This window comes from Urocampus carinirostris, chromosome 20 (genome assembly GCF_059441175.1).
Source record: "Urocampus carinirostris isolate Australia breed hairy pipefish chromosome 20, RoL_Ucar_1.0, whole genome shotgun sequence".
In the NCBI taxonomy this organism is placed as follows: domain Eukaryota; kingdom Metazoa; phylum Chordata; class Actinopteri; order Syngnathiformes; family Syngnathidae; genus Urocampus; species Urocampus carinirostris.
Window position 1 is genome coordinate 20,193,702 of NC_142368.1, and position 60,948 is coordinate 20,254,649.

General features: G+C 40.3%; 2 protein-coding genes and 1 long non-coding RNA gene across 4 annotated transcripts; 2 read left to right on the forward strand and 1 right to left on the reverse strand.

Annotated features, from left to right (window-relative positions):
- Positions 1 to 9,865: 9,865 nt before the first annotated feature.
- Positions 9,866 to 45,683, forward strand: emilin1a (elastin microfibril interfacer 1a). Of its 2 annotated transcripts, none has more exons than XM_088325699.1 (12): positions 9,866 to 10,181; positions 25,283 to 25,399; positions 29,288 to 29,472; positions 30,191 to 30,290; positions 30,362 to 30,470; positions 30,540 to 30,704; positions 35,697 to 36,974; positions 38,891 to 39,305; positions 41,179 to 41,304; positions 41,383 to 41,400; positions 41,472 to 41,606; positions 43,939 to 45,683. In XM_088325699.1, exons 1-12 carry the CDS (start codon positions 10,069 to 10,071, stop codon positions 44,253 to 44,255), a joined length of 3,078 nt encoding a protein of 1,025 aa, XP_088181825.1. In that variant the 5' UTR covers positions 9,866 to 10,068; the 3' UTR covers positions 44,256 to 45,683. The 2 variants fall into 2 exon arrangements, with proteins under 2 accessions (XP_088181825.1, XP_088181826.1); XM_088325700.1 differs by having other exon boundaries at positions 29,288 to 29,463.
- Positions 42,013 to 46,710, reverse strand: LOC148346520 (uncharacterized). Its single transcript, XR_015848357.1, has 2 exons — positions 46,472 to 46,710; positions 42,013 to 44,240 (listed from the first exon to the last, which is right to left on the reverse strand). It is a non-coding gene; the product is annotated as an uncharacterized LOC148346520 (long non-coding RNA).
- ankef1a (ankyrin repeat and EF-hand domain containing 1a) lies at positions 46,696 to 59,788 on the forward strand. The gene is made up of 10 exons (XM_088325701.1): positions 46,696 to 46,829; positions 48,478 to 48,713; positions 48,784 to 48,945; positions 51,277 to 51,476; positions 52,532 to 52,681; positions 53,888 to 54,011; positions 54,853 to 55,654; positions 56,136 to 56,362; positions 58,428 to 58,543; positions 59,520 to 59,788. Exons 2-10 carry the CDS (start codon positions 48,524 to 48,526, stop codon positions 59,523 to 59,525), a joined length of 1,977 nt encoding a protein of 658 aa, XP_088181827.1. The 5' UTR covers positions 46,696 to 46,829; positions 48,478 to 48,523; the 3' UTR covers positions 59,526 to 59,788.
- The last annotated feature ends 1,160 nt before the right edge of the window (positions 59,789 to 60,948 follow it).

Genomic DNA, 60,948 nt, shown 5'->3' on the forward strand with positions numbered 1-60,948 from the left:
TTAGCTTGTCTCCACTTTAAGAAAACATTTTGATTTCCAAGTCTGTATTCTGCAATCCTGCCAAGAAAGAAAGAATGATTAGAGAGTATTATTAATAATAATGAAAACAGAATGATTATTAATGGTAAATGTGACTTCAAGTAGATCTCTCAAAACTAATGACATTGCGGTACCTGTGCCACTAATGTCAGTTTTTGCAAGTCTAAAATGAAGCCTAATTTCTGTCACCATATTACCAGAGCACAAGACGCCTGCCCTGTCCACAGGAATGCCCAGAGCATTTTCAACAAAAATCTCATTTTTTAATTAAGTTAAAGTGTATTTGGATGTGTATTAGTAGTGCTGCGAATGTTGATTGGCATAGTATTCCCCATTTAGAGCACCCCTGCCCCCTTAATAAACTTCCTGTGTCGGTCCTGCGTGGTTTCTTTACAAGCACAGTCCCCTCACACAAAGGCCACACAAGAGGAGGGTTTCATCCTGCTGGGTGAGGATGGCGGCTTTGCTTCATTTGCTGGAAGCCAAGTGCCACAAAATCCAATTAACAAAAGGGTTCAAAATCGCGCGACAATAAAAAACGAAAAGAATGCTTATTACTTTCCTAGCTAGCTTGCACTACATTCCATGTGCACTGCATAATTCCAGGCGTCCATGTTGTGAGATTTGGAAAGCAGTGGGATTAAACTCTAAAGCAAACACACCAAAATACGACAAGAACATTGGAAAGGCTGAAAAATGTAAGTTGATAAGGATAATGGCTATAATGATAGCAAAATTGTTTCCCCTGTGCCCCACCCGGCTTCACTGGGACATTAGCTTCAACTTAGCAAAATAGATACAACAAGCCAGTCTATTTGTTTTTACATGCGATAGGGAGGGGACATTATCTTGGCCAAATAAACACAAGTGTGCCTGTGAAAGCATTTGAGGCAATCAGATCATACAGACTTTAATGCAACTGCAAAGGTTTGGTGGATGCACAGAAATTTCCTGCTGTGTTATAGTGTTTTATTTGCCTGTTGTTTCCCTTTTATTGCTTGTAAATTTATTGTTTTGGGTGAGAGCCAGTCATCTCTTTTGCAGGGAGCTTGCTACCTGCTCAGCAAAGGTTCCCTGCAATGTGCTGGGACCTATGGAGTGTTCACATTCAATAATTCAGGTCCTAGAAGAAACATTATTGTGTTATAAGAAGCAGGCTATAAAGACATCATGACCGCAAAGGTCCGTTTTCCATACGTTTTGCTGACCTCCGGGATAATTAAATGCGTTTATGATGTCATATCTTCAGCGATAAAGCCACTATGACTTACGATTACTCAAAGGGCCTGCAAAGTTAACATTTCCACCAACAAGTGGTTTCTATAGTTGACATTTTATAGGATTTCCGTTGTAAAGGGTCCCAGTCTTCATTAGGGTAACATTTGCGGTGCGGTACAGATAAAATTGCTGCCGTCTGTTGATTGCTTTTTCGAGAACGGTAAAACCCATGTTACAGTCACTAAATATAAAATTAAAGAAGCAGGATCACAACCTTACGCAAAACAATTACAATTGACTAGAAAAATAATCAGCAAGATAAAAATAAAAATAAAGCCATTTATGGTAAGGAATGTTATTCTAAGCTGGCCCTTTAAGTTGACGTTCTTATGGCATTTTGCAACAAAAGATGAACAGTGAGGATTTGATGTAATTATAATAGCAAACAAAAAATATCTGTATGACAGATATAAATCCAGTGACAAGATAAGGATTTCCCATAACAGAATATTTGGAACTTGGGTTGCGGGTTCACAAAGAGTTTTGATGTATTGATAGTAACTGTCCCTTTTCAGAATGCATAGCTCTGAGTTTGCAAATTAAAAAGATCTCATTTCACAGTTTGACCGCCGTCGGACCTTTTTTTCCCTTTCTTGATAATTTCAAAAGTCAAGATACGTTTCACAAGAAGTGGCTCCTTCTGTGTGTGTTAAGTCTGGGAAAACATAATCGGAGCTCTGGGTTTGTTTAACACGACTGCAACCAGACATACATTCTACTAAGGCTAATGAATGTAGGTCGACTCCTTACTATGTACAGCTTCAGAAGAACTGACCTGAAAGTTCGACGGAACCTTGTCTTAAATACTCTCCAAAGATACCCCCCACAAGCCTCCCGTCTTTTTTTGGACAAAAGCGCAGCGGCTTCCACATTTTCAAAGTTCCTCTGAAGTGCGAAATAACAACTGGGAGGTGTCCCATAATAGTTAACGCAAACAAAACAGCCTGACCCGTACAAATGTGAAACGCGGGCCAGGCCTCGGAAGAATGTCAACTTAACAGATGCGAGGCATCGAAATAACGCATCGGTCAAATGCGACAAAGGGTTCAGATAAAGCGGACAGAGGAAACAGTGAGAGGATATAAAAAAAAGAATGGAGGGGATAAATAGGAACAATGGTCCTAAGATAAAATACAAAAACCAAGACACTGAAGAAAGATACAGGTCCATAAAAAGAAAAACTGTCAACAACAAATATGATTAAATGCAGAGACAGGATGACGAATTGCTGTTCTTGTTTTGTTTGGTATTGTACACAGATACGGCTGCCCCCTCCCACAGGAATGTTAATCTTCCCAAGGGGCTTTGGTCAAGAGTCCAAAAACGCAGCTCATGAATGCTAGGTCGTCCGCATTTGGGTCGGTAAACACCCTCACCGAGACCGCTAGCCAGCCACATTTTGAGATTTGCGACTTTTTACGAGCCGCTGCGGGTATACTTACAACCTCCAAGTGATATCTCGTAGTTATTTAGAAATGATGTAACTCAGCGTCATTGGCTATTATATCAGGTTTTGGAAAATTCTCAAATAAGAGCAGGATGGAGGATCAATGCCGCCATGGCATCCAATTTTAGTTACATCCAGGCTTCACCTATTCAATTGAAAAGCGGTGTAATTGTTGTGCTGTCATGAATAAAATCTGTGAGGATGAGGAGTTCCATTGTCAAATAGTTGGCAGTGAAAAGTCCCTAGGTATTACTACATATTATATGACAATTACATTTTCATTTACTTCTTATCCCTCCTGTCTGATAATTTGTCTCGCCTGTCTGTGCACTTGCAGTCTTTTCCTCTGTCTGATCTGTCAGCTTCCGGAATTTTACCCACGTCTTCACCTCTTCATATTGTATGCAGTATTTTGTCTCTTGGTTTTTGCCCGGTCTTGTTATTTTGCCTTAGCCCTTTAAACATGTCGGACTTTTTGTTGTTTTGTCTGCCCTCATTCATTTTCTTTTAAGCTCAAAACCACTTCCACCAGTACCCAAAACCACAGAAGTTAATATGAACTTTTTTTACTGCTGACTGCATTGAGTGCAAAGACACAGAGCGTACGCATTGATTGAGGAAAAAAGTATTTTCAATCGTGCTTCTAAGAATGACACAGTGGGCAGAAGCAGAATTTACAAGACTATAAATTGTATTTTAACATCCTTGACTGCCTAGATAACAATTTATAAGGCCTAAAAAGAGTAATAGACATTTATAATATGCAAAAGGATTCCTGACTGAGTACAATTCGAATGCACTGGTGCACAATTTCACTTCTAATTACTGAAAATAGTCTCAAAATCATTCTCTAATCCAGACAGTTCATATTTCTCTGCGTAACTGAATGTTAGGGATGCACGGTTAGGAGAAATCTAATCGATATTGCGATGGGACTTAGTGTGATTGTGTAATCGCAAGACACTGTAGTTTTAAATGTAAATGAAAAACAACATTTAGTCTTTTAACTGTTGGGACCAATCTAGAAAAAAATACATTTGAAGTTGGATAAAATATAATTTAAGGGGATTTTTCTAGGTTTTTAACCACACAGTGCCAGGTCATTTTGTCCCGAGAACAACAGGAGGGCTAAGTACTCACAAAAAAAAAAAACACCATTGAAATTGCAATACTGGTCTAAAAATTGCCCGTGTATTTTCCCAAAATTCCAAAGGGTTTGACGCTGCTCATCAGTAAGTATTAGATGGCTGAAGTGGTTTTGATCAGATCCTTTTCCACACATACAAGAAGCACCCCATTTCCTTTTTAACAACGAAAGAGTGTGTCGAGGCAACCCGATGTAACGATTAAGCGTACTGAAGCACTGTGGTGAGACTCGCAAGGCATGGACAAATGGTCAACAGAGCTTCAATAGAGCTTTTTTCTTTAAAAAAAAGATGACACAGTCCCATTGTCATTGTCTGTCCAGAGAGGGATGACATTTCATACAAGTCCGCAGGAACGCGATCGCCATGCTGACAGAGTGTAGTCACATCACTGGAAACCTCGGGTGCTGAAAAGTTCAGTGTTCTTGCAATAAAATGTTATTATACAAGAAAAGTGCCCTTGTGTTTATGGAAAGCATTGTTTGTTTAGATAATGGCGGTATCACAAATGCCCAAAAAAAGGACTGAAATGAAACTTCTGCTTGAAATCCATCCTTTCACAAAATGCTGTTTTGCTGGAAATGAGAAATATTTTTAAGAAACCTAGCAATGTTTAACTGTTGTTTACTAAACAATGTTAAGATAGAAACATACTTTTTTACTCATAAAAGATATGTCCTTTGCCTATATAGCTAAAAAACAACATTTTTTTAGGCCTTCAAAAATGAGTCAAAATGGCAAAAACTGTCTGGCACCGGCTAGCCCGATTTGAGAGAAACGTCTGGCAGTGAAAAGTTAATTTAGATTGTAGACGAGTTTTTTTAATAAATGGCATATTTCAGCTGTCATTTTGACGTATTAGCAAAGAACAGTCTATAAGTTTTCTTGATGAACATTCAATTTACACAATTCAAAGGTTTAGTAGATGGCGGGTGTAGTTCTGCTTTACATCAGGCATACTCTGTATTACACGTTTGTGTTAAAGACCTCGTCCTCCTTCTCGCTGGGCCTGGCTTGGCTCTCAACTGGGAGTCGCTGAGTCTGTGACAGAGCAGCTGATTTTATTAGCAAGCGGACAGGAGGACTGCCGAACTATCCGTTCCTCCTCAACGCCTGAGGATGCCATGCAATGACTCTACGCAGAAAAAAAGGAAAACTTAAGAAGGGAGTAATCAACTGCTGACGAAGATCCTCACCAAAGTTGCTCAACTGAAACATTTGGCTCATTTGATGGGGGCAGCTAAGTGGGTTGTTTGGAAACTGGCGTATGGTTTCAATTGGAACTTCTACTTTAGAGAAACGGACAACGGTATGAAGGTTCCAACTCTCTCACGGTTTGAGCAAGGACGAAAGCATCGATCACACTCAGAAAACAGCCGCTGCCTTATCCGCCAGATAAGGAGGTGCAACTACGTGCTTGCATGCGGGTCATCCTCCTATTTTTGGACTTCAATACGTTCCAAACGGCAGCCAAAGTTTTACGATTCAGTTGTTTTAAAAACCAAACTTACCAACACTTACAAAATAATTGCAGAGCGTTACAAATAAACTGGTGAGGTTGTTTGATTTTTAAAAAATAAATCTCTATTTTACACTAAAGCAGTTTTTTCACATGTACAGACTAACTGGTCAAATTGTCAAACAGACTGTTATGTAGCAAAGCATCACCACAGTACTTTTATGACATTATCTTTATTGAACCCGTATCAATTTATCATAGGAAGCAATTACACCACTCATATTTTATACCCTCAGAGGGACACAACAGCTTCCTACAGGAATAAACGTAGCTGTTTTATTGCAATTATTAGTTGTAAAACTACTTTTACAAGTTGTTTGCAGTGTATAATGTGCTGTTACGAACATTGTTTTAATCACTTTGAAAATAAAAAAAATAATAGAGAGACTACTTATGAAATAATAAAATGTATTGCACAGCCCTGCTCATTTTTCATTTTATTACTCACTGTAGAATGGTAGAAGGTAGTTGCAGTTTAATCACTACACTGTATAGGAATCCCAATATTGATGTAGTAAAAAATAATCAGTATTTATTTATTAAAAAGCAGTGAATAAAAAAGACCCCCGTGGACTGAAAAATAAATGTGAACAGAAATACATTGCATTCCTTTGAAATAACATTTATAGTGGTTGATTGAAATGTGGTGGCCAAATATGCTAGTTAAAACCTGGGAATCTTAAAAAATTTCTAAATAAATCCCGATTGATGTACCGTATACCGTACATACATAAGGCACACCGAACTATAAGGCGCTACAGTGGGAACGTCAACAAAACAGTCAGATAGTTCAAACTTATTAACCCCTTAACATTCAGAAGCAAATATGTGTCTCAGACACGTACGGACACGGTGTCTGTACGATGTCACCAATCACTCAAATGCATCATTCCACATATCACTAAGAAGGTTAAAATCTTGGGATTTAAGAAATGTTAACAATTTCTTAGTTTCTATTTTCTTTTTCACTGGCAACTGTGTGGACAGCAAAGTAAGCATTTCATTGTGCAGGGAAACGTGGTTCTTTACTGGTCTCTTTGAATTTAATTTAAAAATAGACTTATCACATAAACATCAAGATCAGCCTGAAACGAGATCCTTGAAAAATTTAAAGCCGGGGTAGCTCACCAAAGTCATCTTGCAGCCGTCACGTTCGATAATAATACGCAATCATGGTCCTCTTATATTTGAGATTGTGGTAAATCCAGCCGAAAATGTTCACACTCCAAAACACGCAATAACGCTGACAAATTAAAAAAAAAAAGTCTGCCAAGAAGCATCTGCATCGATGGACGTTGCTTGTTTCTAGCTGTCTGTTTCGCCCCATAGTTCTTGTTAACAAATACAGACTACAGTAGTAAAAAAAAAAATTTCCAGGCCGTAGAGCAACCAAACGTGTGATTCACATGTTTTTCAGCCAATCACAGGCTTTGTTTTACCCCACTTTGGCCTATGCAAGCCTGTTAACTCCGAATAACTTTAGCCAATAGTGACCGATTCAAATAATGATTGACACATTGGATAGGAAATGAAACGTCGGTATATATATATATCCCAGCATACACCGCAGACTACTTCGCCTACGGGGGAAAATCTAGTCGGCGGCTGCTTGCCTTGGTTGCGACTGAATATTGATCCATATATAAGGCTAACTGTATTATAAGGTGCATGGTCAGCTTTTGAAAAAATAAAGGCTTTTAGGTGCACCTTATAGTCGTGAAAATACGGTAATTAAATGTAATGTGAGGACTTATGTTTTTAAAACTGAACGAATATTGAAAATGAAAGTACACAGAAATTTATTACATTTACTTTGACATGACATTAATCTTATATTGGTTAGCTGGTGGTTTCCTATGTTATATTATGCTAGCTAAGACTTGGCAGTGTTGATAAGCTAAATACATCATTAATGATGTGTCAAAATGTACTAAGTAAGTTATTGTTTTTACAATTGAATAAAGATCTTAGATGCACACGGACAGAAAAATTAAGGTACACACAAGTACATTTTGTACATTAGAAATACTAATTATGATGGTTAATATACCATCAGCGGCCATTTTATGCTAATTTAGATCTAACAGTCTTTAAAAAAAATCTTAATATAGTATATAGTTGGTGGGGGTGTGTGAGTGTGTGAAAAACATCCGATTTCTACTTTAGCATTTGATGTGGAAGAGAAAAAAATATTCCGACTCACCGACTTTAAAGATCATTTTACAAGTGGCGAAACTAGCATTAACGCATATCAGGTGACTGTGAGATGGCGACCATTTTATGCTAGTTTAGACCTAACGGTCCTAAAAATATCTAAATAGACCATTCTTAATTTGACTTTGTTTTTGACACGCTAAGACACAAAATTCAGACTCACATACTATCAGGATATTTTACAAAAAGTGTTGATGCTCGCTATAATGGGAGGGCGGATCACGTGACCAGGAGATAGCAAGCGGACATTTTAGGCTAGTTTGTACCTGGCCGTCTTAAAAGAATATCTATCTTGTTTTACGCGAGTGTTTGTGACATACATGTGTTGTTTGTCTTTTGATTTTAATTGAAATAATTAAAATTCCAACTCACCTACTTTCAGGAACATTTTACAACAGGTTATGATGCTAACATAGAAAAAAAGGGGATCGGGTGACCGCAAGAAAGAGTTAGCTTAGACCACATATGTCAGAGTCAAGGCCCGCAGGCCACATTAGGCCCGCGAGAGGGTTTTACCTGGCCCGCGTGACGATATCAATATATTATTAGATCCGGCCCGCAGGCCGCTGCAAGCCAGCAGCCCGCAGTACGCATGAATACTACATTTCCCACAATGCAACGGGGACGCGCCGAGCGGGAGCAAAGCGGGAGGCGGTTTGATTTATTCAGCAGTCGATCAGCAGCAGTCATTAGCATAACAGCAAAAATTAGCCCAATATACCCATCAACAATGGCTAAACGGAAGGTGGACACTGAAAACCGGGGCTTTCAAACAAGGTGGGAGTTGGAGTACATGTTCACGGAGGTAGCTGGAAAAGTATCAGCGTCAGCCTCAAACAAGTAATGTAAAGTTGTAGTAATACAGTACTGTATATAAATGTATGTAAATACAGTAATAATACAGTAATGTTTCCTGTGCAATTACACATTTGAAGTTTTTACTCCGTTCAAGTTTAAAAGTTAAATATGCACATAAAGAAGGTCTTGTTTTTTGTTGTTCCCCTCGGGAATTTTAAAGCTTTATTGTCTATGTTGACTATGTTGTTTTTGTTTGCCGACTCTGTCCTGGGAGTGTTTGTTTTTCGGCTTTTCATGGAAAATAGATCTTGATGTGGACAACAGTCTTTTGATAAAATTGTCTCCTATTTAGCAGAGAAAATGACTTTTGATTGTTATTATTTGTTAATCAGTAATTCCTTTTTTTCACACTAACCCAGAGAAAGCCCAGAAAGGAAAGTCAATGTACATTTGAGCAGGACAGATGAGGTCCAGTGTGTTGATTGCTATTGGTTTTAAGTAACAAGAGATTTTTGCACTTTATTTTATTGTATTTCGAGGCAATATTTCTTTTTAATAATTTCAGATGATTGAATGATAGAAAATGGTTATGAGTTGTTGTTATGAGATATGTTATGAGTTTTTTATATAAAGGACATTTGTATTTTGTGCCTGCTGAAATTAAAAATGACTGACAGAGTCATAAGAAAATATTGCTTTATTTATACAATCATATTGTAATATATTTGTTGTGTTTTCAGTAGGTTAAATCTTGGTTTCAGTAAAGATTGGACAGTCCGGCCCTCGGCTTGTAGCCAAATGTTTTATTTGGCCCTCCGTCCATTTGACTTTGACACCCCTGGCTTAGACCCAGCATTCTTAAAAATATCGAATGAAGCACATTTCTGTGTGATATGAATTAATTATGATTATGTCGAAGGATTTATTTAAAAATCAGACTCACGGACTATCAGGAAGATTTTACATCATGTGGTGGCGCTAACGATAGCAAGCGGATCACGTTACCCCGAGATGGGGAGAGGACATGTTATGCTAATTTTGACCTGGCGATCTTAAAAAATATTTTTTAAAATCCTGTTCGTTTATGACATAAATTCATAGGTATTCTTTAAAAATAAGACTCACTGACTTTCAGACACATTTTACTACAGGTGGTCATGCCAACATAGCATGAACGGGGACCACGTGACTACGAGAGTGAAGTCGAGAAGTTTTAGAAAAATGTCAGAATAACTCCTTTTTTGTTGATTGTAATAAACAATTTTCTGTTGCTGTCACTTGAAATAATAAAATTCACACTCACTCAATTAATCCAAAGAACATTTTACAACAGGTGAGTGATGCTAACTATAGCAGGAAAGTGAGTCACGTGACCACGAGGGGGTGGGGGAGAGAGAGGGAGAGAGAGAAAATGACGTTAGGAAAGTTTCCCCCAGTCTTCGTCACATTTCTCCTCCACTTCATCTCTTTAGCAACAGTCAAAGTAAAAAAAATGCACTTAACCGCCTTCAGGGGAACTTTTCATTCCTCGACACCATTTTTACACGGCTGTCGATAACCAGAGAGAACATTTTCTTTTGCTTTTTTGTCTTTTGGGGGATTCAAGTTAGCGACATCCAGGCTTAAGGATGGAGACGTTATTTTACCTGCTCGCCCTCGCCTTGGCACGACTGTCTTGGGGTCTCGGATACGCGGAGCCTACCGGGGTCCACTCTGGCCAGAGAGCGGCCAGCAGACACAGGTACAAAATAACACATACTGTACTCTTATGCGGAATACGATATAACATTCAATCGTGATGAATATTCCTCATAATTTGACCGTCACTTAAAATTATATGTGTTTGTTAGAGTGCTCGACAAAAGCACTCGTTTTAAGTAAAAGTGTCACAAAATGTTCTATTCCATGCTACTAGTTCTAATTTAATCACGAATTTACTTAAACAATGTGATAGATTAATTTCTTAAATTCAACATGAATCCAAACGGCAACAGGTGCATCATCCCTCCTACGTCAAATTTATCTTAACTTAAAGGTGCAGTGCCAGTGTTGGTTTGAATATTGGGCAAAAATACATGAACTTACATACCAATGTGATTTTTTTCACATATTCATAGGTTGGCAAATTTGTATTTCTTTTGAATAGCAGAATCTACACCTCAAAGTCGCCGCCATGTTTGTCTGGCATCTTGCTGCTACACTATCCTCATTTGACACTGTTTTGCGTTCGCATTAGACAATACAGCGGCATCTAGTGGTTGAATATTACCATTAACTTAACCTAACTCCCAGTTTAAGGTACAACATCTATCACCATACAAGACCATTTAAGACTGGGGTCTTAAACTCACTTTACCTGGGGTCCACAGGAGCTAGGATGGGCTAAATAAGGATTTCCACAAAAAAAAGTTTGGATCAAAACATTCCGCTATTTATAAATATCATTTTTTAAATTCTCTCACAAAATAAGATCTAAAAAAGAAAACATTATGAATTCATAAGAAAATAAAAAAAATCAGGAATAAATAAATACATAATCAGCTAGGGCTGGACATAGAGAGACAGTGTGTATTATTCAGTTTCTCCTTGTGGTTAAAATTTTAATTCACTAAAAAAAAAGAATATTGATTCAAATAATAAGCAAAAATACAAGAACTACATTATGCCTAGTTTATAAATACTCAATGTATCTTACATAACCAGAGCCTCATCTAAAGGGAGGTGACATAATTTGCTGTCTTCTTGCTGCTACGGGTACCCAAAAACCAAAAACCTGGCTAAAGGCTGATCAGAAGAAAAAAACCTGTTCTATGGTCACTTTGATTAATATTGTTTTCATTCTTACTTGTGATTTTTAGCATTTGTTTTTGGTTGGACAACAGAAGACTACAACATATAGTGGTCAAATGATACACACTGTCTCTTAACTTTCTTATAAAGGTGGGGTCCTCAAACTATCATTCAGGGGGCTGCAAAAGGTCCCCTAGCAGTGAGTTTGAGACCCCTGGTTTAAAAGAGACAAATGTTGTGACAAAGTTCTTTATTTTGTGTAGTTCACATGATAAAAATGATACATTATTGATTTAATACAAATCAACTAAAATATTGCAAGGTGTTTTAATAATGTTACTGATTATGGTGAAAACTCAGCTATCCCATCCAAAATATTGAAATATTCTGAATAGGTTCATTTTTTTTTAATTTGATTGATCTGGCTTATATGATTGATATTGTTTATATGATTCATAGAATTAAGCATTCCAAATTATTTTGGGGATATGTCTCCTATAAGTCCTTGGCTTCAACTTGTCATCCCATTTTTCTTCTCAGGTAAATTATGTATTCTGTGATGTGATGTTTGTTGCAACATGATTGGAAAAAAAAAAGATAAATGAGAAAATACAAAATACTAGTAGGCTGTAAGCCATATTACGATTCTGGAGGTTGTCGTGATTACTGATGTGACTCAGCTGTGCCCGCTCATTTAGCGCAAACTGCCGCGGGTTCTGATTGGCTCCCGATCAGTATTTGTACCCAGTCCTGTCTGTACCCTGTTGTCAGTCCGTCTGAGAATGTCCGTGTATACAAGGCTAGCCTTTTTTTGACCCTGACTCTCGCCTGTCCTGTTTTTGCTCCCGTTTGTCTCCGGCTACGACCTGTTTGGATCCTGACCACGTCTGCTCCCCCGTCCCGGCTTACAACCCCTTTTTGTTCCATCTACGTCTACTCTCTGTTCTGGCTTACGACTCGTTTCCGACCCCGACCACGTCTTGCTCTCCCAGTCCCGGCTACCGACCAGTTTTCCGCCCCTGACACCGCCATCGCTCGCAACGGAAGATCCATTTCCGTATCACAATCCGAGTACGAGAGCGACTTGCTTCCCGTGCCCAGCAAACACCGGATCGTGGGCGCCGCCCTTCCTCTCTCTTTCAATAAAACTTGTGGTAAACGTCACACAAGTGGGTCCTTTTTCCATCTGGTCCTGACAGAGGTTTAGTGATTTTCTACTCTCTTTTACATAGTTATGAAGGTAGTTGTTGCTTAACATGATAATTAATTACTTGTCAACTCATTAGTCGTTGCACTTCTACTCTTATGAAATCAATAATAACTCAGAAACACTAACCTAACAGATTTTAAAGCGTTCGTATTAAAGATTTTGCGGCATCAATCAATGCCAGGATTATATCAAAAGACTCCTGACTACCAGTTTGTGTCACCTTTGAATTCTGACCATTTCAGGTTTGGAAAGTATTAGCAATATTAATAACAATCACAAGAATTCATTATATAATTTTTCAATCTACTTTTGGTTATGCAATTGAAAATTTTGAGTGTTTTGATTGTTTGATTATTATTTGTTGATTTATTAAACATATCATCTTTTGAGTATCAATTTTGAAGCCTAGAAATTGTCCTTCTGCAGTTATTAAAGAGATTGGCAAATGAAGGTTCAATAAGTTCATGAATGCAATGAATTTATAGTCTTCAAACCATCCGGTTGACTCTTGCAGAAAGAAACATGGCATTTATCTGTAATTTAGGGGAAGTATTAAACCGTCCATCAATCCATCCCCCATGAATGCTGCCTATCCTGTTGAGGATTCTCTGCAAGCTGGTGTCTAACCTTGGTGACTTTCAGGTGAAAGGCAAGACAGACGACTACTTCACTCATCTGCAGAGCTGACAAATAGAATTTTATAGACTGTGGCTTATCCTGTTCCTGAGCACAAGGATTTGGAGAATAGAATTTACTTGACCATCTTTTTTTGAGTGACGATAAAGAGTGGCACAAACCAACCACCCACCCCCCCCCCCCACACACACACACACAAATTAAACTTGGAAGTTAAAACATAGTAACACTGCCTCCATAGAAAAACTAACAAAAAAAAAGTATTGATTCATTTTTACTAGTTACCCTTCTATTGCTCAAGAGAGTCACTGATGCTGTATAGGTGATTGCAGAGTAAATGGCTAGATGATAAACAGCAGTGATTCATGCAAGGCGGGGCACTGAAGTGAATGTATAGGGTTCCTGTATCTGGACTGAGTAAAATTGCTCAACTCGGGTTTATCTCTATAGTCTATCCATCTATTTATCTACCCTGGTCATATCCCTCGAGAGGGGTGACCGACAGCAAGACAAACACATACATAAAAACAAAGAAAATAAAAAAGGGGAAAAAGTAACAAAAAACACACATTTTTTTTTTACCATGGCCAAACCAAATGCCCTAACACCCCAAAAAGTTAAGCACCTCGGCACCCAAGTTGGTTATGCTTTCGTCCCCCCGGATGAAACGGGACACAAGAAAGCGGCCGTGTCACTCGGGTCAGGGTGACACAACACACTCTTCTGTTGAACAGCAGGGCCCGACAGCTTTCACTGGTTTACCCCTGCCGCATCATACAGGTGCTCTGCCATCCCTTAGAACGCGTCCAAACATCCAACTATCCTTTCACAACATCTCTCCAGTCTCCACTCATTCCTATCACCAACAAGAGCTCTAATTTCCACAACATTTAGACCTTTTTTCCAGTGCACTCATAACACCATCCATCCACGTCAATCGCAGCCTTCCTCTAGGTCTCCTTCCATTTTCTTCTGGGACTCTCTATAGAACCAGTGTGAATTTCACTGCAATTATTCAAATGTGTGTGCCTTTCTGTAAATAAATGGCTTGATTACTCTTACTGAGGCATTCACAAAATTTCTACTGCTCCCCTAGTATATGCTTTTGTGTTTATATGACGATAAAACGTATACAAAATGACTGACAGTTTACGGAAAGACATATGCTATACAGCTGCGTTCATGCTTAGCATATGTTTGCATTTATGGCACGTGAAACGTGCGGGTGGCGTCTGGTGCTTGAGCTCCCTCAATATGTTATTCTATTGGTCTTTTTTTCGCCACATCACAGATCCCAGCTGCTGCTGTTTCAGCTCACTGAGTGATGCTACAAGGTCTGCGGGAGAATTTGCGATTGTGCGGGTTGTGTCGATTGCTTTCACAATCGTAAAAGGTGTATTTCAGCCTGTGACTTTGACACTAGGGTTACCGATGTATATGATGAAGAGTGTCTTTAGGGATAGGCAAGCAAACACCAGCACTGCGAAGATTGCAGTTGTGTCATGTTTTGACATTAGACTGATTTTTAGGGTAAGGTATAAGTGCTCTAAAATGATGTTTCCTTTTAAATATTTTGGTAAGTTAAAAAGTCTTTTATTTCTACCAAACAAATGTTCCAGAAGTCTTGGGCACATTTTGACATTGAATATCTCAGAAATTATTGAGGACATAAAAACACATCTGGTAAATTCAAAAAGCTTGTAATCTCAAATGTTATTTGGAATGTTGAAAGATGTTCAACGTGAGCACCATTGGTCACGCGACACACATCAAGCCGAAAGTCGAATTTCTGACAAACGCGTGTCAGCATTGCATTGTCAATGGTTGCAACAGATTCTCTTCGTGTCTTCAGCTCATCCCTGTCTCTTGGAATAAGGGGCATATAGACCAATCCTTTCACAAATACCCTACAAAAATAAATTGCATGGTGCAAGATCTGGAAATGTGGGTGGGCAGAGTGGGCAGGACATGTACTCGTGATCATTCTGCCCAGACCGTCCAATCCACCTTTCTAGCAGTGTTGTGTTCAGAAACTGTCTAACTCTGAGGCTTCAGTGTGGCGGCTTGGATGACCTGAGATGACAAGCTTTCTGAATTTAACTGAAATCTTTATATATCCTTAAAAGTCTCTGCAATATTCAATGTCAAAATGTGCCCAAGCCATTTGGAAGAGCTTGTATTTTAATTTTGAAAACAGTATCGGATACTTGGCATAATTAAACAGTATAAGTTACAAAATAATGTTAACAGTTTTCTTTTGTTTTCTATTTTTACATTTATTTTATATCCATGTTTAAAAGAGGCTTGCGCGTCACTCATGTTGTCCTCGTACAAATGTACAGAGTTTGCTGCTAAATTCTCAAGACCAGAACAGGACCCACTTGTGTTGCGTTTGTCACAAGTTTCTTTGAAAGAAAGAGAAAGGGTTGCGCCCACGGTCAGGTGGTTGCTGGACGAGGGAATCAGGTCGCTCTGAACGCGGAAGTGGATCTTCCGTGACGAGCGACGGCGGAGTCGGGAACGGAAAAACCGGTCAGTAACCGGAACAGGAGAGCAAAAACGTGGTCGGGGACAAAAAGAGGTCGAAAGCCGGGATGGGAGAGTCGACGTGGTCAGGACCAAAAATGGGTCGAAGCCGGGGGACAGACAGGAGCAAGAACAAGTGGGAGTCAGGGTCTAAAAAAGGCTTGCCTAGGGTTAGCTGAGGTTCGTAGACGGACTGACAACAGGGGACAGATAAGGGGGGTTTAAATAGGGACAGAGAGCCAATCAGAGTCCAAGGCAGCTGGCGCCAAAGGAGCGGGCACAAGTGATGCATATCGGTAATCATGACATAAATGTTATTGCCCTGCTTTCATCATGATGCACTATTATTATAACTTAGGCCAATTTACGCACTATGTTGTAAATATTTTTGCCTATTTACTGACAGTCTTTTATCTTATTTTTCGCTTTAAAGTCTCTTTTATGTGTTTGCCTTATCTAATCTCATTGCAAACATTGTGTCACTGTGTTTTTCTCAATTACAATGAAGATAATTCAATTTAATGTAAATTTTGAAATTGTAAAAAAAAGTTGAGGCTGACCGTTTGAATAAAATTCAAATGGCGGTCGAAATATTTGGCTACTGTGTAAAATAGTTTCCCTTTATCCTCTTTGGTAAAAAAAAAAATGAAGGTGACTAAATCAGATCTAGAAAAAGAAAATCACATTTTTGCGGCTTTTGTTGAGTGCAATGAAACACAATAGGGAAATGGAGATGCCGGAGAGATGAGGGAAGCCGGGATAAACATTTATTCTGAGTGAGTCACAATACGGAAAAAGTCCGTTGTAGGACTTAGAGAAGACCCAAAGAACCTAGAAGAATGTCTGGGAAATATTAAGAAGAAGACAAGCAATCATATTATTGGAAAACTATTGAAATAAATGAAGGATTGAAAACACTTGACCGAAGAGAAGCCAGGAGAAAGAACGAGATACATCGTAGCCTCTCTTGGTGAATCCGGTTAGCTGTTAGGGATCCGAGTCACTTTGAACAAAATCCACCAAAATGAAGTGAAAGAATTTAACGGCGTGTGACCCTCTGACATGCGTTTGAACTCAAATCACGTGTTTTGACAGATGTGTCTACGCCGCCGTAAGTGCTAAACACGCTTTAAGCAAGTGAAGACGTCCAGCAGGCGTTTGACAAGACGTTTTCCCGTCAGTATGACTGTGATAAAGTGTGTGAGTGATATTGGAATACAGCTGGTTGAGGCCAGCTTGGAAACAAAAAGCCAAGCGCACCACTAAAGGCAGTTGTATCATCCCACGCAGTAATTATGCAAACATATATATGTAAAAATATGTATAAATTATTCTAGAGAATGTCAATTGAATCTGCAGTTGTGCCTCATAAATTGTCTTTTGACGCATCACATTTTCAATTTTGTATTGTATGTGTCAGTGTGCTGCTGTATGAATCCCAAGCTATTAATACTACTGTGTCATGAACCAGATCAGGATCAGGACCCAAACGCGTGACGTTACTCACACAAGCCTTTTTTTTTTTATATGGGAAATGGGGAGTAATGCACGTTAGGCAGCAGTCTCGCGTGAAATGAACGGAAGCCAGAGGCCGATGAGATCAATACCAATTGCCTGAGTTGATATCGGACAGATGGGACAGACAGGATAGATCGTAGACAGGATATCAAAAAAAAAGCAGGACAAAATAAACGGGAACAATAACGGGCAGGAAATACCAACAGGAACAGGACCGAATCGAAACCCACGTCTTGTGGGGCAGAAGTTCGTTGACGGATTGACAAACGAAAAATGGAGCACTGAGCTTAAATAGGCAGAAAGCCAATCTGTCAATGAGCCGCAGCTGGTGCCACACGGGCGGGGCCAATTGTGCGCCATGGCAACCGTGACACTACTGTGTAAAACTGTATGATTACACGTTTAAAAGGGTCAAGGACACCATACCAGCAGGCACTGCAATGTTACCAATTTCAGTTAACCCCGTTTTCCCTTTCTTGGCCAATCCTCATAAAGTATGCAATTGTAGCCTTTTTGTCAGTGGACAAATCTACTCAAATACGTGTGTAATAATAGTGGGAAAAGGATCCAATGTGGCCCCAACTATTGTAAATGAATTAGCCTTCAGTCGTTTCCTGGATTCAATGCGATTGGGGCCAAGTTGTTTCAATTGTTTTTACATATGTGCAAGACAGAAGTAAGACACTTGGACCATTGCATTCATGGAAAGTGGAAAATCAGATGATGTGATTTGGAATTCCTACAGAAGAAAAGTGTACCGCACAAACACGCAGTTTCCTACATCCGGGATATTTTGATGCCGCAAAGAATTGTGGACTTGTAGTACGGAGCAAAAAATACGTGCAAACTCCAGCTTATTCACTTAAAAAGTCTTGTTTATTGGTAGACTTCTTCGGAACACATCCACTTTATTTTCCATGGTCCAAATGCCACAATTGTATCCGTCCATTAATAGTGTAATTCCTTGCTTCTCGTAAGCTATTTACAAGCACAACTTGCAAACAGACAGGATGCAGCAATGAATGAATGACTGAATGAATGACTGAATGAATGAAAACTTTATTCGAACATCAAAATAGAAATAGAACAAAAACAATTACTCAACAACAAAATAATGTTACATAATATGTTTGAAGGGCAGCACGGTGGAGCGGTGGTTAGCGCGTGTGCGGCACAGTTCTGAGGTCATGGGTTCAAATCCAGCTACCAACCTTCCTGTGCTTGCGTGGGTTTCCTCCGAGCACTCCAGTTTCCTCCCACATTCCAAAAACATGCATTCCAGGTTAATTGGCCGGTCAAAATGAGCGAGCAAATTGTCTGTCCCTGTGTGCCCTGCAACTGGCTGGCAACCAGTTCAGGGTGTCCCCTGCCCACTGCTCGGAGATGGCTGGGATGGGCTCCAGCACCCCCGCGACCCTACTGAGGATAAGCGGTGCAGATAATGGATGGATGGAATATGTTTGAAAAGGGGTAGTAAGAAGCAAATGCTTATATTCCCTACCCCTTCATCTTCCCGACCAAATACACCAATGATATAACAACAATTGTAATGATATTAATAATAAGTTATGATATAAGAATAGCAACAATTACACAAAGTTAACTAGACGCACTATTCCCAAACTCCCGCACCACTCATACCCCATACCCTCCTCATCATGTATTCCGCCAGGAATGTTTTTTGTATTTAAATTTGAACAAGTGAATAGTTTGACACCGTTTGATCTCGTCTTGCAAACCGTTCCAAAGCTTGACTCCACACACAGACACACACAAAGTTTTCCTGGTGGTTCTCATATTTGGGATTATGAATTCACTACAGCCCCTTAAGTTATAATTTCCCTCTTTCCGAATGAATAATTTAGCAATGAAGCGCACTTTTAGAGTGAGAGCAAACAACCACGGTATTTTGTTGGTTATGTTGAGTGACAAGATTGAAATCATCCTTTATTTAATGTCAAACGTTAAATGTGGAAACAAGTCTTTATGTGGAATGACGTCACTCGTCAAGTTGTTTTTCTCTCTAGTCCGGGGTGTCCCTTGCCTAGTTGCACTATGATAAAACATCAGACCTGTCTTGGAGTCAAATCCAGTCTTCTTGAAGGTGAACTTCTGACCTTCTGCTTTCTAGCCGTGTAGGCAAACACATGCTTCACCAATATAATACTAATCATCGCCAGCATTTATGTTCAGGCTTTTTAGTTTTAGTGTGTTTTCCCATAAATGGTCATAAGTTAAAGTGCGGATAACAATGAAGCAAATGGCAGCAATCGCGGATGGTCTCTGTATATCTCGGTGACTGCCAGGCTAAACAATCAAAGAGGAGTTTACACAGTCATGCTGTCCTTACGTTTTGGAACGAGTCCAAACAGAACGCTTAAACCGCAGTCACTCGGGAAGAATGTGTGTTCTGCCATTATGTCGACCAGTATGCAATCGCTCAAGCATGCAAGGGTGCACTCAAGTGTATATGTCTGTGTGTCTAGGGCTATACCTTTACAACCACACGGGGGGGGGAAGCTTGACCCAGGGTCAGAGTTCAAACGCGGAGGCTCACCTCTTTACCGATGAGCTCATTGAAGTCGTTGTCGAAGCCTCCCCTTAAAGGCGAATGGAGGCTCTCGTAACAAAAGCGACCGCTTGGTTGTTTCTTTGTTTAAGTATTATGCCTCATTCCCGCATTTTTTTCCCACTTTGAGCACCCACTTGCCCTCTGGGTGTCTGTTTTTAAATTTCACTGCACATTCCATCTCTGACACTCAAAGTGATTTACTGCTAAAAAAAAGATATATTTTTCCTAAAATGTATCTGTACCGTCTATTCTAAGCGAGGCACTGGAGTCCTCTGTCTTTGCAAAAAGTCTAGCCACCATTGTTTGTTATTTTAGCGATTTTATACTGGTCAGTGGAGCACAGACCTCCCCTAAGACTAAAATGGCAACAAAAGGTTTAACAAATAGAAGTGTAGACTGCAATGTTTATTTTCATTTGGCGTTCAGAAGGTTACTTTATATTTAATCGACAATGACGAACAGAAGATTAATATACTTCGTGGTTATGGGAGGTGGATGGTTCCTTTGTATTAAACATAAATACCTTATTTTATTTGTGATTTAAGGCAAACCCTCACCAAGATTCTTCTTTACTTTGTTTCAATTCATACGTTCACACAGACAGCGCCTGACTTGTAAACAAATACAGTATTTGCATCCAGCACATGAACACAATTTGTGGGCAACCATTTCCTGTTGGGTTTAGGCACTCAAGGAAACAAGCAGATTACTTGCTGAATATGCCATTCATGGGCGGCAGACGCAACCACACCCTCTTTTCCCCCAAACCCTCGTGTTGTATTTCACCACATATGAATACCAAAATCATTACTGTTTAATTCTGTTTCCAATGCCCAAGTTTATATTTTATATTTATTTTGTTATTAGGTGTTGTAATCGTGGCTGGTCACCGTTTGGTACCTCGGCTTTTATTTGGGACTTAGCCATTTAAATTATCATCTCTGTCAATGTCTTTATAGTTACGCTTGTGAGCAACAATTTTTGACTAGCCATAGCCTACAGCCAAGTGGTTAACATAAGTGGCTGGAGATGGAAAGGGAGGACAAAGAGATGGAAGTGGATTATATTTACCTGGCAAAAGAGAAGGCAGGAATTTAGACAATGAATGAATGAAAACATTATTCGAACATTAAAATAAAAAAGAGAACAAAAACATTTACTCAACAACAAAATAATGTTACATAATATGTTTGAAAAGGGGTAGTAAGAAACAAATTGGTTATATTCCCTACCCCTTCATCTTCCCTCTTAAATACACCAATGATATAACAACAATATAAATAATATTAATAATAAAAGTTATGATGTAACAAGAGCAACAATAACCCAAAGTTAACCATAGTTCTAGACGCACTATTCCCAATCTCTCGTATCACCCATTTTCTTCATCTCTGTATTCCGCCAGTAATGTTTTTTCGTATTTAAATTTGAAAAAGGGAATAGTAGGACATTGTTTGATCTTGTCTTGTAAATTGTTCGAAAGTTTGACTCCACACACAGACACACACATACTTTTCCTGGTGGTTCTCACCTTTGGGATTATGAATTTACTACAGCCCCTTAAATTATAATTTCCCTCTTTCCGAATGAATAATTTATGGATGTTTTCTGGCACTATGTTTATGTTGACCTTAAATAGCAGTTGTGCAGTGAAAAATTTTACTAAATCATCCAATTTTAATAATTTGGACTTCTAAATCTTGATTTACTTTGCGATTACCAAAGAATATTACTTTCGTTTTATTTAAATTTAAAGATAATTTATTTATATCCATCCATTATTTTAGGTTAATTAATTCACAATTAATACAGGTTACCAAATCAATATAGTTATCATTTGAATAGAAAATGTTAGTGTCGTCTGCAAATATTACTATTTTCAATACTTTTGAGCCATAAAAATATCGTTTATATGTAAATTAAATAACTTTGGATCCAGGATAGCACCCTGTGGTACTCCGCAACAGATGTCCAAGTATTCAGATGACAACTCTCCCATTTTCACATATTGCCTCCTACCTGTCAAATAACTTTGAATCCATTGCAAAGCTACACCCCTGATGCCATATCTTTCCAGTTTTTTTAATAGTATATTATGATTAATGATATCAAATGCTTTTTTTAAGTCAATAAATACCACAACTGCGTATCTCTTTTTTTCTATGCTATGGGTGATTTCTTCTACTGCATCAATAATAGACATTGTTGCCGATCTGTTTGCTCTAAAACCATATTGACTTTCATTAATCAATTTATGTTTATCTATAAATTGTTTTAGTCTATTTTTGTAAAGTTTCTCTAATATTTTAGAGAACTAAGGAAGCAGAGATACAATACATAATTTATTACCCTTATTGAGCACAGGTTGAAGTGCAGCTGTGAGAAATGCCACAAAATTAAGAGGGCTGACTGTAAATGTGAATTGTGGTCAGGTCGTGATATTTTAATCTAGTAACACGGCCCCGGACGCCCTCCATTCTTCACTGCTGGAACTAATGCCAAGATTATTTCTTTACTTTCATCAGCCCAATTTCTTTCCAGCTTTTTGCATGAACGTTGCTTTGCTGGATTAGTGTATGGAATGTTTGACCTCACTGTTCTCAGAGTGAGAATAAGGCCAAAGGTGTCCGTAAACAAGTTGACTGTGCTCTCTTTGCAGCAAAGAGCACTCACAAAGTCATGTCGGCACTTAGTCGTCATCGTTTTACAAATATAAATGCTCCTCTTGTGGATTCTGAGGTACTAAAGCGCCTTGATGGAAAGACCTCGAGGGAAAAAATGTCAGAAAAGCTCTCTAGGCACTCCAAAGATGGAGACATTTGTATCACTGTAAACATATAGACATCTGCCTGTGGACTTTATAAAAGCCAGTGTCTGTTCTCCATCAAGCTGGGATAACGGCACAAACTTGATGGTTATCTTTTCGTAATACGGGATAACTTCTCCCTGGAGGCAGCTCACTAGGACCAGAACACAGAAAAGGACTTGGAATGCATTGCCACTACCTTCTTCAAATACTCAATTTTGTCCGCCTGTGTTCCATTTCACCCCCTCTCAAAAGTACATCCAAAACACACAACGTGAAACCAACCGCGATAACAGTTCAGCGGCAGCTGTGTTTATGGTGGCTGACCGTGCGGATGGTTCCCGAAGCGAGATGGCAAAACGCCGTAGCCAGACTAGCATCACTTTTCAAACGCAATGCAATAGGAATAGTTATAGCAATTGCCAACCAAGTAGGTTTATTGCAGTGATGAGCGTTAAAGTTTTCAACACTTGAATGCTTTCTGAGTCCAACAATATAATCCCCGTTCATAAAGCGAGCTAGAAAAACATAAATGACATCATAGACAACATAGCAAGTGCGGATAGCCAGTTTTTTGTCATTGCTCAGTGCGGGAAAAACATGCTCGCCTGAGTAGATAACAGACTGAACCTGGTATTTATATAGCAATCGTAAGCAAGATATTGCTTGGAATTGGAAAACAAAACCTCTCCTTTCCTTCGTTGACTCCACCTGTAACGGTGTGAATCCAGCCATAATCTGATTCATCATAGAACTCTGCATCCAGGTTGCGGTTGGAATTGGATTATTGATTTGATCTTGACTGCGGACTCATGAACTTTGAGAAACTAGCGATACCCTTGGAACTTAAAATGTATTATTGTGTGACTTTAAATTCCGACATGAAACAGATTTAGGTTGATACTAAAACCCCATCAGTGCACTGAAAAAAACCCAATTTACAACTTACAATAAGTTTATCCACCAAAACAAGAGTAGATAAGCACTCATTACACAGAAATAGAAATAAAATAGGATTATTTCCCAAAGATTCACCAAATTTAGAATTTCACATTCAACACCTTTAACCAAATAAGAGTGTTTGCCTAATGTAACCTATGTAAAATGTTGTTTAGGTTCTTGCCCATTGTTCATTAAATTGTCAGCATTTGTTCAAATTAATTCTTACACTGGTGTTTCCGCTATTATTTTTTACCACTCATAAAACATAGAACTAGTCTAGTAGCTTTTCTTCCTTCTGCTTAACAGCATAGGTTCTTCGTGTCATTTATTGCAGTGATGTGTGGCAAAGCTTTTCAACACATGAATGCTTTCTGAGTCTGACAATATAATCTTGTAATCTGAGGATGACCAGAGTAGGCCTGAAAGTGGAGGACAAAATCTGCAGGGTTTTTTTGGGACTTGTAATCATTTTTATTTTGTTCGAACCTAAACCATTCTTTGTCATTTCAATGTTTGAATGATCACAATCTCCTTTTCACAATTTCATCCTTATATCCTCTGTAGTTGATAAACCTGACACTGAAGATCACTTGAGCGGCAAATCAGATTATAGATTTAATTTATTACCAATAAATACCCTGAGGGAAATTAACTAGCTAATTAAAACTTCTACCGTCTGTACTGGGGGGAAAATAACGGCATTACATTACAAAAGCAGCAGACTGACAAACATTCTGTATATGACAGTGGTACAATGAGGGCATACTGATTGAATGGTTCAGTGGGGCCTGTTTTTTAGCAGAAAAATGGCAGGGGGATCAAACTTTTCCCTAAATCTCATTGTCTTGTATCTGTACCCTGACGGTAGTAGGATGAAGTATTGGGATAGTGGGTGAGTAATATTGTCATGATTACTGATTGGGGGCACCTGCGGCTGCCCTGTTGGCGCCAACAGCCATGGGACCTGATTGGCTGTTGGACTATTTTTAAACTCCCGTCTTCCGAAAAGAACTCGTCAGACCGTCTGCGAACCTATGTTCTCAGCTAGGGAAGCTTTTTTACTCTCTGACACTATCCTGCCCTGCTTCCTTCCTGATACCTGTTGCCAACCTCTTTTCTGGGCCTATTTCTGCTTTTGTTCCTTTGTCCTGGCCATCGACCTGTTTTTGCCCTGTTTCCTGCCTGATACCTGTTGCCGACCTCTTTTCTGGACCCGTTTCTGTCTTTGCTCCTCCACCCCGGCCATCGACCTGTTTTTCTCGCTGCCAACGACTACCCTCGCTCGACACGGAAGTGCCACTTTCGCGTTCCTGCTATCTGCTAACCGTGACTGACGATCATCGGATCGTGGATGCAAGCACTGTTCTCTTTCTTAATAAAAACTGAATAAAACGAACACTATTGGGTCCCATCAGATATCCTGGACTATTGTGTTTTTAATTACATCTGAGAGGTTGGGTGTGGGTAAGGTGATGATTTTAGCTGCTGTACGAACTATATAAACCTGGACTGTAGCTCCAACCATTGTGTTGTCTTTCATGCAATCAATCCAATGTTGTCCGGAGCCAAAAAACGCTCAACATTATACTGACTGTTACTATTGCCCAAACAAAACACACAATGGTACATTGTTAAATCTGTGATGTCTTGATGTAATTTACCTTTTCCAATTATTATAATGACATCAGTTGGAGATTTAAACTCAATTATGTCTTGTTTTTTCTGGAAAACCTTGTCATCGGGCCTGACTCGACATTTATAATAAATTGCACCAGTCATCATTTCTTCATTTCCTTAAGCCTGTGTGTTGCTTTTTCTCTGTGTGTGTGTGTATAATCGTAGGAATTGGTGTGCTTATGTGGTGACCCGCACTGTTAGCTGTGTGATGGAGGACGGCGTGGAGACGTATATCAAACCCGACTACCAACGTTGTACCTGGGGCCAGTGTCCTCGAGTGGCGTGAGTAGTACCCATTACTGATCTACACAAACACATAGTAGAACCTGAGGGCTTAACATATTCGAGCAATTTTCCCCATTGAAAATTATGTAAATGTATTACAAAAAGATTTTTTCCAGGTTCAAACTGTTCCCATTTTAAAACAAGTGCATACATTTGACGTTATAGAGGTATTAAATAAATACTCCTTATTTTGCTTTACTTTGCTTTACTTTAAGGTAAAATAAAATAAAAGTATATCTGTCAAGTTAAATTATTTTTGTTCATTTTATTATTTTTTTCTTTTATTGACATATAGATTGTTGTTATTTTAATATAAAGTGTAGTTATAAAAATGTAAACATATAAATATATTGTTACGAAACTACCACGGTTGCCATGGCGCCCAATTGGCCCCGCCCGTGTGGCGCCAGCTGCGGCTCATTAACAGATTGGCTTTCCATCTTTTTAAGCTCCGTGCCCTCTCTCTTACTTGGTCAGTCCGTCAACGAACCTCTGCCCTGCAAGACGTGGGTTATAAAACTAAGAGAAATGTAACGCAAGTGGGTCCTGTCTCCGTTCTGGTCCTGACAAATACTATATCGATAATAAAAGAAACAATAAATATGAATATAAAACGGAATCATTAAAGAATAATTAATAAAGAAGATATAAAACAATAATAATTCTAATGAATAATAACATTAGTGACGTCATGCTCGTCCCAGTGTTTTTTTTTGTTTCAATTTGTTAATGTGGCGCCAACCCAAACCCCAAGATAGATGAACATTGAAGAGTTTATTCAAGCATGTCTAAGAAATGCACGCACTCACACGGGCATTATAAGGAGCTTGGAAGAGGCAGCAATGATGACACAAGCCAGGAGATGGTGGGGGCTATTAAAAATGATCCAAATTCTTTGTAGCCCCTTTGAATGAAATTATTTGACAATGGAAGGTGATTGTTCACCGTGTGGAAGATTTTGTTGAAAAGAGAGCGGGTGTGTGATGTCATTGTGAACAGTCGCATATAAACAGCATCCATCAGCAACATGTGCTTGAAAGTTCGGCTTTTGTGCCTCGTTTTTCCAGAAAACTCCACCTCGTAGACACTCAGGGCGTTCCGCTATATTCTCTGCACATTTAAACAAATACAGTATCTATCTCCTCATGAACTTCCTGGCTTTTATTGCACTGGCTGCTCTCCTGTCTGTCGGCTCCATCTGGCCTCTTCCTGTCTGACGATACTCACTTGACAAAGCCTTGTTTTGCTTCGGGGAGATCTTTCATGATCGTCTGGTCCGATATTTGCTTGCTTGTCGTTGCCAAAGTGTCGCCATGTGCGAGTTTGCACCCGACGGCTTCCAAATTCACTGATAAAACTGCGTTCAAAGCCACATATGCTTTACTCTGCTGACCAAGGAGTATCTGGTGTCCAAAGCCCAGGAACAAACAGACTTTATATGGGATGGGGTTTAATTCTGTCCTCCAAATACGGATCGTATTCACTGAGAAAAAAAGCAAAACAGAAAATTCTCCTGATGTTTTTTTTCTTCTAATGAAGTACAATCACGTTGATTTAGACACCAGCTTGAGTTTTTTATCCTTGCCTCATGATTTTCTGGGCCATGAGGAGAATGGAAAATAATCTCACTCTTTCTCTGTCTTTTTTTGTAATTGTTCCACCCACAACCTTTCTAGCAGTTTCTTAAATTTCCCCTTGACGCACGATTTCTCTTACTTTTCTCACGCTAATGCTGCAGCGAGCACGAACTTGAAGATCTTTGAGCAAACGAGTTCCAAGTAGATGAAAAAGCATTTAAAGGAAGAAAACCTGCTAAACAATTACAGAGCTTGTTAATGTGTCGAGAGTCGCTGCCATAAACATTTAATGGGACTTCTGTCCATTTCTATGCTTATTATTATCCAGTTTTTGTGATAGAATAAAACATTAATGGCCAAAATAAGCAACCTTTTTTTTAAGCATCAATAGCCGCATGTGGCTAAATTTCATCGCTATCATGGAGTATGAAACAATAATCTCTTTGGCACAGTGAGTCCTTTAGCCTTGTTTTGCGCCCAAGAAAACCTAGATTATTTTTATTAGTCAGCCGGGTTAATGATGTGGAACAATAGTCATCTCCCATCTTATTTGACATAACATGGGGCTCAGGGGGAAGGAGGGAGTTTTGTTTTAACCCTCACAGATATTGATGGTATTCCCTTTTCTACCAGCTCAGTGGCCTTGGGGTTAGGGCGCCCGCCGCGAGACTGGGAGGTTTGCTGGTTCAAGCCTCATACTTAAGACAACATTGGTACCCATTGCCTCCCAGCTTGGCGCTCGGCATTAGGGGTTGGAATTGGGGGGTTTGGTCACTTAATGACTCCCAACGAGATCTTGCAATACATCAGTTGGGTTGAGCGAAGGGGCCGGCAACCCCCTCCTTTGTATCAATCTCCCAGAAAAAGTCAAAAATGTGAATATGTTCTTGACTCTAGCCACCTCCCACTGGGGAGATATGGCTCCGGTATATAATATATATATATATATATATATATATATATATATATATATATATATATATATATATATATATATATATATATATATATATATATATATATATACACACACATTATAATATTCGCTTTTTTAGTCCCATGATGGTCACAACATTATTGTTTTATTGGTCACAGGGTTTGGGAATAACAAAAAACATGTTACGGCTTGACGTAATCAGGAAACATTTTTTTTAATTGTATTTTGTTACAGTTATAGAAAAAAAGACAATCAAATAGTGATTGCAGCATTACAATTTTTTTTAAACTTTATTTTGTATACACAATGCGCCAATAGACGAATGGTGTCATAATTTCAATCACTGACATGAGAGCAACAGATAGAGATTATGTTCACACACAACGTACACAAGCCGTATCTGTTGCGCAGATTCTATGTGGTGGCATCTTGTCCTCACTGCATGTTTGTCAGAGTGTGTTGCAGGTAAAAGCAATTCTTTATGTATTTTATTTCTACTTCAATGTAGCACTAGGTAGCTCGGTAGTGATGCGTTTAGGGGCATTTAGGAAATTTTATCTATTATCTTTTAGTATTTTTATCACGACCAGCACACAGGGTAGACCCAATCGCGTGATGTTTTCTCACAATTTAATTGAAAGAAAGAGGAAGGGCAGCGCCCGCGATCCTATGCTCACTGGACGCTGGAAGCAAGTCACCCTCGTGCTCAGATTGGGATCGGAACACAGAAGTGGATCTTCCGTAGCGAGCTATGGCAGTGTCAGCGACGAAAAAACTGGTCGGTAGCCAGGATTGGAAGAGCAAGGCGTGGTCGGGGTCGGAAACGAATCGTAAGCCAGAACGGGAGAGTGGACTTAGTCAGGGACAAAAAAGGTCAGAAGCCGGGACGGGAGAGCAGACGTGGTCAGGATCAAAACAGGTCGTAGCCGGAGACAGACGGGAGCAAAAACGGGACAAGTGGGAGTCAGGGTCGAAAAAGGCTTGCCTAGTATACACTGAGGTTCGCAGACGGAATGACAACAGGGGACAGACAGAACTGGGTTCAAATAGTGGCAGGGAGCCAATCAGAACCCGCGGCGGTTGGCGCCTAATGAACGGGCACAGCTGAGTCACATCAGTAATCATGACAATTTAGCAGTTTATTGTTGTCCAAAATTCACTCTTTGTTCACTGTTTTGTTATGTGGTGAGAGTCAATCTAAATACTCACCTGAGAAAAGGTTCGGAATCCTCACTTCAAACAAGTAAAAAAGTTTATTACATTTTTAAAGTAACACTCCCAACCCTGCCTGTTTGTGAAAAAGGGGTTTCGTAAAACTCTCCCGGAAGAACATCATCTTTTCATCCTCACCCATTTTCATTGTTTTCTCAGGTACCGGACGTTCAGGAGGCCGAGGTACAAGGTGGCCTACAAGATGGTGACAGAGATGGAGTGGAAATGTTGCCATGGATACTCTGGGGAGGACTGTCGTGAGGGGCCGGTCTCCGGCGGACGACCCCACAGCACACACATGGGCCAAACGCAAGGCGGCGGGCAGGGTGGAAGCGGTGAGTCTCGTAAGTGGCAGAAACTCTGAATGACTTAATATGAAGCACATGTTTCATATCAAGAGTTCTGTGGCCTTTGAGAGAAGAATCGGACACTCTAATTGTGAGTGTAATGCTGTGGTTTTGTTTTCAAGAGACATGATGCAATCATTTCCTTAAGTCTATCGAAAGCAGTGAAAACTGAGCCAGGCAGCAATTTGTCCACAGCCAAATGTACCCGAGTTAAAAAATGTCTTGCTGGCGTATTCGTTATCCCATTTACAAACATGAACACGCTTTTTCATTTTGCTGAACCAAACAAACCTGGACACAAAATCAGGTTTTTGCAAAAATGTGAACAGGGCATTCACTCATTAAAGCCAGAAAGGGATAAAAACATTTGCGTTAGTAAATACTTCTGTAATGATCTGCTGATGACTCTAATTATGCAGGAAATCCGAAACCAAGGAAGGCGCGCTCAAAAAAAGGGAGGATGTTTGATAACCTTGGCACAAAATAACAAACAAGTGATCTCAAAACAACTAACCAAATGTTCAAAAAAGAAACAAAACCAAACCAGTCGGGTTGGGGCAATATTGAGAGCTTAGAAATTATCTGCAGGTGTTGGGATGAATTAAGCACAGGTGTGCATTTTCCTGCCACTCCCCCCAAGTTGGCAAACTAAAAACAACAAGCCAGATTCTGACGTACTTGCGATGTTCAATTGCCAACCCTTTTTTGTGCTCAGGCGAGAGTGAAAAAGTGAAACAGCTGGAAGAAACAATCATCGGCCTCTCCAAAGACCTCCACAACATCCAAACTTCCATTCACGATTTAAACCACAAGTTGTACGTCAACGCATTCTTATTACCCCCTACGTGCTCGTCAGGAAAATAAGGTCAAATCTTGTCCTGTACAGTTCAGTACTAAACGGCGCCATCGTCCCAGCTGATTCCGCCCAACCGCAAATGAAGGAAACCATTCACAACATCCACACGAAGCTGGACCATCTGTATAATAGGACACAGGTAAAATCAAATGTATTTTGCTATATTCCAGGAACTGAATCAAGGTGACAATTGGTTTTGTTCGTTCAGGTCCACGATCAGACCCTGATCAGCATTAACAACCACTTAGAGAATGGTGGGGGTAATGACCTGGACGGAGCCGCCGTGGGGGGAGGACAGCAGCTGAACACACTCAAGGAACAAATACTGACCGAGCTGGAGAGAAGAGTGACTCTGTCTTGCTCGGCCTGCCAGGTGAGCCCCGATAGACCCAACAACAATAAATGCCTGGATCCGATTTATTTATCCAGGTGCCTCTCAACTGCACTTATCAGTACTCATTCTGGTATCATATAGTGTTAAAAGTATTATGAAAGTCTACAAATTCCACCCCCAGGGGTCGAGGATGACTGTCCAAAGCCATTTAAAGCCATGACTTTACTCTCCATAAACAGTGAGTAATTTCTGGCCTCATTCACCTTTCATGGGCCCTTGCAAGAAGGCCTGTGCCTGCTAATTGCCTGTGAGTGCCCATGAAAGAATTAGGTTGAGTGTGAGGGAAAATTACATCATTTTTTAACTATAAACTGTAACTGCATTTCCTATTCTAAATATATTCAAACTCTGTGTCGTGTCCGTGAAAGTCTGTATATGTGACGTTAAACACTCATGGCTGCATAATTATTGTTAAATTTTGGTATGTGTATATAATTTAGAATCGGGCCTCATTTTTTTTTTCCCCCGAAAAAAAACTTAGCAAAAACTTAAACTTAAATTTGTCAAGTTAGATAAAAATGCACCTTTTAAGTATTTATATTATATGTGTGTATTTTTTTACGATTATTTTGCTTATATTTTTTACACATTTGATCAATTTTCTACTGTACTTTTGATAGTGCGACTTTGCAATTATATTTGTATTTTTTACATGCAGTTTTAAATGTTGTGTCAGGACCAGAACGGAAACAGGACTCAATTGCGTAGTAATGTTTATCACAAGTTTTATTGAAGGAAAGAGGAAGGGCTGCGCCCACGATCCGGTGTTCGCTCTCGTACTTGGATTGTGAGCCGAACACGGAAGTGGATCTTAGGTAGCGAGCTATGGCGGTGTCAGGGACGGAAAAACTGGTCGATAGCCGGGACTGGTAGAGCAAGGCGTGGTCAGGGTCGGAAACGAGTCGTAAAGCCGGAACAGGAGAGTGGACGTAGTCGGGAAGCAACAAGGGGTCGTAAGCTGGGATGGGAGAGCAGACGTGGTCAGGATCAAAACGGGTCGTAGCCGAAGGCAAACGGGAGCAAAAACAGGACAGGACTGGGTTTAAGTCGGGACAGGGAGCCAATCAGAACTCGCAGCGGTTGACGCCAAATGAGCGGGCACAGGTGAATCACATCGGTAATCATGACATTTTGTTTAATTTACTGTACTTTTTTTCTTGTGTTGATGTAGTCTTCTGCAAGAAGTCCACTGAAAAAAAGGAATCATTTAAATTTTATATTTTGGGGGATAGGGGGGTTATCGGATTTTTTACATTGCTTTTTCTATTTTCTAATTAAACTTTAATGAGTATCAACCTGTGGTGAGGGACCCTCTCCTTGTGAGAGGTAAGAGAATTCTCCCACCATTGACGCTGTGTGTCGTAAGACTAAAGTGGAGGGAGCGAGGGGACTGGGGATCCTCTCCTCTCCATCTCTACTCCCTAAGAGACAGCAAGGCAAAGAAAGGGGGGCGGGAGACCGAGAGGTCTCGCAAACCCTAGTTATAGGGTCACTAAATGTGAGAGGATGTGGAAGTAAAGCGACTGAGTGGAAGAAAGAGGAGATCGGAAGGATGATGACTAAAAGGAAGGTTGATGTGTTAGCCTTGAGTGAAACAAAGATGAAAGGAAAGGGTGAATTACAGCTTGGAGGTATGTATGGTAGAAGGTCTGGAGTTACGGGTGGACATCCTAGAGAAGGAGTGGCTGTGCTTGTGAGTGAGAAAGCAAAGGAAAAACTGGTGGAGTGGAAAGAGATATCTTCCAGATAGATGTGGTTGAGGTTGAAGTGGGGTGTAGAAGTATGGATGTTTTTAAGTGCATATGGACCTGGTTCAGAAAGAAGCGCTGAGGAGAGAGAAGAGTTCTGGAAGGACTTGTCCGAATGTGTGGCAATTGCGAAAGAAGGGTGGAAAGTGGTAATACTAGGTGACCTGAATGCTAGAGTGGCGATGAAACGGTTGAAAATGTGATTGGTAGATATGGAGTACCAGGAAGAAATGAGAGTGGGAAGAAATTGATTGAGTTATGTGTGGAAAATGAGTTGGTGATTGGAAATACATTGTTTAAAAAGAGGGACGTGAATAAGTATACATTTGTCAGAGTGGATAATGACAGGATGGTGGACAGAGCACTGATGGATTATATAGTGGTTAAGAAAGGGATGTTAAGTAGATTGTTGGATGTGCATGTTTACAGAGGTGAAATGAGTGGTATGTCTGATCATTTTTATGTGGAAGGAAAACTGAGAATAGATGGATCGTGGAGGGCTAGTTATAAGAAGAGTGTGAGGGAAGAGGTGAAAATGTCAGAGTTGAATAAGGCAGAAAAGGAAAGAGAGTTTAAAGAGAGGATAAGGAAAGAGTATGAACGGATTAGTAGAAGAGAAGTGGAGAGTGTGGAAATTGAATGGAAGTGGTTTAAAGAGGCAGTGTTGAGGAGTGCAAAAGAAGTGTGTGGAATGAGAAAAGTTGGTCGAGGTATTAGGAAAGGAAATGAATGGTGGAATAATGAGGTATCAGAGGCTGTGACAGAAAAGAGACGTGCCTTTGAGGAGTGGCTGCAAGATAAGAGTGGCGATGCGTATGAAAGATAAAGTGAAGAAAGTGAAGAAAAGATTGGTAAAAGCGGCAGTGGAAGCAGCGAAAAGGAAAGCAAATGATGAATGGTGTCAAAAGATAGGAATGAACTTTGAGGAAAGGAGAAAAGTGTTCTGGAAAGAAGTGAAAAGAGTAAGAAACAGTGAGTATGGAAAGGAAGAGAAAGTGAAAGATAAGGATGGTAGATTGCTGGTTAGCGGTAGTGCAGTCAGGACGAGATGGGGAGAGTATTTTGAGGAGTTGCTAAATGTGGAGGATGGGAGAGAAGTGAGAGTCGAGGCGATCAATGGTATGGAGAGAATGCCCGTGTTGGGTGATTTAAATGTGAAGCCTGTAGAAACATGGGAGGTGCAAGAGGCAGTGAAATAAATGAAAGGGGGGAAGGCACCTGGGTTGGATGGTTGTACTGCTGAATGCCTGAAAAAGGTGGCACAGCTATGATTGACTGGTTAATACGCTTGTTGAATGTATGCTTTTTAAGTGGTGTGGTTCCTGTTGATTGGTGTAGTGCATGTGTGGTGCCATTGTATAAGGGTAAAGGTGATAAGTATGATTGTAGCAATTTGAGTGGTATCAGTTTGTTGTCTGTTAGCTGGGTAAGCTGTATGGAAGAGTCGTGATTAAGAGAGTGAGAGAAAGAACGAATGAGGTGGTGATGGAGGGGCAGAGTGGTTTCAGGAAAGGAAGAGGATGTGTGGATCAGGTGTTTGCAGTACGACAGGTGTGTGACAAGTATTTTGCAAAAGGTAAGGATGTTTATTTGGCTTTCATACACTTGGAAAAGGCGTATGACAGAGTTGATAGAGAGGCGTTGTGGCAAGTGATGGTGATGTATGGAGTGGGTGGAAAGTTGTTGGAAGCATTAAAGATTTTTTATATGAACAGCAGAGCATGTGTAAGAGTAGGGAGTGAGACAAGTGAGTGGTTCCCTGTGTTGACTGGTGTGAGACAGGGGTGTGTGATGTCACCATGGCTGTTTAATGTGTACAACTGTACATGGATGGTGTGGTGAGAGAGGTGAATGCAAGAGTATTTGGCAGAGGTGTAGAGATGATGGACAACAGTGGAACAGAGTGGCAGGTAAGTCAGTTGTTGTTTGCAGATGACACAGCGCTTGTGGCTGATTCTAAGGAAACATTGAGAAGGTTGGTAACTGAGTTTGGAAGAGTATGTGATAGGCGTAAGTTATGTGTCAATGTTGGGAAAAGTAAGGTGATGAAGTGTTCACGTGATGGAGTGGGCATGATGTTAGAAATCCGGTTGCATGGACGGGTGCTGGAAGAAGTTGAAAGCTTTAGGTACTTGGGTTGTGATGTGGCTGCAATTGGTGGAATGGAGTGCGAGGTGTTGCAAAGAGTGAATCAAGGAAGCAAGGTTTTGGGTGCTCTGAGGAGAGTGATGAACAACAAGAGTATGAGTATGGATGTTAAGAGGGGACTGTATGAGAGTGTGATTGTGCCGACTGTGTTGTATGGTGCAGAGACTTGGAGCCTGAACGCAGATTTAAGAAGGAAGTTGAATGTTTTTGAGATGAAGTGTTTGAGGACTATGTTAGGAGTGACAAGATTGGATGGATTGAGAAATGAAATTGTGAGAGACAGAACTGGAGTAGTCGTGGAACTGAGCAAGCGTGTGGATAAGAGAGTACTCGGTTGGTTTGGACACATGGAGAGGATAGATGAGGAGCAAATGTTGAAGAGGATCTACAGAGCAGAAATCAATGGAAGGAGACCAAGAGGAAGGCCGCGATTGACGTTAATGGATGGTGTTATGAGTGCACTGCAGGAAAGAGGTCTAAATATAATGGAAGCTAGAGCTCTTGTTGGTGATTGAAAGGAGAGGAGAGGGGTTGTGAAAGGATAGTGGGATTGTGGACGCGTTCTTAAGGATGGGCTGGGCACCCGTGTGATGCGGCAGGGGTAAACCAGTGAAAGCTGTCGGGCCCTGCTGTTGAACAGAAGAGTGTTGTGTCACCCTGACCCGAGTGACATGGCCGCTTTCTGGTGTCCCGTTTCATCTGGACGGACGAAAGCATGACCAACTTGGTTGCCGAGGTGCTTAACTTGTTTGGGCAATTGGGTTGGCCATGGTCCCAAAAAATTCGTGTGGGTTTTTTTTTTGTTATTTTTTTCCCTTTTATTTTCTTTGTTAATGTATGTGTTTGTCTTGCTGTCGGTCACCCCTCTTGGGGGATATGACCAAGGTAGATAGAATGATTATCGAGTCTGGCTATTGTAGCAGTCTAATTAAAGATAGAGCTAATGAAACAAAACAAACATTTCCTCATTTTAAAGGTTGACAAATGTCATTCTATTACATCATTTAGATTTATTTCCCCAAAATGAGTCACCATAAAAAGTCAACAACAACAAAAAATTGGTCATTGTGTTCAGGCTGGCGTGGATGACCTGAGGCGACAACAGGAGGAGGACAGAGAGAGAGTGAGGGCCCTGGAGAAGCTGATCAGCTCCATGGACCAACATTTCAGACAAAGCCTTCAAATTCTTCGTAGCGAGACGCAACGCTCGCAGACGTGCTGTGACTCGTTTACCGAGCTGGACAAGAAACTTTCCGACCTGGACGTCAAAGTCGACTCCACGTCGGATAAATGCAACGTCATTAAAGGTCGTCTGGATAAAGAGCTGGCGGGAAGCGCTGGAGGAAAAGGAAAGGTGACAGAGGACAGGATGAACAGCAAACTCAGAGAATTGGAGAAGCGGTTTAACAACACAGTGAGAAAAACTGAGCAGAGGTGCATCAACGGCGGCAACAGTTTGATAGATGGTTTCCAAAGAGACGTAACAGACCTGAGGAACACAGTCTTCACTCAGCTGGACGATCACAGCTTCAAAATTGGGAAGCTGGAGCTGGACGTGGCGGTTTTGGGAGACACCGTTACGGATCACAGTCGACGTCTGAGCCAGCTGGAGAACGTCACCGTTTTCCTAGACGGACGTTTGACAGCGGCTTCAAAAACGTGTAACGACACGTGCGGCCGAGGCGTAAAAGACACGAAAACTGAAGACACCGTAAAGACCTTGGAATGGAGAGTTGTGGCCAACCAAGGGGAAATCCAGAAATTCAATACACGCTTAAATGACCTGTCTGTGTCCGGTGACTCACTGACAGACAGGATCATCGACCTGACAGACGACATCAAAAAAATAATCGCGGTGACGGGAAATGGTGGTGAGAACTTCAACAGGATTGTCACGGAAGTGGAAACTTTAAGCCAGGATTTGGAGGACTGTTCTGTGTGTAGCAAAGCTGAGCAAGACCTGCGTTTGCTGGCTAATTCCACCAAGACTGGGCTGGACCGGTGCCGGTCTGACCTCGACAATCTTCGACGAAAAGTGGACTCGGGAGAGAGCGGCTGCTCTCAGGTGTGCTCCAATCTGCAGGAGGAGGTTGGGCGACTCCGAGAGCGCATCGAGACCAGCAGCGAAGACTGCCAGATCGACATAGACAACGTGAGGAATCGCCTAGACGGTCACTCGGACCACAACGGGAAATTGGAAGGCCGTCTAAAGTCCATCCAAGGTGAGCTGGCCAAGGTCATGGGCAACTTCCGCTCCATTAACGACACGCTAAAGAACGTGGACACCGTCATCGAGACGCACGGATTCACGCTGGACGATTTAACTGATGATCAGGACAGGATCCAGTCTGAGGTAAAATCCAGCGCAGACGATTTTGGCAATTACTGTACCTTTTGACTCCCAAAGCCAGCTGAAAAATCGTTTTAGGGAGCACAAACAAGAGAACCCTCGAATACAATCATCAATGTTTATATTTACAACGCTCCGTAAAAGCAAAATTAAGAAATGATGATGTTTTTCTACACAGCAATGTAGATCTGAGCCATGCAAGAATATGAAAGCAGGATGGCAAACTCAGTAGATCTAAAAGTCAACCCAAACTTGATCAAAATGGGGCTAGAAAAAAGAGAACCAAGTTTTGGGTTGTTTTGTTGACAATAAAACCCCCCTAAAATATTTATTTCATTTATAAAATGATTTCTTTAATAACATTTTCAGTAAAAAAACAACAAATAATTAGCTTTGTTTTTCAGCACTATGCTTTATCATTCAGGCTACATTGTCAGGACCAGAACGGAGACAGGACCCACATGCATTACATTTCTCACAGTTTTATTGGAAAAAAGGAAAGGGTAGCCCCATCCGGTGATCGCTGGGCACGGGAAGCAGGTCGTTCTGAATGCGGAAGTGGGACTTCCGTGGCGGGCGATGGCGGTGTCGGGAACAGAAAACGGGTCAGTAGCCAGGACAGGTGAGCAAAAATGTGGTCGGGGTCGGAAGCAAGTCGGAAGCCAGGAAAGGAGAGTAAACGTGGTCGAGGACAAAAAAGGTCGAAGGCCAGGACGGGAGAGTAGACGTGGTCAGGATAAAAAAACAGGCAGGGGACAGACAGGAGCAAAAAACAGGTTGGAGTCAGGGTCGAAAAAAAAAAGGCTTGCCTAGTGTAAACAGAGGTCCGCAGACGGACTGACAACAGGTGAAAGAAAGGAGTGGGTTTAAATAGGGACAGGGAGCCAATCAGAGTCCAAGGCAGTTGGCGCCTAAGGAGCGGGCACAGGTGATTTACATCAGTAATCATGACACATTTATTACCTACCCTACAAATTAAATCACATATAATAAGGTGCATTTTCTAAGCACAGCACATTTATTAACAAACCATGGGAACATTTATTTTCATGTTTGGCAATGTATATTTTAACAATTTGTTTAATTTGCAAATTGACTAACTGCAGCTTTACATCTGAACCAACTCATCACAAAGATTCTTATCAACTCAAGTTTGAGCTATGAATACAAATCTGCTTGCCTTGCTTGTCATACTGATTGATTCATTTCTACCCTATCCGGGCAGCACGGCAGCGCAGTGGTTTGCGCGTGTGCGGCACAGTTCTGAGGTCATGAGATCGAACCTCCTGTGGGGAGTTTGCATGTTCTCCCTGTGCTTGCGTGGGTTTCCTTCGGGCACTCCGGTTTCCTCCCACATTGCAAAAACATGCATGTCAGGTTAATTGGCCAGTCCAAATTGTCCCTAGGTCCTTCAGTCCCTGTGTGCCCTGTGACTGGCTGGCTACCAGTTCAGGGTGTCCCCTGCCCACTGCCCAAAGACAGCTGAGATGGGCTCCAGCACCCCCTGTGACCCTACAGAGGATAAGCGGTGCAGATAATGGATGGATCGACCTATCTTCGGAGCTCCATGAGTCAAAATTTGAAAATCTGACTCGAAACGTAATTTCCAATAATGAGGAGCAAGACAAACAGTATCCGCCGTGATTCAAGTTTGGATAAAACTAGGCTTGCATTTTTAAGCTGTGATTCAGTCGAGAGTTTGTAGTGTTAAGACCTAAATCGTGGCGTGACGAAGCGCTGTTTTATTAAACTGGAAATAGCCTTTGAGAAAGGAGCACTCGGCTACCATTTATGGCAACTGTGAGGATGTTTTAAGCGTTGTTTCATCCGAGCGTATGGACTTTCTTTTATGGGCTGGAACAATTGTTTTGGCTTCGAAATGCATCATCCGGACTAAAGCAGGCTTTTGTTTCTTCAAGGTGGATACTTTGAAGAAGGATCTGGCCCGGCACGTGGATGAGTCCAGCTTTAGCTTTGGCAACCTGGGCAAGGAGATCACATTAATCCGGAGTAACTTTGCCACGGAAGTGGGTGAATGCCAGCGTGTCGGCGACGGCCTCGATCGCCGCCTCTACAAACTGGAGGGACTGTGCGCCCGCTTCGACTCGTTCTCCGACTCCGTGCAGAAGATCAAGGAGGGCCTGAACCGCCACGTATCGGGCCTGTGGACTTGCGTCAACGGACTCAACGGGACCGTCACGTCTCATGGGCACGTCATCCAAGACATCCAGAACGTCCAGCTGGAGAAGGTCCACTCCAAAATACACAAGCTGAACTCGTCCTTGCTGGACTTGGCCGAGGACTTCCATGATTTCATTCGGCAAGATTTTGTGGGTAAGACTCACTGGAGGCGGGGCTTGCCCAATGGGAGGTTGTCCAACCGTGTTTGAAAAAAAAAAAGGAGTGCAAAGTAAGAATCCGGCCTGTCAAGCATTCACTTCTGCAGTGTGTGAAAGGGGAGTTTTAGTAAACATGAGGGTGAAGGACTGAGAGATTCAGGAATCCCGCTTATCAAGATGACTCCTATCCCTCCTTAGAAGGAGTTTCCCATTTTCTAACCAGCACGATTTGAACTTCACTTGTTGACATAGTCTCCCACATAGCTACAAGGCATATTTGTGATAAAGTCATAAAACCAAGAAAATAGCAAAGTTGTAGCTATTTTGCTTTTGTTTAAATATGTGTTCAAGTACTAAAAGCAAATAAGGTATTAACAATATTTGTATTAGGTAGAAAAACAATTTATCTAAAATTGTAAAAATAAGAAAATGTCAAGACCGGAACGGAGACGTTACATTTCACTCAGTTTTATTGGAAAAAAAGAAAGGGTTGCACCCACGATCCAGTGATCGCTGGGCGTGGGAAGCAGGTCGCTCTGAACGCGAAAGTGGTACTTCCGTGGCGAGCGATGGCGGTGTCGGCAACAGAAAAACGGGTCAGAGCAAAAACGTGGTCGGGGTCGGAAACGAGTCGAAAGCCAGGAGAGAAGAGTAGACGTGGTCAGAGAGAAAAGGTCGAAAGCCGGGACGGGAGAGTAGACGTGGTCAGGATCAAAAAACAGGTCAAAGCCGGGGAACAGACGGGAGCAAAAAACAGGTGGGAGTCAGGGTCGAAAAAGGCTTGCCTAGAGTAAACTGAGGTTCGCAGACATACTGACGAAAGAAGTGGGTTTGAATAGGAACAGAGCCAATCAGAGTCCGAGGCAGTTGGCGCCAATGGAGCGGGCACAGGTGCATCACATCGGTAATCATGACAGAAATGTCATATTGGAAGATTGATTTTTACATAGATTTTAAGGTTTGGCTTGGGTTAGGGCTAAGATTAGGTTAGCGTTCACCTTGGGTTTTGATTGAACTAGGCAGAGGTACTTGTTGCTGACCCCTGGGTTAGGGTAAGATTAGGGTTAAATTAGGTTTAGGGTTAAAAATAGAATAGGGTTAAGGTTACGGTTAGCCTAGAGTTTGGGTGATGGTAAGGCTAGGATTAGAGTTAAATTCGGCAAGGGTTAGGAGTACAATAGAGAGTACCAGAAGTAAATGGAAGGAGACCAACAGGAAGGCCACGATTGACGTGGATGGATGTTGTTATGAGCACACTGGAGGAAAGCTCTTGTTGGTGATAGGAATGAGTGGAGATGTGTTGTAAAAGGATAGTGGGATGTTAAGACACGTTCTAAAGGATGGGCAAGGTACACGTATGATGCGGCAGGGGTAAACCAGTGAAAGCTGTCAGGCCCTGCTGTTGAACAGAAGAGTGTGTTGTGTCAACCTGACCCGAGTGACATGGCCGCTTTCTTGTGTCCCGTTTCATCCGGAGGGACGAAAGCATGACCAACTTGGGTGTCGAGGTGCCTAATTTGTTTGGGTGTTTGGGCATTTGGGTTGGCCATGGTCCAACATTTTTTGTGTGTTTTTTGCTACTTTTTCCCTTTTTTAAATTTCGTTTTTGAATGTGTTTGTCTTGCTGTCGGTCACCCCTCTCGAGGGATATGACCAGGGTAGATAGAATAGATTTTTATTCGAAAAGAAAAAATGAGACAGAACACTGCAAATGAGTAAAGTGATCTGCCAGTTGAAAAATGAATGAATACTAAAAAAATATTTTACTTTGTTACTCTAAACTTCTAGAGTTCGTATTTCTAACTGGACTTTTTCCGACATGGAGAATCGGAGTGCCTGATTTCTAAGTGCTCGTCTACTGTGCGTAGGTCCCCCTGGTCTGCCGGGCCCCAAGGGCGAGCGAGGGCTGATAGGACCCCAGGGAGTAATGGGACCCCCAGGGAAGGTGGGGTCTCGAGGTGAACCGGGCCAGCAAGGACCACCTGGACCGCCTGGTAGACAGTCGATCATCTCAACACACCTTTAGCGTTTAATCCCGATATTGTAACTCCGATCTTTTCTTTCTTTCCCAGGTCTCAGAGGCGAACAAGGTCAGTGTCATGGTAAATAAACGTTATGTGAAACTTTTGATTTTGTAAACCTGTTGTCTGCGTGCTGCCAGGTCTTGCCGGGTCAGACGCCCACGTGCCGCGACTTTCCTTCTCGGCGGCCCTCACAAGACCAATGAGGGGCGTTGGGACCATCGCCTTCAACCACGTTTTCGTCAATGAAAAAGACGTCTACAACCCCACCACAGGTGAGAACCGCCATTTAACGTCTTTAACTTGTATCTAGGATAAAATCGTTTTTAGAATTTCGGAGTGTGATTGTAGCTACCTCAAATGACCCAAAGGAGTTGTCCAAATGTGCACTTTACAAAATAACGTTTCTTCTCACAATTTTGAAGGAGCTTGGGTACACTTTGATTCATAAATATGCAGTTTATTGACTTGACGATTAATTACTTATTATGCCAAAAGGAAACACACACGTTGATTAATTAAAAACTACACAATCAGATTTATGCAAAACAATGTGGCGTGTGTGAGTATACTGATATATATATATAAAGGGACAGTAGGTAATATGTGTTGCCTCCTAGTTGTTTCATTCTGTAAAAACAAAAAAACCTCAAGAACCGGAACAGGATCAGGACCCAAATGTGCGACGTTTCTCACACAAGCCTTTTATTTTACGGGTAATGGGGAGTCATGCACGTTAGGCAGCAGTCTGGCGTGGAATGACAGGAAGCCAGAGGCCGACGAGATCGATACCAATTGCCCGAGCAGATATCCGACAGATGGGCTCAATACAGGACAGGACGGGACAGACAGGATTGATATCAAAACAGGATATCGAAATCAAACAGGACAAACTAGACAGGAACGAAACTGGAAACCGATATTAAACAGGACAAAATAAACGGGAACAATACCGGACAGGAAATACCAACAGAAAACAGGACCGAGTCAAAACCCACATCTTGCGCAGCAGAGGTTTGTTGACAGACTGAAAAAGGGAGGGTAAGAGCACTGAGCTTAAATAGAAGGGAAGCCAATCCGTCAACAAGCCGCAGCTGGCGCCACACGGGCGGGGCAATTGGGCACCATGGCAACCGTGACAAAAACATTTAAATACTAGGCAAAAATCCATGAACTATCACGCCAATGTTAAGTTTCTTTTAGGCAGTAGAATCCCCACTTGGGTTTTTGACAGTTTTTAACAGTTTTTAGCCTTTTTCTTGAAAACCAGTTACTGTCAGTAAAGCCATTTTTGCATTGTATATTATAGAGTATTGAGTGTCTTCCTTAGAAGTCTTTCATTTTTGTGTATTTTATACAGTACGTGTCACAGTCCTTATTAAACTTATAACTTATATAAAGATTTTCATTTTTTTGCAGCTCCAAACACGTTTTTTTTTTTTTCCGGTCCATTATGGCTCTTTCAACATTTTGGGTTGCCAACGCCTCAAGGGATGAACGGTGTGGGCCTTTTGGAGTTCTGTCTATCAGAGGGAGCAAGAGAGAGAGAAGGGCATGGTTTGGTCCATTCAGGGAGAGGGAGAAAGAGGCCTGATACTGTCCTTTAAGGGTTATAGTGGGACAAGTTTAGCTGAATAGGGTGAGGGGACTTTGGGTGTTCCTACACCCAAGGAGCATGAAAGCATAATCTACAGTCATTCTTTTTTAAAGGGATGCCACCCTGAACAGCTTCTTCTCACGAAGCCTTACCTAGTCCCAGAATAAATGTGATCACCATCTGAAAACCTAAACATTGTTTTTTACACATTTTTATGAAGGTATGTCAAAGCGTCTCCAAAAGTGGCCATTGGGAGACGACCAGTTTATAGCCCTAAAACATTTGCAACCTTTTATTTTACTTTGGCCATTTAGAGATTGTGAAAGAGTTGTAAATGTTTGAATTCTCTTTCCAGAAGTCAACCACAGATTTTGTGATAAACCTTAAACAGACCATAAAATAATGAAAACACTTGAAGCCCAAGTGAGTAATATTTGACCACTAGATGACACTGTTGTCCAATAGGAACAAAAACCAGTGCCAAACAAACGACAACGCAACTGACAAACATGGTGGCGACTTAAGCAGGGGTTCCACGTATGCAAAAAATATATAAATTCCTCGACTTTTTTTTTTAAATGTTTTTTCATTTCAAATCAATGTTTTTGTACCACTAAGAGCCACTAAATATTACACACTGTCCCTTTTAAAAAGTATAGAAAATAATAAAACATGAACAAACCCCAACCCTAACATGTTGGGCCAAGGAATAAAAATGGGTTTCAAGGCTCATTTTAAAAATGGACAGGCTCCGTCCCCTCTGAGCTTCCTCTTAGACTTAGGTACCTCCGGCATCAGCACATTGGCTGATCTGAGTCACCAAGCACTTTACTTCCCCATAGATTTGGGTCCTTACCCTAGGAACAGTGAAACTGCTGAAAAAAAGACCTCCGGGACAGCAGGGACTAATTAAAGCAGATAGTTTGCAATAGTCTGTGGTCTGTGCAGCCCTTTGAGACTCTTTGTGATGAAGGGCATCACAAATAAACATGACTTGACATGTTTCTCAGGTTATTTCACGGCGCCGGTGCGAGGGCGCTACTTCTTCAGCGGCATCCTGACAGGCCACAAGAATGTTAAGATTGAGGCGGTGCTGTCCAAGTCCAACACAGGTGTGGCCCGGGTGGACTCAGCCGGGTATCAACCCGAGGGCCTGGAGAAACCCATGGCAGAGGCTAAGCACATCCCCGGCGCCCTGGCAGTCTTCAACATCATCTTGCCCATGGAAGTCGGCGACACCGTTTGCGTGGACCTGGTCACCGGCAAGTTGGCCTACTCCTCAGAACCTTTGACCATCTTCAGCGGGGCCTTGCTGTACCAGATGTGAATACATCCAGTGTCATAGACGACCAAAGATGTTATTTCAAAAAGTATCATTTGCAGAAAGCAACTTCTTGCTTTTCAGACAAATACGTATTTATTGCCAAAACTTGAATATTCATTTTTGAGGTGCCAAATGAAATAAGTAGGATTGATGAAGCCCCTGGAGTTCCTTTTGTTGATTCGTATATTTTTTCAATGTGATTCTGTGAAGCGCGTCCAAAATTATCCCTAGTATGGTTAAAAAAAAAACAACCAATTCATTACTCCAATCTACGTATTGTCATGATTACCGCTATGCATCACTTGTGCCCGCCCCTTTGGCGCCAACTGCCTCGGACTCTGATTGGCTCCCTTTCCCTATCCAAACCCACTCCTATCTGTCTCTGTTTGTCAGTCCGTCTACAAACCTCAGTTAACACTAGGCAAGCCTTCTTCGACCCTGACTCCCACCTGTTATTTGCTCCTGTCTGTCGCCTTTGGTCAGTCCGTACTGTCACGACCAGAACAGAGACTTACGTTACTCACAAGTTTTATGAGAAGAAAGGGAAAGGGTTGCACCCACGATCCGGGATTGCTGGAGGCGGGAAGCAGGTCACTCTGAACGCGGAAGTGGATCTTCCGTGGCGAGGAATGGCGGTGTCGGGAACGGAAAAACGGGTCAGTAGCCGGGACAGAGAGCAAAAATGTGGTCGGGGTCGGAAGCGAGTCGCAAGCCAGGAAAGGAGAGTGGACGTGGTCAGAGACAAAAGGTCGAAAGCCGGGACAGGAGAGTAGACGTGGTCAAGATCAAAAAACGGGTCGAAGCCGGGGAACAGAGAGGGGCAAAAAACTGGTGGGAGTCAGGGTTCGAAAAAGGCTTGCCTAGAGTAAACTGAGGTTCGCAGACATACTGACGAAAGGAGTGGGTTTGAATAGTGACAGAGAGCCAATCAGAGTCCGAGGCAGTTGGCGCCAGTAATCATGACAAATTTGTTACTCCAATTTACGCATTGAATCCAATTTTTGTGTTATTTTGTACAAAACAATTTGCTATTTTGTTTTTCTAGTTTAAACGACCCACTGTTGGGGTTGTTTCTTTTTAAACCTCACACTTTCTCAGATCGTTTTACAAAAAAATTATTCATTTTGTATTGGTCCCTGCTTGACCCAAATTGGGTTATGTTTGACCCAAAGTTACAGAAAAAATGTAAGGGAAAAATGTGCATAAATAAAGAGTGCCTTCAGATAAAATATATTTTGAACGAGACATGATTATCGCTCATTTTTGAGGATTGTACACTCTTGAAGGAATGTATATATTTTTAAATAATGTATGTCATATTTTTATGCGCCACCACTTCACTTTGCTACGTACTGTACATGTTTTGTATTTTTTGTAGTATGAGTGCCGAAATACAAGATAAACACCCCAAAAGAGCTGTGGCAGTGTGAATTGAATCTCTTTTTTTATGTACAATAACAATTTATCGCATTTTACAGGGGAAAACTAAAAATATTTGATGAGGTTGTGAGTCCCGATGAGTTTGTCTCTGCGGCTTTTTATTGCTTTGACTCACAGTGTCACCTTGCGGCCGAAAAAAGACGTGCAGGTTGGTATTTTCTCACCCGATTTAAATAATACAGTACTTGTTTATATTCTGCAGTGGGCGTACTGGAAAGGAAAGTGGGCACTTGAATACTTTCAATAATAAATGGGAGCTCCTTCACTATTATTGTAGAGCAGAACAGGTAAGTCGATCACCTGAGTGCAAGTTTGTAATCCTACCTGAGTTGCTTAGTTTGTAAATTCAATCCGAAGGGGGCCTTGAAGTGATAAGGAGAAGGATTTGGTTGCCATATTCTTTGTCATTTTCCCAAATTAAAATTACAAAAATGACTGTTATAATCGATCTTATTTTTCTACGATTAATTGACAGGAAAAACACTTTGCTATGTTTTTTAACGGCATTTAGCATTTCAAATGCACAACACGCCCACAAGAAGCTACTCGGATTCAGCGCGTTTGGTTGCTAGGGAGATGAGCCACGCCCCTTCAACAAATCTGAGGAAGACTACGTTTTGAAACTGAAAAAAATAGCATTTATGGACGGAAGACAACATTTAGATAAAGGCTATAGAAGCCGAAATCCGGGAGAATTAGTCGATCACGTCGATATAACCTGGTAAAATGGACTCGTGCATGTTTTAGTGCAGGTGAGTGATTTCGTGATTGAAGCTTACCTTTCCTTATTCATGAAAATTGACATTTTTTCTGTATTCTATTTAAATTACTCAACACAGAATTTAATGATATTTCGTCCTGCAATCCGAGACTTCCGCTCCAGATTATTTGCGTCTGCTTTTGATGACGTCAGGTCGCTGTCATTTACAGCCCTAACGCACTGACGTCATAGTCTTCTGCCGACGTGACGTCACCTTGCCATGTTTCACACCATGTTGTCTTTCTCGATTCGATAGTTGTGCAGAAATTGAGTCAACTGCTGAGTAAAAGTGTCCAAAAACCTGCACAATGAAACATTTTCCGAAATGAGATTTGCACTGCCACAAGGGTGGATCAGTGCCACTTCGGCAGGTTGAGGTTGAGTACTTTGACATCGTGTGCATTCCTTAAATACAAAAACCAAAATAATATACTTTTTTTTAAGCATGATGGCAGTAGCATGGTTGGTAGTTTCCATTAATAAAAGTCTTTTTTTTTTAAATTAAAAGTTAAAAAAAGTTGGGACCAAAATAGTCATCCTCCTGTACATCACTGGAAAAAGCTATGAAAAGTAATATTTCTTAAAACCGCAAAAAACGCGGTAGTAGTACCAAAACTGACCTGTTACAGGCAGCATCGTGCAAAACTAAGAGAAAAAAACTAGCAGAATAAACAGAAAAAACAGTATTTTCGAGACTAAAGTTTTGATATATTTAATTGTTTTAATTTGAGTTAAGACATTATTTTAAAATATAATAAAATAATAGGACAGATATACTTAAAATCTTGATTTTTGGAGGTATTTGCAAAAATCAAACAATTCAAGTAAGAATTTTTTATTTTTTTCCCGAAAGTAAATATCGCAAAAATAGTAAAAGCCCAACTTATAAAGAGGACAATAATAGAAAAAATTGTCGACTTGAAATTGTTTTATACTTACAAAAGAAAACAGTACACTAATTCAAAATTCGCAGGATTGCTTTTCAAAATGTTAATATTTGTTTTTCCCCTATTTATAAAATAATTCTCGTAAGAAATAATAGGCCAACTGAGAAAAGTATTTTCTATTTTACTTTCTCATTTTAAAAATCTCCTCAAAAAGTACTTTAATGTTAGATTGATTTCTTTTAAAATTGTTTGCAAAAGTTTAAGTAAAGATAATACTTAAAAATAGCACCAAAAAAAGCAATGCCTGAGAGAATAGCAGTAGCAAAATTAGGCGTTTCCACTACACCTTTTTTTGGCGTAAAAATTGATAAAATAATAAATGTTTTACCAAATTAAAGTCTTATAAACAAACAAAAGTGTATTTAACCCTTCTGTAATCTTAAATCAAAATTACCAGCCACTGTGTTGTTAAAAATTTGAAACGTTTTTCTATTTAAGATGTGTTAACAATACCAACTAAGTTCAAAATTTCCCTATGCTTATTTTCCACAGTGCTTATCTGCTTTAATCAGAACAGTTCGGTTCAAAAACATTAAATTCGATGAATGGGGGAGGAGTGCTGGAGAGTAAAGCCGTTCTCCGTCCAATGGGTTTTTGTTTTGTTTTCAATTGTTAGCGAAGCATGAAAATGGTGAAAGTAAGAAAAGGCCAGCTTAAAGTACACTCCAAACACCAACTTTAACCCCAAGAAAGATGAAAAACGAAAAGTTTATTCAAGCACGTCTTAAAAAGGCACGTACTTGAGCTGAGTAAGGCTGTTATGATGACTTAAGCCAGGAGATGGCATCAGAGAGTAAACAAGTTCCAAATCCTGTTCAGGTCCTTTAACTTTACATGTTATTACGTTTCCTAGATTGGTCCCAACAGTAGAAAAAAATGAATGAATTTAATCACAAATTGTATGTATACTAAAGTACAAAGCTGGTCCTTAAAATGAGAGCAACATGAGGGTTGAGAAACTAGTTCAGCCACATTGATTTAGGATTTGAGAATGCAATTCTCCTGTGTACCACCACAGAAAGCCTGAGTACAAATCCCAAATTCAAAATGGCATTATTTTTAACATCATTTTTTTCAGGTTTTGAGGCTCTCGCCATCGGCGAACGTGGTCGCCGATCGGCACAATGACGGGCCGAGAAGTGGACGTCCGTCTGCAGGTGCTGCAGATCTACCGCCTGCTGCAATACATCCACGAGAATGACGAGGCGCAGATCGAGATGATGGTCAACCTCGGCGTGGAGAACCTCATCAATCTCACCGAGCCTCAGAACGGAACTGGGGCTCTCCACATGGCGGTCGCCTCCAACAACCAAGGTAAGGACAAACCATAATGGCTATTTTTCAATTACCGGGACAGCCGTACATGCAAAATCCCCTTTTGCAGACCTGACCAGGTTCCTCCTGTCCCTGAGGGCGCACCCTGACATCCAGAACAAGAGGGGCCACACCCCGATCATGTTGGCATCCGAGCTGGGCAACGATGGAATTGTGAAAATGTTGGCGGACCACGACGCTGATATGAGCATCCAGGACAAAGAGGGCAAAGGTGAGCCAGGGGAACCGCAAAAGAAAGGTTAGGGGTATGGTTAGGTTATTCTAGGGGTAGAGTAAACCTAGGGGTAGAGTTAGGACTGTGTTTAGGACTCAGCCGGAGTTAGGTTTAGGGCTAGGGTTTGACTAGGGCTTGGGTCAGGGCAGGGGTTGAGTTAAGCTAGGTGTAGGGTCAGGACTAAGCTAAGGGCTAGGGCTAGGGCTAGTGTTTGGGTAGGGCTAGGGTCGTGGTGGGTTGAAGTTAAGATAAGTTTGGGGTTTGGCTAGGTTTAGGGTAAGGGTTTGGCTATGAGTAGGGATAAAATAGGGTTGGGATTTGCATTAGGGTTAGGGTTTGGCTAGGGGTAGTGTTAGGCTAGGATTAATGTAATCTTGAGGCAGAGTAAAACCAGGGTTAGGACTATGTTTTGGGCTAGGCTAAAGTTAGGTTTAGGGCTAGGATTTGACTGGTGCTAGTGCTGGGGTTGGGGCAGGGTTACGATTAAGATAGATGTAGGGTCAGGACTAAGCTTACGGCTAGGGCTAGTGTTTGGCTAGGGCTAGGATTGGGACAGGGTTAGGGTTAAACTAGATGTAGGGTGAGGACTATGTTCAGGCTAGGTTCAGGGTTTGGCTAGGGCTAAGCTTGGGTTAGGTTGAAGTTAAGATAAGTTCGGGGTTTGGCTAGGTTTACAGCAAGGGTTTGGCTATAAGCAAGATTAAAATAGGGTTGGGATTTGTATTAGGATTAGGGTTTGGCTAAGGGTCGGGTTAGGCTAGGCTAATCTAGGGGTAGAGTAAAACTAGGGGTAGTGTTAGGACTATGTTTTGGGCTATGCTAGAGTTAGGTTTAGGGTTAGGATTTGGCTAGTGCTGGGTTATGGTTAAGCTAGATGTAGGTTCAGGACTAAGCTTAGGGCTAGACTTGGGTTACGGTTAACATAGTGGAAGAGTTACCATATTTTCCGCACTATAAGGCGCACCTAAAAGTCTTAATTTTTTTCAAAAGCTGACCATGCGCCTTATAATACAGTGCACCTTATATATGGCTCAATGGTGTGTCGCAAAGTCTTGCAACTAATGCAACAGCCGCCGACTAGATTTTCCCCCGAACGTGAAGTAGTCCGCGGTGTATGATGGGATTTATATACCGGTGTTTCATTGGCTAACCAATGTGTCAATCATCATTTGAATCGATCACTATTGGCTAAAGTTATTCGGAGGTAAAGGGGGCGGATCCTTTTTATCATTTACAGGCTCGGATAGGCTAAAGGAGCAAAACAAACCCTGCAATTGGCCGAAAAAGATGTGTCAATCATCAGTTGAATCGATCACTATTGGCTAGAGTTATCCAGAGGTAAAGGGGGCGGATCCTTTTTATCATTTACGGGCTTGCATAGGCTAAAGGGACAAAACAAAGCCTGCAATTGGCCGAAAAAGATGAATGTGAATAGCAAGTTTGGTTGGTTGTCTACGGCATAGAGAAAACATGTTTTACTATTCTGTATTTGTAAATATTTTATTCTCATGGATCTACTACACTCACGGATATAAGAGGACCATTGTTGCACATTATTATTGAACACAACGACTTCGGTGAGCTACTCCGGCTATATATTTTCCCAGTATTTTGTTTCAAAGTGATATCGATGTTTCTGTGATGGGTCTTTTTTTTTTTAATTAAACTCAATTACAAGTGTTTATTGTCATTTGCACAGTAAAGTTGCAAGCGAAAAAGAAAATAGAAACTAAGGAATGATTTGCATTTCTTGAATCCCAAGACTTTAACCTTCCGAATGATATTTGGAACGATGCATCTGAGTGACATTGTACGGACACCGCATCTGCACGTGTCTACGACACGTATTTGCTTCTTTGCAAGCTTTCGGAATGTTAAGGGGGTAATAAGTTTGACTGAACTATCTGACTGTTTTGTCGACGTTCCCATTGTAGCGCCTTATAATCCGGTGCGCCTTATCTATGGAGGATATAGGACCAAAAACTATTTTTTGGAGGTGCGCCCTATAACCCGGTGCGCCCTAAAGTGCGGAAAATACGGTAGGTTAAAGTTATGATTAAGTTTGGCTATGGCTAAATTTAGGGTAAGAGTTTGGCTATGGTTAGGGTTAAAGTAGGGTTGAGATAAGTACTAGGGTTAAGGTTTGGCTAGGGGTAGGGTTAGCATAAATTAGAATTAGGTTCAGGGTTAGGACGGACTAGGGTAAGGGTTTGGCTGGAGGTAGGATCAGGACTAGGTTTTGAGCTACGCTAGGTATTAGTGTTATGTAAGGGCTAGAATATGTTTCATTTCATTTTTATCGGAAATCTCTTGGTGCATGTCCTACAGGGGTGCTGTTCTACTGCATCTACCCCACAAAGCGACACACGCGCTGCCTGCAAACAGTGCTGGAGTACCAAGCGGACGTCAATAACGTTTCGGTGCAGGGGACGCACGTTTTTCAGCTCATGTGCCAGAACGCCAGAGACTGCGCCCCCATGTGTCACATGATGCTGGAGAAAGGGGCTGACCCCAACGCAACAGACCAGGTTCATATTTAGATAGAGGGTAAAATGTATTCACTCATTAACTACCAATGACAGTTACACATGTCAAAGATCCATTTTTAATTCAGTGCCATTGACGGATTTAGACGTCATCCTTCATTTTTCTCTTAGTAGTAGTCAACTGGGTTGGCAGTAAATGAATTCGTTTTATCAAATATTTTTGTTTCATTTTCTAATATATATCGTAAAGTGTTTTTATTTTTAATTGATCATTTATTAATTATTTTATTTTATTAACTATATTCTTGAATAGGGTTTACAATATATTATTTCTAATGTATCATGTTTATATACATATCTTATCAAGTCTAATAGTTACAGTTTATCAAAATAAAAAAATAGATGTATGCAGAATTAAATTGATTCAAAATATATTTAAAAAAATGATTTCAAGTCAAGTTTAGTCAGGTCACATTTTTTGTATAGGCCACAATCACACCATCCCTGGATCTGAAACCAGCATGCAGGAAAGGGGAAAAACTCAAAAGCATTTATCATTGAATATAAATAAATATCATGATAAATATTTTTCTCATTTGTGTTCTTTTAATAATGAATATATTTTTCAATATAATTTTGACTTTTTTATTGGTATATTTTTTTTAAGAATTGTATTTTCTTAAATATACTCTTGAGTATATATCCAATGGAAAAAAAAACAAATAAAATGACAAATACAATGTAACATAAAATAATAAATGAAAGGAGTGATATTTTCAAAAAAGGAAGGATTCTGCGCATACAGACTCTATGTATTTTACAATATTATTATTTTGTATTATATTTATTTTTAGAAATTGCAATTAAACATAATAATTACAATTTATTGGAAATTAAAAAAACAGATATTAACATAGAATAGATTAAAATCATATTGAATTTTTAAAAATTAATTTACCATAAAAGCTAGTGGTATTAATGATATATCTAAGAATTAAAAAATAAAAATGTATTTTTCTATATATATTTGATGATATTGAAATAAATTAACATTGAAATTGAATTTTTTCATTCAGCAATCGTTTAATGTCTCTTAGAAAACCGGCGTAACGGCTCTCATGGAAGCTGCCAAAGCCGGATCGGAAGATCTGGTCCGGGACATCCTAAAGCGGGGTGGGAACCCCAACGCCCTGGACCAGAAACGTTTGTCAGCTGTGCACTATGCCGCCATGGGGGGCTTCTTTGAGGTGAGGGTTAGGGTAAGGGGTAAGAGGTAAGAGGTAAGGGGTAAGGGGTAAGGGGTAAGGGTTAGGAGTTACAGTTTAGGGTTAGGGCAAGGTTTCGGAGTAAGGGTTAGGGTTAGAGTTTAGGTTTAGGGTTAGTAGTTATAGGTAGGATTAGGTTAGGAGTTAGGATTAAGGGTTAGGAGCAATGTTCCCTGTAATTTTCCATGGGTCTGAGCGTTCACACAAAGTCGGTGAGCAACGCTTGAAACAACAGTGAGGAACCATAATCCCAAGTGTGGCAAGATAATTAATTATCAAACATGTCCAAAACTTGACATTTTGCTGAGTTTCCGGCAATGCAAAATTATTTATCACTTTTGAATAAATTGACTCATGTATTATTGTAAAGGTTGTACGGCCTACAAACGTCATTTGTTTTTACAATTCTTTCACAAGATTTCCATTTCTTTTTTTCCTGGTATCTTTTGTCGCATAATACTAACATTTTTGGGGGCTAATTTAGTCGGTTACACGATACAGAACTGTATTTAATTATTTTATTTTTTTAGTGGAAGTACAATGCTGGCAACAATATTGGCTTGCTATAATTGGAAATTATTTGAATGCAACACAAACCTTTTCTTCTTTTCCCTGTTTTTTTCCTGCTCTTTTCTCTCTTTTTCTCTCCTTTTGTTTCTTCTTTTTTCAGCTTTTCACTACTTTTTCATTTTGGTATTTTTTTCTTTTTTGCTCTATTTCCCCCCTTCCTGCATAATTTTACATAATATTTGGTCATGTAGGGATTAGAGAAGCAAAAATAACCTGAAGAGCCGTTTGGGACCCGAAAGAGCCGGTTATTTTTAGTGAGCCGAGCGGAAGAAGCCGATTCTCGAAAAACTCTACTGACTTTACTCAACTTCGTTCTACTTCGACCTTGACTTCAAAATACCGCATTTAGGACACAACGTCAGGGGAACCCGTGTATTTTTACCTTCATGCACTGTAACTTTGACTTAACTCGCTTCTTGATTAGCAATTTCGAGCCCTGGTTTTTGTGAGCTGGCTAGATTTTCTTGTGCGCGGAAAAGCTCAGGGCGGTGCGCAATTGTGCACACATGCAGTTTGGGGGGAACATTGGTTAGGAGTTAGGATTGAGGGTTAGGAGTTACAGTTTAAGGTTAGGGCCATTTTGATTTCTTTTTTATTTACCTGGCGTGTGTCCCGCAGGTGATCGTGCTGCTATCGGCGTTTCGGGCAGATATGAGCATAATCAACGTGGACGAGTGCACGGCGCTACATTTTGCCGCTGCTACGGGAAACGTCAATTGCTGCAAATTCCTGGCACAGAGAGGTATGGATTTTTTCATTATTTTGTTGAGAAGGCCAGGGAAAACATACCTTTTCATAAAACAAATGTATAAAATGATTAGATAAATATTTAAATATAATGAATGTAATGAAAAGATAGCTGTTAATGACATAGTATGTGTTGAGATATTTGTACTTAAACTGGTAATGAGTTTTAGAATATGGCTGGATTTGGCACATAATAAAATAAAATAAAAATAAGATAAAAAATAAAATAAAAAATATTGAATACAAAATGAAATAAAAAAATTAATAAAAATTAAATAAAATTAGAAATATTAAACATAAAATAATAAAAAAATAATAAAACAAATATAAAAATAAAAAATAAAAAATAGAAAATAAAAATTAAAAAATTGAAAATTAAATAAGAAATAAAAAACAAAATAAAATAATAGAATAAAATAAAATAAAATAAAAATAGATAAAATAAAATAAATGAAAATAAATTACATTAAATATATAGTAAAATAAAAATAAATAAAGTAAAATAAAAATAAAATAAAAATAAATAAAATAAGAAACCAACCCTCAAACAAATAATGACATAAAATAAAATCAAATTTAAAAATTGATATACAATGTAAAGTAAAACAATAAAATAAACAAGTATAGATCATAAAAAGGGGAATAAAAATACAACAAAATTAAATATAAAATAAAATAAATTATAAATATACATACATGAATAAAACTGGATTCGATTATTATGGATTATTTTTTTAGAATAATTCCAACTATGAGGAATCCTTTAGTTTCAATTTGATACATTTGGATTGATTTCAAATCCACATTCCGACGAAAACATAAATTTTTCCGTGCAGGGTGCAACGCTAAAGTGAAAAACCGCGACGGTCTCCTTCCCCGTCAGATCGCCAAAGACGCCGGGCACAAACCGGCCTTCAAAGAACTGAGAAAAGCCGAAAAACAGAAAGCCAACACGGACGAATCGGTCCTCACCGACATCTGGGCCCTCACCCTCCACGACTGGTCCAACGAATACCAGCGCGAGCTCCTGCAGGCCTTCGAAAGCGACAAGGTCCCGTCTGAAAAATTTGCCTCGGTCCTGACCTCTCTCGGTGCCCCCGTCAGCCCGGAACAACTGGAACTGATCGTCTCCTTCCACGGCATCGGCCGGGACCCCGCCGTCAATGTCAACGACTTCATCAAAGGCTCCAGTTACATCAAAAAACCCTACCTTCTCCTCTCTTACCAACCCAAGAAGAAGAAGGGCGGCAAGGGTGGCAAGGGCAAGAAGAAAAAACCCAAGTTTGTGCTACCCATACCCATTTGTACCCTCCCACCCGAGTTTAGACCTCGTCGGGAGGACGGGGGACCTCCGGAGTATCTGATGGAGACCTACAACACGGCCGACACCCGGCAACTGGAGGACGACCTCACGCCTGAGCATCCTGTCGTGGACGACACGGCTTGGTACACCGAAAGACCTGACAAGATCTACCTCAACGTCAACTATCTTGTGAAGAACGGAGACCTGGAAGCGCTGGAGGTGGCTTTCAACCAGAGGATCCCTGTGGATGTCCAAGACCCGTTTTATAAGACTCCGCTCATGGTGGCCTGTTCTGTGGGCAACGCCGAGGTCACCAGGTACCTCCTCGACAAAGGGTGAGGATTTTTACCTTTTCCGATCTTCTAAGGGTTAGGTTTAGATTTCGGATGCCTTGTTCAGCCTGGGGTTTAGGGCTGGTGACCAGTCAAGGGTTAACCTTTGGGATGGGCTACTGCTTATCTACAGAAGTAGAAAATGACTAGAAAATCGGTTGGTACAATCCGAAATACAGGTGCTTGAAATCCCTTGAAAAATGCTTGAATTTTGAAGTCCAAGTTTGTTGGCGATAGAAAGCATCTTCCTCTGTTTAGTCAATCAGAATGCGGAACACAATGCACGATAAAAGAAACCTACTGTCAAACAAGAATAAACAGGCATGAATTTGTTTAAGGTAAAAAGGCAATCATGTTGAAAAGAAACTATATATTTTTAAGAAAATAGATTAAAAATGTTTAAAATAAATGAAAAAAAATAATAGAAATAAGTGAAAAAAATTTTTTCTTACAATTTTCTCCATGTTTTATTTTGGTGGGACAGAGCTACTGTGGACATCTGTGACCAGTTTTTGTGGACGCCTCTTCATCACGCCGTCCAATCAGGCAATGTGGAAATTCTGGAGCTTCTTTTGGAGGCCGGGGCAAACATCAACGCTCAGACCATCACAGGGACCACGCCTCTTATGTTGGCCATCGAAAGCATGCACCTCTCTTGCGTCCAATTCTTCTTTGCGGCCGGCGCAAACGTCTTTGCAGAGAACAAGAAAGGTGCGTTCTCACAAATAAGATGAATGGACTGCATTTCTACAGTGCTTTTCAAGTCACTGAAGACCTCCCACAGCCTTCAACAATGATGCTATGCTAACAAATAGCAAACTGATTAAAGCAAAAAATAAGAAGGCAATCAGCACGAATTTGGCATTTTGGGCAATTAGGGTTATAATTGCTGGAAAGCTAACAAGCTAGGAGTTGAACGTTAGCATCTTTGCAAATTTTTACGAAAGAACTAGAATAGAATGTTAACAGACAGAAGGCTCACATAAAAGCTAAGCTAACAAATAGCATCCTGCTGACAGAAATGACTGCGGGCAAAACTCAATAATTTAGCATTTTTGCAATTTAAATGGTTAATGCTGGATTGCTGAATTGTTAAAACTGAACGATAGCATGTTTGCTACTTTTGCCAACGCGATATGATCGAATGCTAAGATCTTATAAAAATCTTAAAATAAGGAGAATTATTTGACAATGCAGCGAGAGTTTGTATTTTTTATTTTTTTAATTGAGCTTACCAAAAAAAAGAAAAAAATGACCACTAGCTGGCACTGTATTGTCTAATGCAAACGAAAATCAGTGCCAGACGATCACAGAGTTGCAGCAAGATGCCAGACAAACATGGCGACGACTACTAATTATGGATTCCACTAAAAGAAATTCAAATTTCTCTACCTATGATTTTTTATTAGCATTGGTGTGATAGTTCCGAGATTTTTGGCTAGTATTCAAATCAATATTTTTATTTTTTAGTAATTGAACATTTTTTTGTACACACTGACTGAATTATCTGATTTTTTTAAAAATAAGTTAAATCTGTGGAAAAATGATGAAAACCTCCTTCAAATTGAGTAATAATACATTTAAAATAGATAAACAAGTAAAAAAAGATATAATAAAAAAAACCAAAATAATCCAAATGGTGGCGTAATGTTCTAGAATTTAAAAAAAAAAAGTAAAGTAAAAAATGAATAATCAAAGAATAGGCACAAATATTTATTTATAAAAAGTAATTACATTTAAATACAAATAGTTAATAAATAAACCTTAAAAGTAGCGACATTATATTCCAATCTGGCAGGATTTATTTAAATTTAAAAAAGTTTTAAAAAAAAAAGTAAAAAAGAGGTTAAAAAAATCCCGAAATGTATATAATCGGCAGATTTTTTTTTTCATTAGAAAAAAAGTTTCAACCTATAAAAAAAGAAAAATAATCATTTAAATATAACAATTTGTTATATGTGACAAAAAAATAGTAAAAGAAAATATACTAAAATACCAAAATAATCCAAATGGACAAAATTATCTGCCAGTAGGTTTAATTTGTTTTCAAATATTTCAGTAATAACTGTCAGGACCAGAACGGAAACAGGACCCAATTGCGTTACGTTTCTCACGAGTTTTATTAAAGGAAATAGGAAGGGCTGTGCCCACGACCCGGTGTTTGTTAGGCACGGGAAGCAAGTCACTCTTGTACTCGGATTGTGATCCGAACACGGAAGTGGATCTTCCGTCACGAGCGATGGCGGTGTCAAGGACGGAAAAACAGGTCGAGAGCCGGGACAGGAGAGCAAAAACGTGGTCAATGTCAGAAACGGGTCGTAAGCCGGGACGGGAGAGCAAACGTGGTCGGGATCAAAAACGGGTCGTAAGTCGGGACAGGAGAGCAGACGTGGTCAGGATCAGAACAGGTCGTAGCCGAAGACAGACGAGAGCAAAAACTGGATAGGTGGAAGTCAGGGTCGAAAAAGGCTTGCCTAGTATTCACTGAGGTTCGCAGACGGACTGACAAAAGGAGACAGACAGGACTGGGTACAAATACTGATCGGGAGCCAATCAGAACCCGCGGCAGTTGGCGCCAGACAATGACGCCTTTTTTTTGTAGTAAAATGTGAAAAAATAATCCTTAAAATGAGCTGAAGTATTTGGCAATCAGGCAAGACTTGTTGTTACAATAATACATTTAGAAATAGTAAATAATAACCCTTTGATAAATAATCTCACAAAAAATCTGCAATAATCCTCAATAAATTGCCATTTTTTTATTGTTCTTTTCCAGAGCAAACATGCCTGGACGTGGCTACGGCATTCGGTGACGGCGCCATCTACCAATTGGTCAAAGACACGTTTGAAGCTATGCCCAAGCCCAAAAACAAAGGAAAGGGAAAAGGGAAGGTAAGACACATTATAGTAGCTGCCAGTGTTGGGAATAAAGGCGTTTTTCAGTCACAGAGTGATCGAATTATTTTTTCCACCGTTACAACGTCGTTACCTTTACTGACGGTTAAAAGCTGTGCAGAGTTGTTTACGTCACATCCTTTCGGATCATGTCACCATTCAAAATAGCAACTACTTTATAGTGAGGTAGCGATTACGAAGATAGTATTTACTAATGCACCGAACGAAAAGGGGATAAGGGCTAATTTGCGAACAAAACGTCTCTATGAGCTGGCTCTTGGAGTGAAGGAAGGGAGCTGGCTTCCCACCAATCAACAGCTGGTTCTCACCAAGATGCCCTTTTTCTCTTGGTCAATAGTATATTTTATCTTTTTTTGATTTATAAACATTTTAATTACCCTGCCTGTGAGTTCAGTGTTAATGGATTTATATAAAAATGTTAAGTGTTTTCTCTTTTTTAATTTATGGTTGTATTTTTCTTTTATTTCTTTTTCATCCATTGTCTTTATTTTCTCCCCCTTACCAAGTCATTCTGTGCATAATGTGACATAATCATTGGGAATGTAGGGATTAAAGCAACCAAAACAACCTTGAAGAGCCGTTTGGAACCCGAAAGAGTCGGCTCTTTTTAGAGAGCCCAGCCGAAAAAAACGGTTCTCTATAAAAAGTCATAATTCCCATCTCTTCAAGTAAACTCCGGTCAAAGACGTCCCCGCAGTGTTTCATATTTGCTCAGACAATTCTGGATTCTTTGACGTATAACAACTTATTTTTAAAGTAACGGAAACAGTTACTTTCCCTGTTACATAGTTACTTTTACTCTGGAGTAATTCAGTTACTACCTCGGTTACGGTTTAGCAGAAGTGGGTAACTCTAACTAATTCGTTTTAGAAAGTAACATGTTCAGCACTGGTAATTGTACGTCTGCAAAAAACAAAATAACTAATGTTTCTTTTTTTCTGTTTTATGACAGAAATAACTCTCCATCTGCTACTCTGGGACTTCATTTTGTGGCAGTTTGAAAGGAATAAACGCCATCTTTGCAAAAATACTTTGGGGTTTAGGTACAAGGAAGATCCATTTTGTAGTCTTTTTTTATTTGTTTATTTTTGTAAAATCCAGCAACTTCCAACGTTATATTTCGTTTGCTTCACCCAGTGCGGCTAATTAATCCCCTCTAGCGGTAGCTGAAAAAAATGCAACAACATTTGCGATGTAATGGGAGGCAGAGAAGAGAACACTGTAAGAAACAAGATAGTTCCCTCCACATCTTTGGACACACGCAAGTGAGGAAGAAAGACGAGGGACACAATCGAACTGTGTCTCATTAACGTCATATTGTTAAAAACTGCAACAAAAAGGCAAGAGACGCCCAAACCGTGCCTTATTAACGCCTTCTAGTGATAGTTAGAACAACTGCAACATGAATCGCATTTTAACAAAGAGTCAAGTAGGGAAGAGATGGTTCCCTTTGCATCTTTGAACAGTCACGGGAGAAGATTAAAGATGACGGGCAGAACTCAATTTGGAGGCGACTGGACATTGAACTACAAAAAAAAATGTTTTTCTAAATATTTACTATTGTTTATGTTATTTAGTTTAGTTTTAGTTGTAAATATCTGCAACTTTTTCCAAGCATTTGTGTCATCACGAGTGACGAAGAGAAACATACACGAAACAAGATGGTTCCCTTCGTTTCTAGCTGGACGGTCACTGAACAAGGCAAACAAGCACCTCAACTTGGTCTCATTGACGTCCTTTACCGGTAGCTAGAAGAATTGCAACAGAAATCGCAAGGTAACAACTAACAAAGATAAAGAATAAGAAACAAGAAGATTCCCTCAACGTTACTGGACCTTCGCATTCAAACTTGTGCTTTTCAAACAAAAAAAGATTTAAATCATGAAAAAATAGGTTGGAAATGTATTCTCTGCTGATGTATTATTATCTAGGTCATTTTTGTATACGTACGCCATTTCGAACAGAAGGCACTGTTGTCTTTTTTTTATATAGTTTTGTGATATTTTGGTTGTACTGCGTGGAACTGTAGATAAATGAATGTTTGTGCCAAGCAAAAAAAGTTACTCCTTTATTTTGTTTTCAGACAAAAACGCGAATTTCCTATTTATCTATAACATTTTTCCTCAGTATCACAATTTGACCAGCAAAGGGCATTGTTCTCAAAGTTTACTATGACCGCGACTTTGAATCTGCATAAAACTTAGAGGGCAATATTAAAGAAGACAGTTGTTTGTATTGTTTTGTATGAGTTGTTTTATACAAAGTGTCTTTTTTAAATTATGGCGCCATAATTGCAGGAAATTATCCGCCATTTGTTTTGGCCATTACCAGTGTTTGACCAGAAGAGGTCAGTGTTTACCATTACAGCGACTTCAGGTAAA

Excerpts from the sequence above, each read along its gene's own strand:
- emilin1a (XM_088325699.1), top strand. The coding sequence starts at position 10,069 with ATGGAGACGTTATTTTACCTGCTCGCCCTCGCCTTGGCACGACTGTCT. Across the intron at positions 30,291-30,361 it reads CACGATTTAAACCACAAGTT|TTCAGTACTAAACGGCGCCA; the intron begins GTACGTCAACGC and ends TGTCCTGTACAG. Across the intron at positions 30,705-35,696 it reads TGTCTTGCTCGGCCTGCCAG|GCTGGCGTGGATGACCTGAG; the intron begins GTGAGCCCCGAT and ends CATTGTGTTCAG.
- ankef1a (XM_088325701.1), top strand. The coding sequence starts at position 48,524 with ATGACGGGCCGAGAAGTGGACGTCCGTCTGCAGGTGCTGCAGATCTAC. Across the intron at positions 48,714-48,783 it reads GGTCGCCTCCAACAACCAAG|ACCTGACCAGGTTCCTCCTG; the intron begins GTAAGGACAAAC and ends CCCCTTTTGCAG. Across the intron at positions 55,655-56,135 it reads AGGTACCTCCTCGACAAAGG|AGCTACTGTGGACATCTGTG; the intron begins GTGAGGATTTTT and ends TTGGTGGGACAG.